Source organism: Sphaeramia orbicularis, chromosome 5 (assembly GCF_902148855.1).
Source record: "Sphaeramia orbicularis chromosome 5, fSphaOr1.1, whole genome shotgun sequence".
NCBI classification, from domain to species: Eukaryota; Metazoa; Chordata; class Actinopteri; order Kurtiformes; family Apogonidae; genus Sphaeramia; species Sphaeramia orbicularis.
In genome coordinates this window covers 15,021,056-15,093,144 of record NC_043961.1, presented here as the reverse complement: position 1 = coordinate 15,093,144, position 72,089 = coordinate 15,021,056, and positions in this window count along the sequence as shown.

Here is a 72,089-nt window from a genome sequence, read left to right as displayed (position 1 = left end):
AGTGAAATTCCACCCCCCCAAAATAGAAAGGAAGTGGCGAGGCTGGATTTCAGTTTCATGATCTGTGGAGAATGTGCTCAGGATCCAGGAATACAAACTACACCAAGGGCAAATATGCAGTTATCAGAAGCATCTACATAATTAAAGTATTCATTTCATGTAATTACTGCCTAATCCAGTGGGACACCAAGTGTTACATTATGAACTTCCTGATATTGAACAACCTGGGCAAGTGTTGCAGAGCGCGGTAACATTACAGCGATTCAATCAGCGGGGTGAGAAAGACACTTTTCCACTCAGTGTGTGTGTGTGTGTGTGTGTGTGTGTGTGTGTGACCGTATGTTTTCAATGAGCCAGGAGTTCTCTGTACTTTATATATAATAGAAATACATCAGTGTGGACGTCTGTTCTCCAAGCGAGGACAATCACTGACTGTTAAACACTGTTAAAGATTCAATATGAAGGATTTACTCATGTCCTTCTGTGTCGGAGATTCATAAATGCAACTACTGCAACGAAATGAAACCTGCTTTGTAAAGAAATGTGATATATATTCAAGTGGAATCACCACAGAGAATAAAAACAATCATATTTTATAGAATAGAATAGAATAGAATAGAATAGAATAGAATAGAATAGAATGGGACAGGATAGGATAGGTTGGGAGAGAAGAGAAGAGAAGAGAAGAGAAGAGAAGAGAAGAGAAGAGAAGAGAAGAGAAGAGAAGAGAAGAGAAGAGAAGAGAAGAGAAGAGAAGAGAAGAGAAGAGAAGAAGAAAAGAGAAGAGCAGAGAAGAGGAGAAGAAAAGAGAAGAGCAGAGAAGAGGAGAAGAAAAGAGAAGAGAAGAGAGGAAAAGAGAAGAAAAGAGAAGAGGAGAGAAGAAAAGAGAATAGAAGAGAAGAAAAGAGGAGAGGAGAGGAAAAGAGAAGAAAAGAGAAGAAGAAAAGAGAAGAAAAGAGAAGAAAAGAGAATAGAACAGAACAGAACAGAGGTCATGGACTTTCATCTGGGTCCATGACCTTTGACCTTGGAGGGTCAAACTCAAGGTCACCAAAGTCTACATAGATTTCAACAATCATCTTCTCCGTAACTACTAGCGGGATTCAGTTTTAAAAGATTATGTCGTTTCCTCAAGATAATGTCGATAAAGTTTGTTTACTTTTTACAAATTTCTGAAATATTAAATATGTGCCTTCAATTACAACGGTCCATATTTTGATGGTTTATATAAATGGTTAGAGATTTCAGTATAGTTCCTATTGATCACTGATAGAAGTCAAATACGGACTTTGAATTAGTTGAGTTCTCCTCCTGTGAATGTACCAGGCTGCAAATTATTTGGCTCTTACCAATATAAAAAAAAACAACAAACAAACAAAACTTAGATTTAGAAGTGTTAGATGTTGTATTTTGTTTTTAGAGTTAATTTCTTATTTTAAAGTTGTGTATGACTTTCATCACCAATTTTTTATCAAATCTGTCAAACCCCAGTCATAGCCTAAGGCGGTGTACAAACTTAAAGATAATTGGGCCATTTTTGTCCTGATTTTCCCCCGTCCCGACAAGGATGGCAAACACCAGATTATTTTATGCTTTATAAAATTATTCTATCAGATTATCCTGTGGTCTGAGGTGTGTTAAGAGTGAATTTGTCAGATACTTCACTTGTTTTGAGTATCTTTTTCCTCAGATTTAGTGTTTTTATCTTGTTTTTAGACCCCCCCCCCCCCTTCATGTAGAACAGTGTTTCTCAAACTGTGGGGCGGGCCCCCCTGGGGGTGCGTGAAGGTTTGCCAGGGGGGTCATGGGATCACTCCTGTTTTTTTTTTTTTTGTTTTTTTTTCTTCTTCAGGGTAGAACATGTAGCAGGTGGAACTAATGTTTTAGCGTTGGAGCACCCTGGACTCATTTTAGGGACGTACAACAGACAAATCTACTGTCATGGTGATCTGTCACTAGATTATACAAAGAGTTTAGGTTTTTAAGACGGACAAGGATTTGACTGGAAAAGATTAATGTGCAATGTTTCTGTTTTTGCACAGTTTGTACATTTTGCACTTTAATGCTCCGAGATGTGCAATGGAAACTGGCACATTGCAGCCACTGATACTGTTAAAATGTTCATCTTTGTACCAAAATTTGTTTGTTGTTCTAAAAAAAGTAACTTTATTGTCATACTTGTAAGATAATTGCACATTTCCTTTTTATATTTGGAATCTTGTTGAGTTAAGTTTTATTATTCAAGCAAAAATCTAAAATATTTTTAATTTGCACAACAAATTATTTAAGGAAAAGCAAAACGTGTTGTTATGATATTAATGTTTCTTTCAATAAAAGTTATAATTGTACCACTGTTACAATGTTATTGGGGTTGAGGGGGGCCTGCAGATGTTTCATCCTCCATAGGGGGGGCCCGACAGAAAAAGATTGAGAACCACTGATATAGAACATGATGTTAGAACTTCTTTAACATTAGTCGACTCTGTTTCTAAAGATTAATCTGACGGTATGAGGTTGTTGTTTTTTTTGTGATAAGTTCTTTTTACAGTTATTATTTTTGAATTACAGTTATTATCCAGATCTTTTTATACTTCTAAATGTATAGTGTACAGCAGGGGTGTCAAACTCATTTTCTTCCGGGGGCCACATTCAGTACAATTTAATCTGAAGTGGGCCGGACCAGAAAATAAAAGCATAATAACCAATAAATACTGACAACTCCAAATTGTTTTAGTGCAAAAAATAACATTCAATTATACCAATACTTACATTTACAAACTATACAAACAAAAAGGATGCAAATAACCTGAAAAAAAAAAAAAAATTATTAAAAAATATAAGTACAGTTTTATCAATATTATGCTTTGACTTATTTATACATATGCTTTACATATGAGATCTACAAAGTCACAAAACTTTTAATAACAGGCAAAATATTGTTAAAATTATGCTTAATTTTGTTTAGACATGTCAGGTTGTTCATATTTGTTCAGGTTATTCACATTTTATTTTTAAAGGATAAATTCTTAATGTAAATATTTTCATAATTTAATGTTTTTTGCAGTAAATCAAAGAGAAAAAATTGGTGTTGTCATTATTTATAGGTTATTATGATATTATTTTTGACTTCGATGGCCTCACTTGCACTTTGCAAATTCATCCCGTGGGCCGGATTGAACTCTTTGGCGGGCCGGTTTTGGCCCCCGGGCCGCATGTTTGACACCTGTGGTGTACAGTGTTTGCTCTTATGTATATTTGTCTTTACTCATGTTTGTTGTGGTTTTATATTATTATTGAGTGTGTGCCACGGTGCTGCTACACTGTAATTTCCCAGTTTGGGATAAATAAACAATAATAATATCTATCTATCTATCTATCTATCTATCTATCTATCTATCTATCTATCTATCTATCTATCTATCTATCTATCTATCTATCTATCTATCTATCTATCTATCTATCTATCTATCCATCCATCCATCCATCCATCCATCCATCCATCCATCCATCCATCCATCCATCCATCCATCCTATATTTCAACCTTTTTTTTGGTGATATTCAAAAATCTTGTATGGTTATGGTTCTTTTCTTCTTTTTAATTTTAAAAAAAAAAAAAATGTCTTTTTTGTTTTGTACTAATTTTTCCATTATTTTTTCCATAGATTTGTTTTATTTATAGCAGAATTTCTCAATCATTTTATGTGGATGTTATTATTTTGTGCTGAATTTTTAAAATCATTTCATGTTTTTTTATTTTGCACTAAAAAAATGCCATTTTTTTTTTTTTACAGATTTCAGTTTTTTTATTTGATATCTATCTATCTATCTATCTATCTATCTATCTATCTATCTATCTATCTATCTATCTATCTATCTATCTATCTATCTATCTATCTATCTATCTATCTATCTATCTATTTATCTATCTATCTATCTATCTATCTATCTATCTATCTATCTATCTATCTATCTATCTATCTATCTATCTATCTATCCATCCATCCATCCATCCATCCATCCATCCATCCATCCATCCTATATTTCAACCTTTTTTTGGTGATATTCAGAAATCTTGTATGGTTATGGTTCTTTTCTTCTTTTTGATTTTTTTTTTTTTAAATATGACTTTTTTGTTTTGTACTAATTTTTCCATTATTTTTTTTTACATAGATTTGTTTTATTTATAGCAGAATTTCTCAATCATTTTATGTAGATGTTATTATTTTGTGCTGAATTTTTAAAATCATTTCATTTATTTTTATTTTGCACTAAAAAAATGCCATTTTTTTTTTTTTTACAGATTTCAGTTTTTTTATTTGATATCTATCTTTCAGTCTATCTATCTATCTATCTATCTATCTATCTATCTATCTATCTATCTATCTATCTATCTATCTATCTATCTATCTATCTATCTATCTATCTATCTATCTATCTATCTGTAACCCTTAATTCAGACCTAATACATTGGACGATAGAATTTTAGAGCAGAATGCCATTGTACTTCATTTATTTTACCTGTAAAAATGTTCCTTATGAAACGTGGTTGATTAAAATAAAATATGTTAATAATATTAAATGTCTGATATGGAAGTGTTGCATGTACTACTATGTTAATATTCCAGTCTGTTTAGTGCAGGTAGTCCTTTTTTTTTTTTTTTTTTTTTAACACTAGCTGACTATTTTTAAGCTAACACCAACTGTAGATGAGCAGAACACAACAAACAACAATCATTGATAACTGATGACTGACTGTTTTTTTTTTTTTGTTTGTTTGTTTTCCAAGCTCTAAAAATAAACCCCAGGTTTTCAAACTGGAGTGGAATCTGTGCAGCTTTTTAGAACCAAGGAATTAGAGTATTTTAATCTGTTGTTGTGATAATGAAATAAAAGAAAGGGTTGACGAGTGAAAAGAGGTTTTTAATGAGGCCACGAGGGTCAAAATACATCAATATTTTAGAAAATACATCGTTTAAATGTGCAAATGCTGCAGTTCATCAATCACCGCCTAAATGACACATATGCACCAAATTTGCTGACACTAAATGTGATTGATGACGATAGAAAATATTGCATAACTACTACGGTCAAGGTTTCATTTAGGCACAAACACAACATGTACAAGGTTAAAAAAGGATGTTTTAAAGGGAAAAAAATAAGAAACATGATAAAAATTACAAAATTAAACGTGTTTGTTGGAAAAGTGATAAAACTGCTGAGCTCCAAGTTCACAGAGTTTCTCCAATCACCACCAACAACCATTTACTTTTAACACTTGTCCCCATTTTAACCCAAAAACGACTACTTTCATGACATTTTCCATAGGGATTTTTATCTATATTTAACCTTTCCTACCTGATTTATCACCATTTATTACAAAATTACCTTTTGCATTTCACATTTTCAGTGAAAATCATGTATTTTCCTATATTTAATTCACTGATCATGTAGATGTTCGTTAAAGCTCAGGGTAAAAACAAAGGTTAATTTCCCAAAAAACAAAGAAAACTGAAGAAAATGTGACTTTTTCAGGAAAAAATCTATCACTCACTGAACTTAAACCCAGTGTGTCCATCCATTATTTTGTTGATTCTTTTTATTCATTTTTTTGTTCATTTTGTTGCTAATTTGATCCTTTTTTTTTTTTTTTTTTTTTACATTATTTTAGTAAATTGCTTCATCTACATTATTTATTATTTTGTATTTTTTGGATTAGTTTTTGTTTCTGTTATTTATGAATACATTTTAAAAAATAAATAAATAAATAAATAAATAAAGTGTGTTCATCCACTGTTATTGATCCAACTCCATGGGTTTTACTGATGAATCAATGTTGTAGAAGATGACGGTGTTACTATGGTAACAACAGAGCCTCTGAACATCCAAATGGGTCACTTATTCTGAACATTTTTTATTCATTTTATTAATTATTTTATTTGTGTCCTTTCATTTTGGAGGGGGGGGTTCTTCAATTTTGCTCAACTTATGGTCTATTATGTTCATTTTACTTATTATTTTGTTGATTCTTCATTAATTTTTGTTCATTTTGTTGCTAATTTGATCCTTTTTTACTTTATTTTCGTAAATTGCTTCATCTACATTATTTATTATTTTGTCTTTTTTAGATTAGTTTTTGTTTATGTTATTTATTAATACATTAAACAAATAAATAAATAAAAGTGTGTCCATCCACTGTTATTGATCCAACTCCATGGGTTTTACTGATGAATCAATGTTGTAGAAGATGACGGTGTTACTATGGCAACTACAGAGCCTCTGAACGTCCAAATGGGTCACTTATTTTGCACATTTTTAATTCATTTTATTTATTATTTTATTTGTGTCCTTTCATTTTGGAGGGGGGGGGGGTTCTTCAATTTTGCTCAGCTTATGGTCTATTATGTTCATTTTACTTATTATTTTGTTGATTCTTCATTAATTTTTGTTCATTTTGTTGCTAATTTGATCCTTTTTTTTTTTTTTTTTTACTTTATTTTAGTAAATTGCTTTATCTACATTATTTATTATTTTGTATTTTTTGGTTTAGTTTTTGTTTATGTTATTTATTAATACATTAAAAAAATAAATAAATTAAAAGTGTGTCCATCCACTGTTATTGATCCAACTCCGTGGGTTTTACTGATGAATCAATGTTCTTTATTAATTTTTGTTCATTTTGTTGCTTATTTGATCCTTCTTACTTTATCTTAGTACATTTTTTGTGTGTTTCTCCATATTATTTATTATTTGGCAGGGTTTTGTTTTAAATAGTTCTTGTTTATTTTATTTATTAATATATATATAAAACAAGTGTGTCCATCCACTGCCATTGAACCAACTCCATGGGTTTTACATGTGAATTAGTGTTGTAGAAAATGATGTGTTTCCACGGTAACTACGGAGCCGCTGAACGTCCAAATGGGTCATATCTGATGACCACGAAATGATGGCAAACTGTATTTTACACCAATTATTTACACATATTGACAGGATTAGTGGATTGGAAGTTATTAAACCTTTTATATCAGTAAGGCAAAGTAAAGCAGGTTTGTTTATTTATTTAGTTATTTATTTATTTATTTATTTATTTATTTTCTTTATGGCAGGTTTATTTATATAGTGCATGTCATGTACAAGACAATTCAAAGTGCTTTACATAAAACATTAAAAGCATCACAGCAGGGAAACAACAAAAAGTATATACATGAAAAAAAAAAAAAAACAGATAAAGAGATAAATAGAAAAAGAGATAAAAACTTTAAGCTTAAAAGAAACAGTGCAGATCTGAACTGATGAATAAGAACTCTATTCAAATGCAGCTGAGAACAGGAGGGTCTTTAACCTAGGTTTAAGTACATGGCTTTGGTCGACAGTACCTGTTTGGATCTTTGAGGAATAATAATTTCCATGGCAATTCACTTACATTGACTAAAAGCTATAAATGTCAAGGCTGGTATTGTTATTAAATCAAATTATTCGAATCTGGGTCTGACTCCTGAGATGTATGAGTGTCATTTAAAATGTTTTTAGTCAGTGCACTGTAATATAATATGTGGAACAGGTAAAGGATCATTCTGAATGGAGCAAAACACTAAAACTCCACAGGTTGTCCAATATTATATGATAATAACTGAGATAATGTTTATGTCAGTTATGTGCAGTATTTATACATGAATGTGTGTATAGACAGAAACACTCAAAGTCAGCTGTTCCTGTACAGCAGCAGCAGAGACGTGTCAGACGTATTCTATTCCAGACAAAGGCTGAGGCCAGAAAAGGCTGCTTGTATAAGGTGAAGAATCGGTGTGATTTACTGCACAGGGAAAATGAGACAGATGGCTTTTTGATGTCGTGTTGTCGTTCGCGTAACTGTTCATTCAAGTGTTGAAACGAAGGGCAACGCTGCGCTCTGTTGCACTGTTCTGTGTTGCAAAAACACACGTGAACATATGCGTTATCATGTGACAACAGCCACAGTAAATACAGACTAATAATACAGAATAATTACAAATGATGCAATTTTTTTCTTCAAACATACAATTATTGCACTTGTGCTAATATTTTATCCCCCTGAGACTCAGGAAAGTAAATGTTTTTTGTTGTTGTTTTTTTAATAAATAATAATAATAATAATAATAATAATAATAATAATAATAATAATAATAATAATAATAATAATAATAATAATGATGATGATGATGATGATGATGATGATGATGATGATGATGATAATAATAATAATAATAATAATTTTATTTATATAGCACCTTTTAAAAACAAAGTTTACAAAGTGCTTTTGACAAACAAGTAAAGGGCACAACAGCAGGATACACGATGTAAGTAAAAACACTAAAACAGAAGCAACACAATAGGAGAGATGTGTACAACAATGCAGAAACATGACACTTCGAATAAATTAAATGAATCGGAATAAAGAGGGGAGGGATAACGTAACATGATGCTGTTAAATCAATGCAAAAATAAAGGCGTGAGATAAAACAACATCATGTATGAGAATATAAACCAACAATCAAACAGGATAAGATTCAAATTTAAAAAATTAAAAATAAAATTAAAAGGGACAAACATCACATAAAAGCAAGTCTGTAAAAGTGTGTTTTAAGAAGTGATTTAAAAGATGCTACCGATTCCGCTAGCCTTATCTCCTCGGGCAGGCTGTTCCAAAGTCGAATAATTGGTAACACTTAATTATAAGTACACACTATGAAGCATTAGCTAAGCATCAATACATACTGAATTCATTATTTCTACAGCATATTTCTGACATGAATACTCATTAGTATGTGGTTTATCACCACAGTTCTAAATGTTTTACTAATCATTCATAATCATTCATCATTCAATCATGCAGTTTGTTTGATAATCCCATGCACTTTGTCTTTCCTTTGTTAGAATAACTGACACTTTTGTGAGTCTTTAGACATTGCCAACCTTTAAATCTCATTTGTAAATGCTTTAGATTGCAAAGATAGTCCACACTTTAGACGAGCTCACACCATAGACTTAAATAATGAGTAGTAAGTGCTTTATAACTACCTGAATAATTAATTCTTGTATTAATACCCGTTTATAGGACATCTATTGGAAAAGAAACGTGTGAGTTTGTATAAAATACCCACTAAAATATTCACTCACCATTAGTACATGTCTGAAAAGTGTATGTCCAAGCATAAATCCACATTAAAACTGGTTTGGAAGCGATGCAATACTACATTTTTAAACGCTGAATCCATAATTTATAACGTGTGAAAATACAGTCATTAAGCACAATGTAGATGAGCTGATGAATGATGAGTAAAACCATTATAACTGTGGTGATAAACCATATACTAATGAGTATTCATGTCAGAAATATGCTTTATAAATGATGAATTCAGTATTTGTTAATGCTTAACTAATGCTTCATAGTGTGTACTTATTATAAAGCATTACCAAATAATTGTCTTGATGGGAAAAAGCATGATGCAACAGTTTTTCCAGGTACAATTTTTTTTTTTATTTCATTTTTTTTTGGAATGTCCTTTGTAGTCAACACAACCGCCCCACCCATATTGAATCATTAACAAATATTTTTTTTTAATAGTAATTTATTTACTTTTTTTAAAAAATTTTTATCAATTAATAGACATTTCAGGTGACCCTATATGAATTCCAGGTGACCCCAAGTGGGGTCCCGACCCAAAGTTTGAAAAGCACTGCCTTATTTTCAAAATATTAAACTTAAATGCACAACCAAACACGGCTTACTATAAATTCAATAACTAATATAATTTAACTCGTATTATTTTCCTCATTGTCAGTTGTAGTTTTATTGTCACTACTCGTTTGTTTCAATTCAAACGAGAGAGAATTAATTTAGCTAATTTTGTAAACAAAAAAAGATAAAGGAAAATGGAAAACCAGAAAACCTGAAAAGCTACTACAAAAGGATTACAACTATTTAAAAAACTGGACTGCTTTTTCTCATAATGCATCAAGTGTTCAAACATGTTTGCTTGGATAAAAACAGGTGAATTCAACCAACTGTTGTAAAATCCTGGTATTTCTGCTGCACCATCTGTGACTCTAACTTTTGCCTCAACTTCTCCACAGACGGAGGAAACGGGGTCACACCGTCCATCTTCGGTGCTAAATATGTTGGCTCAGGTGCTGAGTTAGGAACAGTGAAAGAGTAGGATCATCTGTTTCATCTGTATTTGACCCTATATCATTTCTACATGTAAGGGAAGGTAGTATTTCTTAGCAAACTCATGAAGACAAATGCAGTCAACCGTACAGCTACTCTGACAAAACTCAGACTATAAATATAAAAATATAAATATACATAAACTATGTATTTACATTTACAGAGTCTGTGGTTGGGAAGTTAAAATGTCTTCAAATCGAAAGATGAGAAAAACATCCAGCTGAACTTTGGCGTCAAACATGAACCCACGAGAGCTCAGATGTCCCAGTTTTTCACTAGTATCTGAACACAGCATGTATTTGTGGATCTGAGACCAAACAGAAGTAAAACTGAAGTCTGGTCCGTTCTGCTGCAGTGGTTTCATGGTCAATGCAAACCTTCTCTGAACATCATTAACCCTTAGATGCATGAGTGTCTGGACCCTCCACATGTACATAAAGGGGTCAATGTGTTTTATACTACTTTTGTAATTATTTCATGTTATAATTGGTGCTGTCAAACTATTTAAATTTTTAATCAGATTAATCACATGGTTGCTGTGGATTAATTTTGATTGAATATCATTAATTTTAAATCTATAGTAATCGTGTTTCATTTTGCATGAGCAAACAGATTCAAGAATAAAGGGAATATATATGCACTCAACGTGTTTGTCACAAGCTGGGTGACGTGTTAGCTGAAGTGCTAGCAGAATCCTGGAATAACATACGCTTTGTGTTAATGTGGTATTTTTAGCTGGAAGTGTTTTGGTGAAAAGAAAAGTCCTTCCTGCAGAGTGTGGATAATAGTTTATGTTGGTCGACTGTTCTGTCTGGTTTTTTTGTCCTCATATTTCTATCCAGAGGGCCAACGTGCTGTTTAGTGTCTTCCATCTCTGTGGGTTGGTTCTGCTGTCTGTCACTACTGGATCAACTGTACATTTGTTCATGCGTCACGCTAACTCTACTTGGACAAACTCACCCAAATGCTTTGGCAGAGACGTTCAGAGTCATTCTGTGCTGCAGATGGGTTAATGGAGTTAAAATTTTTAATCAGATGAGTCATGATGATGGATTAATCCACATTAATGAATAAGTTTTGACAGCTGTAGTGATAAATAATTATTTGTATTATATTTTGGTCCACAAAGGAAGGATTTCATGTTTGAAATATTTTTTTATTTGCTTTTTTTTTTTTTTTTTAACAATTTAATTTAAAATATTATGAAACTGTGAAAAGCTAATTATATATAGTATGTAATATATAGTATACAACAGCAATAGAACAATGTCAGCATGAATTTAATGAGCGAATAAGCCCTTTGTTGTGGAATCAATCAAAGGTTCAGATGTAATTCCATTGTAAACAAGAAAAGCACTTAAGGCGGCCTTACACTGTGCGAGTTTAGAGACGATTTCTCACTCGTGCGACTATTTCTGGGATCGGGCCCGATGTGCCTCTAATCGTGTGTCGTGCTTCGTGCAGTGTACAGGGGGTAAAGAGAAGCGATTAGCACCTCACGACCACCTCACGACCAGCAATCGTGTGTTCGCAAGGAAAACGGAGCTGATTGAAATCCTGCTCGCTCCTCGTGAGTGTATCGCACTGTCAAAGCAGTGCCACGAACCGATGTGCCTCAAATTCTCACACTGTGCATGCGCGAACACAGACGCGTACAGTAGCGTACAAGCTAACAGTAGCTGGCTATTGGCCTAGTGCAGTTTAGCTGTTGCAGCTTACCTCTACTTCTCTTTGCTGTAGGATGACAGCCCATACTGTCCACGTCTGGCCAACCAATGCCTGCACCGAAACACATCGTTGTCTTTTCTTCTTTTTTGATTCCACACAGATAATGGCACATATTACCAAAGCAACTCGTTGGTTTTTGTTTAGCACTACCATTTCGTGGCTCACGCCAATACACAATCATCTATGCACTTTTACGGATTCCTTGGTATTTTAACGTTGTATTTCCGGATACAACACTCGAACGTGTCGTGCGTCCTGTGGTGTATGGTCCTACAGTGTGAGCAGTCAGGTCGCATACGAGCGTCGGACCGTGCAGTGTGAGAACATGAATCGTGAGCCTGACTGTACGACTGATTCGCACAGTTTGAGATGGAGCTGCGTGCAACGATCGAAATAATCGCACAGTGTATGGCCACTATGTATGGTAGTATGTGTATACTATGTATGGTATGTGTATGGTAGCTTTAGAGAGCGCAGACCTCCACCAAGACAGATCTGTTCCCCCCACCACCACCACCACCAACGCCCCCTGTTTACCACCGAAAATTTAATCATTTCTTCCTTGTGCCAGTATCAGCATTTCCTGAAAATCTGTCCATAACTTTTTCAGTTATCCTGCTAACAAACAAACACACAAACAAACACACAAACAAACATGCACACTCGCAAACACACAAAGCAAAGCGATCACAATACCTCCTGGCAGAGGTAGTGAATGGGGTTCATTTTGACCCAGCTATGGAACTTTGGGGTATTAGTACAAAAACTTACAATTACACAAAATCTATAAAAGGTAACTTAAAAATGTAAATGGAATGATGTCAATAATGTGTTTTTTGAGGAATACCTGGAATGTGAAATAACTTTTTTCTTTGTTTTTTCTTTTTCTTTTAGACAGATATTACAATAAAACAACCTCACTGGGTCATTTTCACCCACTTATGCATCGAAGGATTAAACAGTGTCTCATCTATGTACGATCCACATCACTGACGATGTTTCCACGCTCATATTTCACTGAAATTCTGTATCTGACAGGCGTAAACAGCATATTCTGCTCAGATATTCCAAATTAGGCTCTTTTAGAGTCAGACATGTGGGAAATGCTGATATTATTCTATTTTTATGACCATTCTTTGGACTTGTGAACAGTACATTTGGTAAATGACTCTAATTTGCATGTTTTACTGTAGTTTGTGATACATGGATTCTGTGTCTGCTCTGATGAACTGAAGACAAAAATCCTCTCTGGTTACGTTCAATGCTTCAAGGAAAACCTCCATATTTCTGGTGAAATGTGGTGGAGAAACATTAACTATTAAATATGACAAAGAATATCAACAGGGGAAAATACTGAAAACATTACAAAGTTGATAGAATATAAACTGATCCCTTGTTACCTTCACCAGCAGGTAGTGTGATCACTTTGCTTTGTGTGCGTGTGTGTTTGTTTGTTTGTTTGTTAGCAAGATAACTCAAAAAGTTATGGACAGATTTTCATGAAATTTTCAGGAAATGTTGATACTGGCACAAGGAAGAAATGATTAAATTTTGGTGGTGATCGGGGGGGGGGGCAGATCTGTCTTGGCGGAGGTCTGCGCTCTCCTAGTTCTTTTCCTGTTTCCTGTGATTTTAGTGGAAAAAAGTATGTTAACAGTCGCTTTTCCATTGGCCCTCAAATTACGCGAATATAACTTGCACAGAAAAATTTGCCTAATGGAAAACTGAAAATTTCACCCAAACACATTTTTCGATGAAAAGTTTTTGTGCTGGCAAGAGGTGGTTTTGCGGGCGTAGCGCAAATGGTATATTACGCAAAACTGCAATGGAAAGACCGTTTTCCACAACTAGAGACACGTGAATAAAAAAAAAAAAAATGATGTTGACGGATGTTACAACAAGCGAAGAAGACGAGTTTTAAAAGAAACAGGATGCAGCATGTGTGGACACACCAGGAAACTGAATAATGTTTAAATTTAGTACAGAATAGAAGGGTAATATATAATGATCATGAATATATCTGTAAATAAACATGATATTTACGTTCGTCGCCATGTTTATGGAATGACTTCTCAAGTCATCTCGCGATAATAAATAAACAAATCATCGCATTTGTGATTTAATGGGACAAAACGACATGACACACTTGTGTTTTTTTTTTAATTTAGTAAATATCGGTAAAGTTTTGTGCAGATGTCCAATGGAAAAGCCACTAATGACACCTTGTTTTCTGATGCTTTCACAGTATCACTATGGATACTCCAAGTTTTCTGTCCAGCAAAGACTTATATATATATATAAAAAAAAAAAAACTTAATTAGAATATTTTATTAAACTCAGGGGGAAATTATTGTGTGTTACAGATGCTCCATGCAAGTATAATAAAAAGTAGCAGGAAAGATACAAATATGCATAATAAAATGCTCTATTAAACACAGTTACAACAACTATTCGTAAAATATGTACTAGACAATTATTATCAATATGATAATTAAAGAAATATACATAAATGTGTAAAGATCTTCTTGTGTTATTAAAATTCTGTATTAAAAGTAGGTGTTGCTTTGTAAAGTTCATTAGTATGTATGTCTTTCCTAACATGTTTAACTGACATCAGCTTTTTCTTGATGTAGCCTCTAAAAACTCATTTATTACCAATGACATGTAAAACTATACTAAAGTAAACTGTAATAAAGTATAAGACATATTACCATGGATTACCTCACGCAGCTCTTGTAATAAGTGACAATAATAGTCATTGGATATAAATCCGGTTGTATGACTGTGTGCGTCGTCGTGGCTTTGAAAGATAAACTAACTCGGTCAAATGTTGGTGAAAACTCGTCCCTACCGTCTCTGTGCAAATCCACATGCTGAGTTTTACATGTGTTCATATTTCTTGGTGTTTGCGTATGGATTAGTGATTCATATCTGTGAACTCTGGGAGGATTCTGTAATTACATCTGTATCGATGCATGACTGAGTACATGTCTGTTCACACTTCAAATCTACAGCACAATTATACTTGAAAATGTTGGGTATGGATTTCACTTCTTCTCTCTCAATATTAATGTTTTTTTTTAATCCATGACTATAATTTTAAAATGTTCTACCTTGAAATCTCTAAAATCTTTTTCGTTAAAAATTGTGGTGTATTGGGACGTGTTGAATTCAGGTGTTTCTTTTGTAACAGAGGTTTGGGATACAGAACAATAATGACCAATGCCATAATATAGTTTTATGTTTGGATAAATATCATATTAATATTAACCCATAAAAACCCAAACAACCACGGGCAATGAAAATCATCTACCAATATAAAATGTTTAATAACTTCTAATCCACTAATCCTATCAATCCATGTAAATAATTGGTGTAAAAGAAATGATAGTAGATGATTGTAGAAATGATAAATTGAGGCATAATCTTGTTAAAATTACGCTTATTTTTCTGAAGAAATATTAGGTTGTTCATGGTTATTCATATTTTTCATGAAAGGATAGTTTGTAAATGTGAACACTTTCATTATAGAATTTTCCGTTTTTGCACAAAAGCAAAAGGAAAAATTGTGAGTTGTTATTTTTATAGGCTGTTATTTTAACCCATAAAGACCCAAACAGCCACTGGTGACCAAAACCATCTGCTGATCTAAATTGTTTAACACCTGTTGATCCACTAATCCTATCAATCCATGTAAATAATTGGTGTAAAATACAGTCTGTCATCTTTTCATGGTCATCAGATATGACCCGTTTGGACATTCAGAGGCTGTTTCTGAAATTATGGGGCCTGAAGTGGCTCATGTGCATTTAAAGGGCCAGCGCTCAAAGCCACCTTTCTGGTGTCATTACTAAGAAATAGGGTTGAAGATGGACCTGTGGAGTTGAATTAATGAAGAATTCAGACCCAAGCAGAGCATTTACAGCAGGCATGTCCAAAGTCCGGCCCGGGGGCCAATCACGGCCCGTGGTCAGATTTTCTACGGCCCACAGCTTGGGTTTTAGAATGTATTATTTATGGCCCACTTGGACTGTTGAACCGAGTACATGAATCATAAAAGGTTCAAAATGCAGTTTCTCCTTTCACCTCATGGTGGCAGCACCACTCTAACTCTATCTGGCTCTGTGACCTCGCCGTGAACCTTTTTCGCTAATTTCTAACCATAGCGCCTGTAAATAAAAAAACGAAAGTTGACAGTGAGGGCCGCCACTTCCAGGAGAGATGGGAATTACAATTTTTTTTTCACTGAAAATCGAGGTGATTATGTTTGCCTAATTTGTCAAGAGACTGTTGCCTTGTTTAAGGAATTCAACGTAAAGAGACACGAGCAGACAAAACATGCTAACGCATACGATAAGCTAGCAGGGAGTGAGCGCTCTGAAAAAGTGAAGCAAATTCAAGCTGCTTTAAACTCACAACAGTGACTCTTCATGTGAACCTGGGAGTTCAATGAATTCACCACCAAGGCAGGCTACCAAGTTGCCAGGCTAGTTGCCTATAATTGCTGGTGTTATGTACTTGTAGATGTGACACAAATATTACTTTCTAACTGATTTTGTGAAAGACAAGAGTAAGAGTCATATGTTTTCATCTTAAACGTTAACAGACTTTGCATTACTGAGTAAAATATGAGTAATGATTACTCATATAAGTCATGTTTAAAATGAATGTGGGGTTAAGATTTTTATCAACTTGGAAGTTTAAGATACTCTATACAGTTTGTTCTATGTTATCTGACTCCAGATGTGAAAGGAAGGCAGAATTGGTTTTTTTTGTTTTTAATTTGTTCACACCTGAGTGGCTCAGATTTGTTTACATTGCCATTTAAAAAAAATGATATTGTGACAATGAAAATAAAATTGTTGTAGAACAGCGCATTTACATGTAATTTTTACTGTTTAAAAAACATCCGAAGGGACCACTGGCCCCTGGCAATGTCCACATTATCAGATCTGGCCCTCTTTAAAAAAAGTTTGGACACCCCTGATTTACAGTTTATATAGACCACAGGGAAATGTTTGAAAATGCATGATTCCATTTTAAAAAAGCAAAATATCACTCCTTTAAGAAAAGGAAATGCAATTTTAACAATATTTTAGAGCTATTTTATATATTTTATCATTTACACATGTACGTTACAACTTACAGATCACAGTGGATCTATAAATACACAAAATATTTGATAACAGCAGAATATTGGTAAAATTACACTTAATTCTCTTCAGATGTTTCATTTTGTTCATATTTGTTCAAGTTATTCACATTTTTTGTTAAAGGACAGATTGTACATGTAAGTGTATTGTATTGTAGAATGTGTGTCTAATGTCCTGCCCTGCTGTAACCCATGTCTGATAACTGAATTGTCCCGAGGGGATAAATAATTATCTGAATCTGAACATTTTCATGTCATGTTACTTATTTTACAATAAAACAAAGAGACTGGAGAAGTTGTCATTTTATTTTAAGGGTCAAAGGGAATCTTTTTTCACTATTTGGTCAAAAATGGACAAACTATGTAAAACCTGTAATTGCTATGAATTGAATATATCAGTTATGTGAAATCATTTACATGATATACATTTCTGTTTAGGTTAGCGTAAACATACACACCTTAATGTGTCTTACCTTGTTGATGAAGAAGTGGAGCAAGCCCTCTCCTCCTACCTATTTGTTATATTTGTTGTATATCCTACTAAAAAGTTTGGATTAGCAAGTCACTCTTTGTTCACATTTGAGGTGTGGAACTTGAATTGTACCCAAAAGGGAAGTTTTGTATGATCTGCTTCTCTGAATAAACAAAGAATGGGGAAAAAAAAGAAAAAAAAAAAAGAAACAATTTATAGTTGACATTATTTATAGGTTATTATGATCAGGGTGCATTTTGTTTAGGGGATCAACCCCCCCTCTGGTTTTTACATCCCTACTTCTGCTCATTGAATTTCATCTGGAAATAACAGCAGGTTGTGACAGTTTTCTTCCACCTATATCCCACATTACTGGCACTAACGTTCACCTGAACTGAACTGTCCGCACTCTCAGAATTTGTGAACGTCCCCATGCACCGGGTGGGGGGGGGGGGGGCGGATTCATAGGGCCCAGCTTTTGTGGGGGGCCCATAGAGCAGTGGAGGGGGTCCAGTGATTACAGGTTAGAAGTTATGAAAATCTCATATAAGATCTGCTGTATAATAGAGGAACAGAACCCAGGAGTTGGACGTTGAAAGTATGTAAAGTTTCACTTTCGTTTCACGCCAGGTTAGTTATGGTCCGCACCCCACTCCGCCAAAAAAAACCAACAAACTTTTATCAATTGCTAGAAATTTCAAGGAAATGTCGTCTGAAATTTCTAGCAACTGATTAAAGTTTTTTTTATCCCAAGGTTGAAAAACACTGGCTTAATGAGTCTTATCTTGTTGGTGAAGAAACGGAGTAAGCCCTCTCCTTCCGCCCATTTGTTATATTTGTTGTATATCCTATAAAAAAAGTTTGGATTAGCAACTCACTCATTCACATTTGAGGTGTGGACATGGAATTGTACCCAAAAGGGAAGTTTTGTATGATCTGTTTCTCCAAATAATGAATAATAAAGAATGAAACACAAAAAAACAGAGGTAATTTGTAGTTGTCATCATTTCTAGGTTATTATGACCAGGGTGTGATTTGTTGGGGGGGATCAACCCCCCCTCTGGTTTTTACATCCCTACTTCCGCTCAATGAATTTCATCCTGGGGGGGGGTCAGGGGCAACCAACCAGCTGAAAAAACAGGCAAGTTGTGTCAACAGTCTCAGAATTTGCGAATGTCCCCATGCACTGGGGGTGGGGGGGGCAAATTCTTGGGGCCCATCCTTTGTGGGGGGCCCATAGAGCAGTGGAGGGGGTCCAGTGGTTACAGGTTAGAAGTTATGAAAATTTCATGTAAGATCTGCTGTATAATAGAGGAACACAACCCAGGAGTTGGACGTTGAAAGTATGTAAAGTTTCACTTTTGTTTCACACCACGTTAGTTATGTTAGTTATGGTCCGCACCCCACTCCGCCAAAAAAAAAAAATCAACAGACTTTTATCAATTGCTAGAAATTTCAATGAAATGTCACCTGAAATTTCTAGCAACTGATAAAAGTCTTTTTACCCCAAGGTTGAAAAACACTGGCTTAATGAGTCTTATCTTGTTGGTGAAGAAATGGAGTAAGCCCTCTCCTTCCACCCATTTGTTATATTTGTTGTATATCCTACTAAAAAGTTTGGATTAGCAACTCACTCTTTGTTCACATTTGAGGTGTGGACATGGAATTGTACCCAAAAGGGAGGTTTTGTATGATCTGCTTCTCCAAATAAGGAATAAAGAATAATAAAGAATGAAAAACAAAAAAACAGAAGTAATTTGTAGTTGTCATTATTTCTAGGTTATTATGACCAGGGTGTGATTTGTTGGGGGGGGTCAACCCCCCCTCTGGTTTTTACATCCCTACTTCCGCTCAATGAATTTCATCTTGGGGGGGGTCAGGGGCAACCAACCAGCTGAAATCTGAAATAACAGGCAAGTTGTGTCAGCAGTCTCCGAATTTCCAAATGTCCCCATGCACTGGGGGGGGGACAAATTCTTGGGGCCCATCCTTTGTGGGGGGCCCATAGAGCAGTGGAGGGGGTCCAGTGATTACAGGTTAGAAGTTATGAAAATTTCATGTAAGATCTGCTGTATAATAGAGGAACACAACCCAGGATGTAAAGTTCCACTTTTGTTTCACACCACGTTAGTTATGTTAGTTATGGTCTGCACCCCACTCCGCCAAAAAAAAACAACAAACTATTGCTAGAAATTTCAATGAAATGTCACCTGAAATTTCTAGCAACTGATAAAAGTTTTTTTACCCCAAGGTTGAAAAACACTGCCTTAATGAGTTTTATCTTGTTAATTAAGAAACAGAGTAAGCCCTCTCCTTCCACCCATTTGTTATATTTGTTGTATATCCTACTAAAATGTTTGGATTAGCAACTCACTCATTCACATTTGAGGTGTGGACATGGAATTGTACCCAAAAGGGAAGTTTTGTATGATCTGCTTCTCCAAATAAGGAATAAAGAATAATAAAGAATGAAAAACAAAAAAACAGAAGTAATTTGTAGTTGTCATTATTTCTAGGTTATTATGATGGTATTTGTCCCAATACTTTTGTCCACATCGTATAATTGTTGACATTGATCAGATTCCTCTAAACCGTGCTTATTATCCAACCATGTGGTTTTCCTTCAGTCGACATATGGTCTCCAATACTAATGCGCTGGTGACAGCTGCCTGTATGTTCGTCATTTCATCATCAGTTGATTTTCGGTTTCCTTCGTTGCCAGGTTGCGTCTGTGTGACGTCACATGTCCTGGGTGTTCCACACTGGAGCCGTTCATAATGATTCACAGCAGATCCTCCCACACAGTGTGAGTAACATTTCAGAGGGAGACAGACAGATCAGAGATGCTTTTTATATCCAGACCTTTCAGTCAGGATGTGACCTGTCTGTAGTCGCTGACACCAGGCTCGCTTGTGTAATTTATGTGCTGCCTCAACAAATTGCTTCACAGGGGACCAGAGGAGGAACCTTTTCTTTTCTGGCAGATGAAACCCACGGGGACATGGCTTTCTCATACTTATATTAACTTCAAGCTGTTTCTAGTCTTTTCTCCACCACCTCAAAAAAAAAAAAAAAAAAAAAAAAAAAAAAAAAAATATATATATATATATATATATATATATATATATATATAAAAATCCCACTAAAGCGTCTCCCTCTGAAGTGCTTTTTGTGTAAACAGCTGTGTGTGTAATGACTCTGATTGGATGAAACCCACCACCATTTGTCATATTATTACGGCTGTTGCAGCTTTAATCAGAAAACCACTTGGTAATATGTCTGCGGTGGCTTCTGCTATTGCCTAAAGTCAGACTTCTGTCTTATTACATCTCTAAAATTTTATTTGCTCTCCGAGGCTACACAGGTTTTTTGGCTCTAATTGTGTCTTTTGGGAGGAGGGTCTTCATGTGTGAAGGAACGGAGCAGACAGAGGTTTTTGACCCACTTTTATCTGACCACAGAAGGAACGTGGACACTAAGAGGATCCAAAGTGTTTCTGCAGGAACGGTCAGCCCTGGGTTTACAGGAACGGGGAAAAATGTTCAGAACATGTTTACGGGGTTGACCAAGGGGGTCAAACATGTGGCCCGTGGACCAAAATTGGGCCGCGGAAGGTTCCAATCCAGCCCAAAGTGGAAGAATTATATTGAACATATTAACAGTCAAGGGTGTCAAACTCTTTTTTTTTGGCCAAAATGTTTTTATTTAAATTTTTATCATTTTAACAAACAACAAACAGTGCATACATCATATCCATGCAACCTGCCGACCACAAACACAAACATCATTATGTTTACAAAAAGAAAAAAAATATATATACAAAATGTTGAAATCTGTGCGTCCACCTTCAGAAACCACAGTGGTAACTTTTAACTCAATTGTTTGCATTGTCCTCCAGTAAATTTAGATTCGTCAAACTCATTTTAGTTCAGGTTCCACTTTCAGCCCATTTTCATTTCAAACATTAACCCATAAAGACCCAGTGCTACTTTTATGTCTGTTCCCAAATGAATTTTTTAGTTAGTTTAGTTTTAATTCTAGCATACAGGGTGGGGAAGCAAAATTTACAATGAACATTTAGTTGTTTTTTCTCAGTAGGCACTACGTCAACTGTTTTGAAACCAAACGTATATTGATGTCATAATCATACCTAACACTATTATCCATACCTTTTCAGAAACTTTTGCCCATATGAGTAATCAGGAAAGCAAACGTCGAAGAGTGTGTGATTTGCTGAATGCACTCGTCACACCAAAGGAGATTTCAAAAATAGTTGGAGTGTCCATAAAGACTGTTTATAATGGAAAGAAGAGAATGACTATGAGCAAAACTATTACGAGAAAGTCTGGAAGATACTATTAAAGAAGAATGGGAGAAGTTGTCACCCAGATATTTGAGGAACACTTGCGCAAGTTTCAGGAAGCGTGTGAAGGCAGTTATTGAGAAAGAAGGAGGACAATTCTCTTGTGGCAAATACATTCTCATGACTTTCAATAAACTAACTGGTCATACACTGTCTTTCAATCCCTGCCTCAAAATATTGTAAATTTTGCTTCCCCACCCTGTATAGAATCATCTGATAACAAAGAACCACATAACATGGTCAAACTAAATTTTTCGGCGCTCGAAAAGGACTGAGGAGAATTATAACTTAAAGACTCTCACCCCCTTTTTACAAATTAATAATTAAATTAATTCATCTTCCTTTGCTTTATTAATACAGTAACATAAAACATCCATACAAACCATTCACATACACTTTTTTAGTCACCACACACACAATCAAATTTACATAATAAACCTTTTTTTAAAATAAACGATAATATTTATATGTACTTTAAATATTTACTACCCATACAACTATTAATAAATGTGATAATGTCTCCTAATCATGACAGTCTGTATTAATTAATCACAGTAACATCTTATTTTATGCATTCTTCTGCATTATAACTAGATATTCAGTTATTTAGATAATGTTTTTATAAATAATTTTGTTAATAATTTTGTTATTACAGTGGATTTATACATTCTTTTAAATGCACAAATTGAAAAAGACATTTTTGAGTTTTGATCCAGATTATTCGATAGATGTACCGCTCTAACAGAGATACACTGACGTTTTGTTTATTCTACACTTAATTTTTCTCTATATTTAGCCTTTCTTAAGTGATTTATCACCATTGATAGTAATATTGACCTTCTCATTTTGTGCTTTCTCAGTGTAAATAATTTATTTTTCCTGTATTTAATTCACTGATCATGTAGATTTTCATAAAAGCTCAGATTAAAGTTGAGGGTTATTATATTAAAAAACACAGAAAACTGAAGAAAAGTTACTTTTTCAGTCAAATCTCTCATTAGCTGAAAATAAACCCAGTGTGTCCATCCACTGTCATGGATCCAACTCCATGGGTTTTACTGGTGAATCAATGTTGTAGAAGATGACAGTGTTTCCACGGTAACTACGGAGCCTCTGAATGTCCAAATGGGTCATATCTGATGACCATGAAAAAATGACAAACTGTATTTTACACCAATTATTTTCATGGATTGATAGGATTAGTGGATCAACAGGTGTTTAATAGTTTATATCAGCAGATGGTTTTGGTCACCAGTGGCTGTTTGGGTCTTTATGGGTTAAAATAACAGCCTATGAAAATAACAACTCACAATTTTTCCTTTTGCTTTTGTGCAAAAACGGAAAATTCTATAATGAAAGTGTTCACATTTACAAACTATCCTTTCACAAAAAATATGAATAACCATGAACAACCTAATATTTCTTCAGAAAAATAAGTGTAATTTTATCAAGATTATGCCTCAATTTATCATTTCTACATGTAATGAGGAAATTCAGCGGTCAAGATGGTGCATTCAATGGTCACCAAGCATAATATTTTTGAGTTTCAAATTTATATTTTCATTATTATCATGTATATTCATTATTTATAGATTATTATGTTATTATTTTACTGGTCAAACCTACTTGAGATCAAATTGGGCTAAAATGAGCTTTACAGCGTTGATTGTTAATACATTCAGGGCAATTTTTGCACCCATGGGGCCGGATTAGAATCTTTGGCAGCCAAATTTTGGCAGCCCTGCACAAAAACAATGAGAAATATTTAGAGTTCCTCTTAGTTCTAAGTTATTATGTTATTATTTTACTGGTCTGACCCACTTGTGAACAAATTGGGCTAACATGAGCTTTACACCTGTGACTGTTAATACATTCAGGGCAATTTTTACACCCATGGGGCCGGATTAGAATCTTTGGTGGCCCAATTTTGGCTCCCGGGCCGTATGTTTGACAGCACTGCACTAAAGCAATAAGAAATATTTAGAGTTCCTATTATTTATAAGTTATTATGTTATTATTTTACTGGTCTGACCCACTTGTGAACAAATTGGGCTAAAATGAGCTTTACATCCATGACTTTGAATACATTCAGGGCAATTTTTACACTTTTCAAATTCTTCCACGGGCCATATTAGAACATTTGGTGGCCCAATTTTGGCCCACGGACCTTAAGTTTGCCACCCCTGCACTAAAACAAAGACAAATATTTGGGATTTTTTTTCATTATTTATAAGTTATTAGGTTATTATTTCGCTGGTCTGACCCACTTGTGCTCATTTTTTGTCCTGAAATACAATGAGTTTGACAGCCCTGTTTCTTATTTGCAGTATAAGTATCATACATATGTAGAGTGTATTTGTATTCTGGTCTTGTTTTACGTGAACCGAGAAGCAGAAGTAGTGTCAAGTGGGACACGATATGCAGCCCTGCTTACCTTTAGGAATGTGCGGTACAGTATGTGCTGTTCCAGATTCAAAGGTGATGGATAATGCATCATCTTTTTGGTGAAATGCTATCCTGGTGACAGTGTCCCTGCTATCGTGTCTGACTTGCCACCCCCGTCGTATCCCTGAGCATCTCTGGGCAGCAGAGAACAGGCACACAGGGAGGAGGAGGTTTTTCTTCTTCGCTTGTGCACGGTGAAGCTCAGCCGCAGACCTTCAGACTGATCCAGTTTCCCGTGTCTATGCTAAAGACAAAAGCCCAGCCACTGCATGTGATCGGGCCTGAGACAATCTGCCTGAGGAAAAATGATTAGACACAAGCCGGAGCAATTTTTTATAACCTTGAATGGAGTCGACAGCGTATTATTGTACCAAATGATGCTGATTTTTTTTTTTTTTTTTTTTCTTTAATGGATTTTAAATTCCACTGAGTTGGCTGTTTTACACCGGCAGTATCAATTGTCCTTTTAGTTTTTATCTCAGGGTGTCCTTAGCAGTCACTGCTGCATGATGTTAAGCGAACCTTTACACCGGTAATAGATTTATTTCTATGTAAATGGTCTCTGTAATGACAATAATAATGTTAGCTCTTTTGGGTAAAGTAGTTTTGACGATGGTAGAGGTTACACATGTACTCTATAAACTCTACAGACTAATGCAAAGGGGAGGACGGAGTAAAAAAACACTCCCATGTCTGCATTAAACTGACATTAAATGAATGAGAATTCCCAACAGAAACTTAGATATAGAGTAATAAAAGTTGACTTGAATGTCCCTGTAACAACCTCCAACATCTGTGTTGAATCCATCTTAACCCTTAAAGACCCAGTGTGACTTTTGTGGTAGTTCCCAAATGATTTTTTCCCCCTCCATTTAACCCAGGGGTGTCCAAACTTTTTTAAAAGAGGGCCAGATCTGATAATGTGGACATTGCCAGGGGCCAGTGGTCCCTTCAGACATTTTTTAAACAGTAAAAATTACATATAAATGCGCTGTTCTACAACATTTTTATTTTCATTGTCACAATATCATTTTATTAAATGGCAATGTAACCAAATCTACGCCACTCAGGTGTGAACAAATTAAAAAAAAAAAAAAAAAAAACAATTCTGCCTTCCTTTCACATCTGGAGTCAGATAACATAGAACAAACTGTGTGGAGTATCTTAGACGTCCAAGAAGTTGATAAAAATCTTAACCCCACATTCATTTTAAACATGACTTATATGAGTAATCATTACTCATATATTACTCAGTAATGTAAAGTCTGTTAGCGTTTAAGATGAAAACATATGACTCTTACTCTTGTCTTTCACAAAATCATTCAGAAAGTAATATTTGTGTCACATCTACAAGTACATAACACCAGCAGTTAGAGGCAACTAACCTGGCAACTTGGTAGCCTGCCTTGGTGGTGAATTCATTGAACTCCCAGGTTCACATGAAGAGTCACTGTTGAGTTTAAAGCAGCTTGAATTTGCACCACTTTTTCGGAGCGCTCACTCCCTGCTAGCTTGTCGTATGCATTAGCATGTTTTGTCTGCTAGTGTCTCTTTACGTTGAATTTCTTAAACAAGGCAACAGTCTCTTGACAAATTAGGCAAACATAATTGCCTCGATTTTCAGTGAAAAAAATTGTAATTCCCATCTCTCCTGGAAGCGGCGGCCCTCACTGTCAACTTTGTTTTTTTTTAATTTACAGGCGCCGTGGTTAGAAATTAGCGAAAAAGGTTCACGGCGAGGTCACAGAGCCAGATAGAGTTAGAGTGGTGCTGCCACCATGAGGTGAAAGGAGAAACTGCATTTTGAACCTTTTATGATTCATGTACTCGGTTCAACAGTCCAAGCGGGCCATAAATAATACATTCTAAAACCCAAGCTGTGGGCCGTAGAAAATCTGACCGCGGGCCGTGATTGGCCCCCGGGCCGGACTTTGGACATGCCTGGTTTAACCTTTCTTAAGTGATTTATCACCATTTATTGCTAATATCATCCTCTGTATGCTGCAAATTTTAGGTGAAAATCAAGTATTTTCTTATATTTAATTTACTGATCATGTAAATGTTTATAAAAACTCAGATTAAAGTTGAACCCTTTCATGCATAATGGTTTCTACAGTGGACAACTATTCTACAGCTGTTCTCTTGTATATTTTATTTTATGGGTATATTACAGGGTGGGGAAGCAAAATTTACAATATTTTGAGGCAGGGATTGAAAGACAGTGTATGACCAATTAGTTTATTGAAAGTCATGAGAATTTATTTGCCACAAGAAAATGTACATAATAGAAAATGTTTTTATTCTATGTGTCCTCCTTCTTTCTCAATAACTGCCTTCACACGCTTCCTGAAACTTGTGCAAGTGTTCCTCAAATATTCGGGTGACAACTTCTCCCATTCTTCTTTAATAGTATCTTCCAGACTTTCTCGTAATAGTTTTGCTCATAGTCATTCTCTTCTTTCCATTATAAACAGTCTTTATGGACACTCCAACTATTTTTGAAATCTCCTTTGGTGTGACGAGTGCATTCAGCAAATCACACACTCGTTGACGTTTGCTTTCCTGATTACTCATATGGGCAAAAGTTTGTGAAAAGGTATGGATAATAGTGTTAGGTATGATTATGACATCAATATATGTTTGGTTTCAAAACAATTGACGTAGTGCCTGCTGAGAAAAAACAACTAAATGTTCATTGTAAATTTTGCTTCCCCACCCTGTATATTTTTATATTTTGTTGTTTTAGTTCCATATCAGCCAACACAGTGGACACTCATGCACCATCCCATACATTGACATTCAGACCATTACTGTAACTTTGCTGTTCTTGATAAACCTGATCTGCAGTGACACGTTTGAGTTTAAACAGCGGTTAATTGTTAGACTGTAATAAACATTTTGGGGTTATTTTAAAACAAAAAGTTTTTTTTTGTTTTTTTTTTGCACATTATCTCCCTGAAGTGAGTAATAACTAGTATTAGAATATGTTAAAATGTGAGAAAATATGAGATTAACAACATTAAACATGTTTTTATTTCATTGTTTTCATATCATTTTCTGATATTTGGTTTTAAATACATGTTTCTTTGCTTCAAGAATATAATGCATGGTGTAGCTGAGTGGACATTTTTGTAAATCCATAAAAAAAAAACAAAAAAAACTAAATTGTATTGTTTTTTTCATGCCTAAGGAGGAATAAAAACACTCAAAAAAAAAAAAAAAAAAAAAACCTCAACTAAAGTTCTCATAATTAATGCATGAAAGGGTTAAGGTTATTATATCAAACAGAGAAATCTGAAGAAAAACGGACTTTTTCAACAAATCTATCAATAACCGAAAATAAACCCAGTGTGTCCATCCACTGTCATTAATCAAACTCCATGGGTTTTACTGTTAACCTGTTAAAGTTCTTCCATCAACCTTGTCTAATGCAACGCTTTAAAATGCACATAAAAAGGACCATAGGACCTGAATTTGTTCCAACATAACAAAACTGCCTTTTAGGTCACAAGGCCATCCTGAGTTCCCCAAAATAATTTAACATGTTTATGTTTTAGATTACACTGGTAGGTTAATTGGTTAATCTAAATTGCCCATAGGTGTGAGTGTGATTGTTTGTCTCTATATGTTTAGCCCTGCGATGAACTGGCAAAATGTCCAGGGTGTACCCCACCTTCGCCTATAAGTAGCTGGGATAGGCTCCAAGTGACCCCCATGACCCTAACGAGGATAAAGCAGGCTCAGATATTGAATGAATGAATGTTATAGATTACTGATAGTAACTGTATAATAAATGTACTAAAATTAATTAGTATGGGGCAATTAAACACACTCAGTCAAGATGTGGTAGTATGAAATACTTTAGTTCAGGCAGTAACTTTATAAGTAATTGGTTGTGCACCAAGTTTTGACACAAGTTACACTTTTACTTTGACAATTAGGACAGATTACAATAAAAAGAAATCACAACAGGATAGCCATTGGTCTGCCTATGGCTCTCACTCAGGGTGCAACTTTAGAAATGACAAAAATACAAAAAAATCCACAAAAAGGCCAATAAACATTGCCATACACATACTAAATCAAAACTAGTATTAACACAACAACCCCGTTGAATTCTTGCACATAAAAATAACACATTTACAACAAAATACCCACTACCCATAATGCACTGCGGCAAACATGCCACAGTATATTACACATGGATAAAACAAGAAGAAGAAGATGAGGCTGTGATCCAAAACCATGTATTTACACTGATGATTTGAAGGAAAAACATCATCTTTAGTCAACCTTCAGCTGTATTTTGACCTTGAAGACACGAAGAAACAGCTTCTTACTTTTTGTCTTTTGTTGTTTATACCATATCAGGACGTATTAGTAAAAGGTTCTTTAGTTGATCACATTAAATTTTACCAAAAAAGGTGAAAACCACCATAAATGAGTGTGCTTTTTTGTAAAAACTGAGCAAGTTTTTCAATATTTTGTCATTTCCATCAACCCTTTTTAATGCAATGCTCAAAATGCTCATACAAACACACTGACGGGAACCTGAACACATCACTGCATAATAAAATAACTTGGGCTGCACGATACTGGAAAAAAATGATATTGCGATTTTTTATAACCCTGCGATATATATTGCAATGTAAAATAGCTGTGTGGTGCTGACGTAAATGGACAAACAAATTAGTTGTGTTACCTCTCATTGTGGCAACAATTGTAAGGCACTATCGACAGAACACGTGTTTCAATATCATCCCAAGGTGCAGGACACAGCATTATAAAAACAGCTTTGTTCCTGTCGCCGTCACATAAGAAATAGTGACATTGCACCTCATTATTTTAGTTATTTACTCTATTTCTTTGCTCTGTTTTTTACAGTGGTCAACACCACATTTACTGTTTAAGTTTTTTGAGCTGATTTCGGATCATTTTGGTGTGCTGAATCCAAAAATCACATTGATTTTGCTCAATCAGGTCAACTTTCTGAACTATGCTACATATTGGCTTTTGAACATTTTTGCTTACATTTACGGGCATTTTCACATCATATGATACAAAATTCTTTCATATTTCTTGCAATAAATGAGTTCTGAAGATTTTACTTTTGCCAATTTATGATTAATATTTTTTTTAATATTACAGGTGAATGAAATGGCTTCGACTAGAAGATCTTGCAAAAATAAGCCTGACGTATTCTGCTACATCTGCGGTGAATACACCATTGTACCTAACAGGAATCAAGTCACAGGTTTCATAAAGTGTGCTTACCAATCTTATTTTGGTATTAATTATTATATTTTGTGAGAAGATCAAATTAGCAAAAAAAACCTGACCTGATTGAGAAAAACAGATGTCATTTTTGGATTTAGCGGTGCAAAATGGTCCTAATTCAGTTGAAAAAACCTAGACAACTTGCAAAAAACATTTTTTTGTAACCCGGTGTTATTATTGTGACTTCAAATTTTTAAATTTGATGTTCTTATCCTGGTTTTTATCCCAGATTGTTTGAATCTTTTCTGGTTTTGATTGTGTTTTATTGCATCTTGTTTTTATTCATTTGATCTTCTTTATTTATTTTATTCTTTTACTTATCCATGCTGCTATACTGATGACTGGTGGAACACTGAGCACTTTTTGTTTTTGTCCTGTCTTTTTGTTCTGTCTGTAACCTCGATTAAGTACCTGTCTTACATGTTCAGTGTATGTCTGGTTGTAATACCAAAGCAATCACCTTGACTGCAAAACAAATCTACCTACAGGTACAAATAAAGTAACCTTGAACCTTGATCCTTCTTGTGGCTGAAAAAATTCCAGATAACTGATGTTGCTTTTGTTTTTGGGACCAAGTCTTTGTTTTCTGTTATTTTCTCATCGACTGTGATTGGTGAATCGCGGCCCCCAGTGTGTGTCAGGTAGCTTTGAAATTAGTTGAGAACACGTTGAGTTCGTTTACCTCTTACATTGCAGAACCTGTGATGACATACAATGCGATGACAATGCTCAAACGATATATTATGCAGCTCAAAAAATAACCTTTTGGAACACAAGGCCACTCAAAACATGGCAGAACAAGTTTTCCTTAAAACATTTTATCATTGTAGTACTATTAATATGTACTCAGCTTGTACTGGTGCAATTGTTTGTGTCAATTATATATATATATTTTTTTCAATGTTTTGCCCAGATACAAAACCCAGACCACATTATCTGCTATTAAAAATAATGAAAAAGATGAAGACAAAGAAGAAGAAGAAGAGGGAAGGTCACCTTGTAGTAAAGAAAACAATTGTTTTAATTTAGCTTGAAGGCACTCGTAGGAATGGAAAGTGTTTCTGCATAAATATTTCTTGCACTGTGCATTTTCTGAGAGTCATTTGCAAATTGGCTTCTTCATTAGATAAAAAGGAATAAAATGTCAAACTGCTGTGTCGAGGAACAATTGGGTTAGACTGTCCGTCAGCTGTTCCGATAATGTGCCGGGACAGACAGATGCAGCTGGTTTCAGAGGGCCAACATACTTTCCATCCCCCTCCCCGTCTGATCCTACGCAGAAACAGCTGCAGATAAAACAGTGGCGAGGTTGTACGGTGAGCCAGAACCCCCAGCATGACAGAGGAGGGAACACCGAGGCTCATTAACAGCAGCCGCCCGGACTGATCCCAGTCCTCAGTCTGGGGACTACCAGCCAACTCGCTCCATTACGGCAGAAGAGAGAGACTTCTAAAGGGCACGGCCATCTGGAACGAGCCTCGCCGGTTTTTTCCTGAGCCCAGACTCATCAAGCAGGTTGATAATCAGGTGCTGCCGAAGCTCATTCACGCTGCGCCACCACCACCGCCGCAGGGTCGATTGTGGCCGGCGGGCTAGGACGAAAAAGCATTGATGGAATTTTTTTTTTTTTGTATATTGTCAATATTTTTTGGTACTGTGATATTTTTGTACTTTTTTGAACTTTAAGTATTTGCTGCTGAAGACAAACAGAGCTGCTAAAGTGATTTTCATTGTTCCTGTAACAGTGACAATAAAGTCCGGTTCTACTGTATTGTATTAGTGGCGGATCCAGAAAAAAACTGAAGGGGGGGGGGGGCTATATATACATACATATAATGAAACTCAGGCAATGAAAGATCTATGTAGCGACGGAAAATTGCTTACATCCAGTGATCTGTCTGAAAATATAAACTTCCACCAAAGCATTTTTACAAATATTTACAGGTAAAAAGATTTTTGTCCTCTAGGTCTAAAGAAATTATGTGTACACCTAAATTATCATTAAGTGAGCAAATGGGAAACAGGGAGAGAAAGGCCTATTATCTAAATAATCTAATCTGTTTTGGTCAAGTTGTAAAGACTCAGCAATTGTATTTGTATTTGTATTTATTTATTTAGCACTATAAAAACAGTGCAGGGAGGGAACGAAGCCCAAAGGGCTCGTACAGAGTTCCACTCCCATCATCTACTATAAATAAAAAACAGAATGTACAAACATAAGAAAACAATAATTAAACAACAAATAACAATATAGAAAACACTGGAAAAAGTCAGGACAGGAGATGTTTTTTCAGTGAGTTTTTGAAAGATGTAAATGACAGTATAGACTTTAGAGACATGTCAAGATTGTTTCACAATTTAGGACCTCGAAATAAAATATTAAATTGATGACCAGATGTTCGACAGAAGGGTAAATGAAGATTGTCGCTATGTCCAGTTGAGTATAAATGTAAATCGGATGAAAAACTAAAAAAATTATGACAAGTGTCCAGAAGATCTTGCTTATTATTGATAAACTTGTGCACAAATAAACATGAGTAAAAAATACTGAGTTCATGAACAGGTAGTATTGAATATTTCCTAAAAATTGGTGCAGATGGTTCGTATCTACTAGACAGTGAGATTGTTCTCAGGAACCTCTTCTGGATTATCAAGAGTTTGCTAAAATAGATTCAGCAATAGGTATATTGACAGCACGGAGAAATGATATACTGGAAGACCTAGATGAACCAGACTGGAACGGGGCTTGTTTGAAGGCCCAAAAACAAAGTATAAATACACAACTTAAGTTACTACAATAAATGGTTAACAAGGGTTTATATAACCCCTGAAAAACTCCATCATAAGTCCAGTCATTTTCCTGACACATGTACTAAATGCCAAGATAATAAAGGAACTCTTATTCACTGTCTATGGCAGGAGTGTCAAACTCATTTTCTTCCGGGGGCCACATTCAGCCCAATTTAATCATAAGTGGGTCGGACCAGCAAAATAATAGCATGATAGCCAATAAATAATGACAACTCCAAATTGTTTTACTGCAAAAAAATAACATTCAATTATGCCAATATTTATATTTACAAACTATCCAAACAAAAAGGATGTGAATAACCTGAAAAAAAGGGAATTTGTTAAGAAATTAAGTACAATTTTATCAATATTATGCCTCGACTTATCATTTATACATATGCATTATAGATCAGATCTATAAAAACACAAAACATTTAGTAACAGGCAGAAAATTGTTAAAATTGCACTTAATTTTCTTCAGACATTTCAGGTTGTTCATATTTGTTCAGGTTATTCACATGTTATTGTTAAAGGATAGTTTCTTAATGTAAATATTTTCATATTTTATTGTTTTTGCACTAAATCAAGAGGAAAAAAATGGTGTTGTCATTGTTTATAGGTTATTATGATATTTTTGAGTTTGATGCCCTAACGTGCACTTTGTAAATTAATCCCACGGGCCGGATTGGACCCTTTGGCGGGCCAGTTTTGGCCCCCGGGCCACATGTTTGACACCTGTGATCTATGGGAATGTTCAAAGATACAAAGATTCTGGAAGGAGGTCATCATTTGTATGTCTGAGGTATTTACCATTAAGATCCCATTTTGTTCTAAACTTTGTATACTGGGAATATACCCTGAGGACTTCACACATACTATAAGAAACAAACTAAAGTGTTGGACTTTGGACTGTACATGCCAGGAGGGTTATCGCTTTGAACTGGAAGAGCATGGAAGCTCCTTCTATGAAGCAATGGAAGCACTTTATGAAACTTGTGACTTGATTCCTGTTAGGTACAATGGTGTATTCACCGCAGATGTAGCAGAATACGTCAGGCTTATTTTTGCAAGATCTTCTAGTCGAAGCCATTTCATTCACCTGTAATATTAAAAAAAATATTAATCATAAATTGGCAAAAGTAAAATCTTCAGAACTCGTTTATTGCAAGAAATATGAAAGAATTTTGTATCATATGATGTGAAAATGCCCATGAATGTAAGCAAAAATGTTAAAAAGCCAATATGTAGCATAGTTCAGAAAGTTGACCTGATTGAGCAAAATTCATGGGATTTTTGGATTCAGCACACCAAAATGATCCTAAATCAGCTCAAAAAACTTAAACAGTAAATATGTTGTTGACCAGTGTAATAATTATAAATTGCATTTATAAAGCACTTTTCATTCAGCAGAATCTCAACGTGCTACAGATATAAGAAATAAGATTGGTAAGCACACTTTATGAAACTTGTGACTTGATTCCTGGTAGGTACAATGGTGTATTCACCGCAGATGTAGCAGAATACGTCAGGCTTATTTTTGCAAGATCTTCTAGTCCAGGAGTGTCAAACTCATTTTCTTCCGGGGGCCACATTTAGTCCAATTTAATCTGAAGTGGGCCGGACCAGAAAATAATAGCATAATAACCAATAAATAATGACAACTCCAAATTGTTTTAGTGCAAAAAATAACATTCAATTATGCCAATACTTACATTTACAAACTATCCAAACAAAAAGAATGCAAATAACCTGAAAAAAAAAGAAATTTATTAAAAAATATAAGTACAGTTTTATCAATAATATGCTTCGACTTATTTATACATATGCTTTACATATGAGATCTACAAAGTCACAAAACTTTTAATAAAAGGCAAAATATTGTTAAAATTATGCTTAATTTTGTTTAGACACGTCAGGTTGTTCATATTTGTTCAGAATATTCACATTTTATTGTTAAAGGATAGATTCTTAATGTAAATATTTTCATAATTTAATGTTTTTTGCAGTAAATCAAAGAGAAAAATTGGTGTTGTCATTATTTATAGGTTATTATGATATTATTTTTGACTTCGATGGCCTCACTTGCACTTTGCAAATTCATCCCGCGGGCCGGATTGGACCCTTTGGCGGGCCGGTTTTGGGCCCCGGGCCACATGTTTGACACCTGTGATCTAGTCGAAGCCATTTCATTCACCTGTAATATTAAAAAAACCATTAATCATAAATTGGCAAAAGTAAAATCTTCAGAACTCATTTTTTGCAAGAAATATGAAAGAATTTTGTATCATATGATGTGAAAATGCCCATAAATGTAAGCAAAAATGTTAAAAAGCTAATATGTAGCATAGTTCAGAAAGTTGACCTGATTGAGCAAAATTCATGTGATTTTTGGATTCAGCACACCAAAATGATCCTAAATCAGCTCAAAAAACTTAAACAATAAATTTGTTGTTGACCAGTGTAATCAGGTACCACTGAAACTCATCCGTGTTGCACCGCCAACGCAGGGTCGATTGCGGCCGAGGACGAAAAAAGCATTGACGTCATTTCAACTTGGGATGGGCGTGTCCCAAAAACCCCGGCGTGGGTGTGATCTCCAACTGGCACAATTGTTCAAAGCAATAACACAGAAGTAGGACAAGTGTTTAAGTAAGACTAGAGTGTAACCAAGTCTTTTCCCTCACGTCGTTCAGTGTCCAGGAAATGTCAGCGGAATGCCGTGGGGACAGGTGAAAACTCAGTATCCAGTGTTGAGATGACATTCGTCCCCTAAGGACAAATGGCTGCATATGAAAAATTGATATGGGGCAGAAAATAGACTTCCACTCCGATATAGAGTAAGGGTGACGACGAGACTTGGAAAGGAGGAATCCAAATTATAGCACCGCAGTTTACCCAAATTAATGATTGGCTGGGCAGGAGTCTGGTATCAGTAGTAGACACCCAATTACAAAGACACAAGGTTGCGCTTGTTTAAGGCAACATCAGAACAAAACTAATGAGGACTGACACTCTGACTGATGGCAGAGGACTGGAGCGATTTGTCTGCTCTGAACATGGACTTCAGGGCTGAAAAAAGACTGTTTCAGTATTAAGATATACAAGAATAATGAGTATGTGGGATCCTTTAAAGCTTGTTCCAGAGACGGGGTTTAGTCCTCTAATGTATTAAATGTACACACACACCATGAGGTACTTTTTAATACCTGTGTTAATGGGTTTACATCGTAGAGTGTGCGTAATTATTGGTGAAACATAATTACCTCTGCTAGCAGGTATTGTGATCACTTTGCTTTGTGGGTTTGCATGTGTGTTTGTTTGTTAGCAAGATAACTCACAAAGTTATGGACAGATTTTCATGAAATTTTTAGGAAATGTTGATACTGACACAAGGAAGAAGTGATTAAATTTTGGTGGTGATCAGGGGTGGGGGTGGGCAGATCTGTGTTGGCGGAGGTCTGCGCTCTCCGAGTGCTTTTCTTGTGTTACTATTGGTTTCAGTTTGGATTTTGGCCATCACCATGTTGGCCTTTTGGAGCCTGAAGCACCGCATTACGTAATAATGGTGCAATATGTCATCATGTAATAATTTTCACTTCATTATGTTATAACGCCACATTTTATAATAAAATTCTTGAAGACATTTTGTAACAAGAAAAGCACTCAGAGAGCGCAGACCTCCGCCAAGACAGATCTGCCTCCTGTGTGTGAGTGTTTGTTTGTTTGTTTGTTTGTTTGTTTGTTAGCAAGATAACTCACAAAGTTATGGACAGATTTTCATGAAATTTTCAGGAAATGTTGATACTGGCACAAGGAAGAAATGATAAAATTTTGGTGGTGATCGGGGGGGGGGTGGGGTGGGGGGGGGCAGATCTGTCTTGTTGGAGGTCTGCACTCTCCGAGTGCTTTTCTTGTTCTGTCTGTTCTCTGGGAGTTTGCGGATATTAACCCACACAGAGAATATGTTGCAGTACCATCAGAGACCAGAGGAGGCAGTGTTGAGATTTGATGAGAATAATTTTCCAATATGGCGGAACTAATTATTCTCTGTGTTTTGCATTTTTTAAGTGTACATCAGGTATTTTCCTATACTTAATTTGCTGATCACATAAATGTTTCTTAAATCTCAGATTAAAGTTGAGGGTTATTATGTCAGAAACAGAGAAAACTGAAGAAAAAGTTACTTTTTCAGCAAAGATATCAACAACTGAACATAAACCCAGTGTCTATATTCACTGTCATTGATCCAACTCCATGGGTTTTACAGGTGAATTGATGTTGTAGAAGATGACAGTGTTTCCATGGTAAGGAAGAAATGATTAAGTTTTGGTGGTGATCAGGGACGGGGGGGGGGGGGGGGGGGGCTTGCATGCATGCACACACACAAAGCAAAGAGATCACAAAACCTCCTGGCAGAGGTAATAAGCTTTACCACATTTTGTAATAACTTATTACATATTGCCAGGGTGCGATTTGTTGGGATGGGTGGGGTGGGGGGTCAACCCCTCCTCTGGTTTTTACATCCCTACTTCTGCTCAATGAATTTCATCCTTGGGGGGGGGGGACAACCAACCAATGTAAATAAAAGGCAGGTTGCGACAGTTTTCTTCCACCTTTATCCTACATTACTGGCACTAATGTTCACCTGAACCGAACTGTCGACAGCCTCTGAATTCACGAACGTCCCCATGCACTGGGGCACCGTTAAGGGGGACTAAATGTGACAAATTCCTGGGGCCCAGCATTAGTGTGTCCAGTGGATACAGGTTAGAAGTTGTGATAATTTTATTTAAGATCTGCTTTATAATAGAGGAATAGAACCCAGGAGTTGGACGTTGAAAGTGTATAAAGGTTCACTTTTGTTTCACGCCAGCTTTAGTTACGTTAGTTATGGACCACACCCTCACATATACAGGGTGGGGAAGCAAAATTTACAATGAACATTTAGTTGTTTTTTCTCAGCAGGTACTATGCAGGAAAGCAAATGTCAAAGAGTGTGTGATTTGCTGAATGCACTCGTCACACCAAAGGAGATTTCAAAAATAGTTGGAGTGTCCATAAAGACTGTTTATAATGGAAAGAAGAGAATGACTATGAGCAAAACTATTACGAGAAAGTCTGGAAGATACTATTAAAGAAGAATGGGAGAAGTTGTCACCCGAATATTTGAGGAACACTTGCGCAAGTTTCAGGAAGCGTGTGAAGGCAGTTATTGAGAAAGAAGGAGGACACACAGAATAAAAACATTTTCTATTATGTCAATTTCCTTGTGGCAAATAAATTCTCATGACTTTCAATAAACTAATTGGTCATACACTGTCTTTCAATCCCTGCCTCAAAATATTGTAAATTTTGCTTCCCCACCCTGTATGACCCCCCCCCCCCCCCTGTTTTTTTCTTGTAAAGGAAACGTAATAATTTGGTGCATTATGTAACAAACCATCAAAATTGTTGCCTTGATTGGAAAACCCATCATACCAGCAAAACAACATTAAGCGTTTCAGCTTAATTAGAATTCATTTTTAAAAAAAAACTAATAGAATCTTTCACTGGTCAAACCTTAATCAAATGTAACTGTATAATATAATAACATTATAATGGAGAATGTGTTTCCTAACTAGAGACAAAAGCTGCACTAATTAAGTATTACTGACAAGAAACGTACTGGTGCGCTGAAATTTGGAAGATATAATATGAAATCAGTTATTACAAAATGCGGCAAAGTTTAGTACAAAATGCGTTCAAGAATTTTATTACAAAATACAGCACTATTACATAATGAGGTGAAACATTATTACGTATTTACATATAGCACCATTATTATATAAAGCAGTGCTACAGGTGCTGCACTATATTTATGTAGATATTTATGTTATACGGGCAATATATTTGGACACTGGAATCTGAGAGGTCAGAGGTGAGGCTAATGCTAATGCTATTCATTATTCATCATCACAATTTTATATTGTTGTTTGTGGAGCCTATTAGTCACAGCTGCAGTAGAGCTGCCTGTCAGTCAGGGGGGAAAAAAATGAGTTTATTAAATAAACTCCTAAAAAAAATCCTACTCATCAGGTATGTGAGCTGTCATACAGACCTGTCAATCAAAACCCAAGATGACTGACATTAACGCTTCTATTGGAGAGCTAATTAATGCAGAAAAATTAAACATGGACCAGGTTGCTTACTAAAAAGGTAAAAACGTTTTATTTTTTTTCAATTATTATTTATTTTTCAAGATAAGCTCAGTGTAAGTCTATGGGATCCAACACTTTTTTTGAGGAACGTCTAGCGGTCATTAATTAATGGTATTACAACTTTACGATACTTCTGCAGTGTTTTCATGTTGTAGCTGGGGTCATTATCCATTTATTTAACGTATCTTAACCCATAAGGACCCGGTGTGACTTTTGCGGTAGTTCCCGAATAATTTTTTTCTCTTTATTTAACCTTTCCTAAGTGATTTATCGCCATTTATTATAATATGATCATCTGAATTTTGCATTTTTCCAGTGAAAATCATCTATTTTCCTATGTTTAATTGACTGATCATGAAGATGTTCAGAGTAAAGTCAAAGTTTATGTATCAAAACTGAAAAAAATTGAAGAAAATGTCACTTTTTCAGCAAAATGTAACATTAACTGGACACAAACCCAAGGGTCTCCATTCACTGTCATTGATCCAACTCCATGGGTTTTACTGGTGAACCAATGTTGTAGAAGATGACTGTGTTTCCATGGTAACTACGGTAACTCTGAATGTCCAAATGGGTCAAATCTGAGGACCATGAAAAGATGATAAACTGCATTTTACACCAATTATTTACATGTATTAATAAGATTGATAGGATGCTGCTTCTTTTCTAATACTTTGAAGAGTACTTTAAAAATTGATCAGGTCTTCTTTTCCAAAGCCTTGCTCTACTATAGATTTCAAAACATTTTCACACTTTCCAGAAAAAAAGAAGTTATTATTTTAGTCCTATTAAACTCCATTGAATCCTTCTATTTTCATTGTGGTTTTTTTTGAGATGTTAGGACTTTGACAATGGGGCATGATACTCTTTTCACCTTAGAAGTTCCTGAAAGGTGCATGAAATATTCAGGACTTGATTAATTGAGTATCGTTTGATCTATAACGTGTCCGAAAATGGTGATAAAGCTTTTCCCAAAGTCCAATTACTTACATGTATTGATAGGATTATTGGATCGACATTTTAGATCAGTAGATGCTTTTGGATGACGGTGGATATTTGGGTCTCTGTGGGTTAAAAATTATTTATAATGTACAAGATAGAGATAGTAGAAGTAGTAGTAGTACTTTATTTCGAGCACATAGAATCATCAGATAACAAAGAATCATACAACATGGTCAAAACAAATAAATGAATACAATTTTTTGCGCTCGAAAAGGAGTGAGAAGAAGTAGAACTTATTGACTCCCACCCCCTTTTTACAAACTAATAATCAAACTAGATCCGCCTCCTTTGCTTTGTTAACACATTTTCCTCTGTATATTTTTAACAATAACACAAAACATCCATAAAAACCATTCATAGACCCTTTTTTTTAAGTCACCTCATACACAATCAGATTTGCAATAATCAACCATCTTCAATACAAACTATAATATACATATCCACCCCAAATATTTACTCCAAATACAATGATCAATAATATAATAGTATCTTCCTATCATGATAACCAATTTACTATAATATCTTATTTTATGCGTACTTCTAATGTTCTATATTTTGTTATTATAGTGGATTTATACATCCTTTTAAATGCACAGATTGAAGAAGACATTTTTAAGTTTTGCTCCAGATTATTCCACAGAGATACACTGGCTTTTTATGTTTGTTCTACACTTAATTTTCTTGTAGATTTCAGTTCCCCTTAAATTATAATTACTTTGCCTGGGCTCAAACATCTCCTGTAGACTATAGGGGAGCATGTGTTCATGGGCTTTATACATTATACAGGGTGGGGAAGCAAAATTTACAATGAACATTTAGTTGTTTTTTCTCAGCAGGCACTACGTCAATTGTTTTGAAACCAAACATATATTGATGTCATAATCATACCTAACACTATTATCCATACCTTTTCACAAACTTTTGCCCATATGAGTAATCAGGAAAGCAAACGTCAAAGAGTGTGTGATTTGCTGAATGCACTCGTCACACCAAAGGAGATTTCAAAAATAGTTGGAGTGTCCATAAAGACTGTTTATAATGGAAAGAAGAGAATGACTATGAGCAAAACTATTACGAGAAAGTCTGGAAGTGGAGGAAGAAACAAAAAACGTACCAAAGCTTTTATTAAAGCTCTCAAATCCAAAATCCTAAAGGATCCAACCAAATCCATGAGAAAAATGGCAATTGAACTTGAGGTAGACAACAAGACCGTTAGAAATGCAGTAAAATATGATTTGAAGTTAAAATCTTACACAAGAACACCAAAACACTTGTTGACAACAGCAACAAATCCAACTTTAGCAATTTTTGGGAATCATGTTTATGGCCGCCTTCTAGCCCAGATCTAAACCCTCTGGATTCTGCTGTTTGGGGCGTTTTAGAACATGCTACCAATAGAACATCACACAGCAATGTCCACTTTCTTAAAGATACTATTAAAGAAGAATGGGAGAAGTTGTCACCCGAATATTTGAGGAACGCTTGCGCAAGTTTCAGGAAGCGTGTGAAGGCAGTTATTGAGAAAGAAGGAGGACACAGAATAAAAACATTTTCTATTATGTCAAGTTTTCTTGTGGCAAATAAATTCTCATGACTTTCAATAAACTAATTGGTCATACACTGTCTTTCAATCCCTGCCTCAAAATATTGTAAATTTTGCTTCCCCACCCTGTAATAAGAGTATTGAGGTCAACCAGATCGTGTAGTTTTAAAGCATTTAATTTGATAAATAGGGGATTTGTTGGAGCTAGGTACTGTGTTTGATTGACAAGTCGAATTGCCTTTTTTTGAAGTAAGAATATAGAATTAATATTTGATTTATAGGTGTTACCCCATATCGCTGCACAATAGTTCAGATATGGAAGAACAAGAGAATTGTACAATATATGGAGAGATTTCTGATTTAGAAGGTTTTTGGTTTTATACATTATGGCAATACTTTTGGCTATTTTTGATCTAAGTAAGTTTACATGCTTTTTCCAATTTAACCCATAAAGACCCAGTGCTACTTTCACGGCAAATCCCAAATTATTTTTTCACAATTCTTTCCTTTTCTTAATTGATTTATCACCATTTATTCTGATAATATGGTCAGTATTTTGCATTCTTACGTGAAAATCAGGTATTTTCACACATTTAATTTACTGATAATCATTGATGTCTATAAAAGCTCAAATTAAAGTTAAGGGTTATTACATCAAAAACAGAGAAATTGGAGGCAGAAGTGGCTTTTTCAGTGAAATATATCATTAATTGAATGTAAAAACAAGTGTCTTCATCCACTGTTATTGTTCAAACTCCATGGGTTTTACTGATGAATCAATGTTGTAGAAGATGACGGTATTTCTATGTTTACTAAGAAACCTCTGAACATCCAAAATGGGTCGTATGTGATGATCATGAAAAGATGACAAACTGCATTTTACACCAATTATCTATATGGATTGATAGGATTAATGAATCAACATGTATTAATCATTTTATATCTGTAGATTAATTTGGTTTCCAGTGGCTGTTTGGGTCTTTATGGGTTAACTGGTCATCAATTATAATGCCTAAAAATTTTGTTGCAGACACTCTTTCAATTTCAGTGTCCTTAGATATGTTTGTGAATGTTAAAATTATAGATCGTACTTGATGAAAACTGGACAAGACCGGAGCCGTTCGCCTTGAAAACATGCAACTCCACTGATAATATTTTTATATTCCAACACATAATAATGAAACAGAAGACAAAGTGTGGACGCCACTGTCGTCTTAAAGCGGTGACTCTCATTTCATCTATAGTTCAGTTTCTCAGCGATACCGTGACGCAGTGTACCCAAAAATAATGTACATTATAATGAATTAATCATATGAGCCGCTGCAGCTCCGTTCCATCATCATCAACTCCATCATCAGTGTTTGTTCGGAATATATTGTCGCAATTTGACGATGACAATTACTTGATATGAGTGAGTGTGTGTAATTTCCACTGATTGGATGGAAGACGGTCCAAACAATCTGCCCGTTTTCTCAGCTTCGTAGTAAGAAAATCCTAAGAGTCCAAAAAATAATTACCTCTCCGAAATTACGCTGCATTATGTATATACATGAAGTGGCCTCTAAACGCCGTCTCCGTAACCCCGCTGCTGCTCAACTCAAGGGAACTGTTCGACACGCTCGCGAATGACAGCCAGCCTTAATAAGTCAGCCGGCAACCAGATTGCACGGAACACTGCTCAGATCCGTGCTCAGGGCAGATACATAGATAATCAAAGCATGACAGTAGGTTTTACATTTCAAATAACCCACGGTGCATTACCAGCAGTTATTTACAGTATAAGCACTGCTCATTAATTTTTAAACAGGCCCTTAAGGTCTGGTTGACAGACAAAGCTGGCAAGCAAAAAGCAAGAGAATGAACTGTTGTTGTTTTCCCACTCACAATATGAAACATAGTAATGGCATTGAGGAAAGTGCTGGAGAATGCATTATTAATGCGTTGATGATGCAGTACGTAAAGGTCACGGCCACTGTCTGCACACAGTCATGTATCACACAGCGTCTCTGGATAATGATATATAATATTGGTGTCACATTTCCATATTAGATCTTTAGCAAAAGCTCTCTGTTGGATTAATGAGTTCATCTCCCAATGATTGATTATCAGTAACAATATATTTCCTGTTAAAAGGTGGGGTAGGAGATGTTTTCCTGGAGCTTTTTTTGTTTTTACTATATTGCTTAACCCTTTCATGCACTAGTCATGAGAACCTTAGTTAAGATTTTTCTCTTGAGTGTTTTTATTCCTCCATAGGCATGAAAAAAACAGTGTGATCAAGTTGTTTTTTGTTTTTTTTTCATGGAGTTACAAAAATGTCCATGCATTTAATTTTTGAAGTAAAGAAACGTGTTTAAAACCCAATATCAGCAATTGATATTAAAACAATGAAATAAAATCTGACATCTCACATTTTAACCTCACATTTTAACATGTTCTAATGTTAATTATTACTCTTTTCATGGAGATAATATGCACAAAAAAAAAAAAAAACAAACTGCTTTTTTTCCCCAGAAAATAACAGTTGATTTACACTGAAACATCTTACTGCAGATCAGGTTTATCAAGAACAGCAAAGGTACAGTAATGGTATGAATTACAGTGTATGGGATGATGCATAGGTGTCCACTGTGTTGGCTGATATGGAACTAAAACAACAAAATCCACGAATATACAAGAGAACAGAGCTGTAGAATAGCTGTCCACTGTAGTGACATTATGCATGAAAGGGTTAAAATCCCTTTGACACCCTGATTACAACCAATTAAAGGTGGGGTATGAGATCTTAGAAAAACAGCTCGAGCAAGCTACATTTGGAAAATATTCAGTTCAAATGTCTAAAGCCATTTGGTTCCACGGCTCAGGAGGTACAGCGGGTCATCCAATAACTGAAAGGTTGATGGTTCGAATCCCACTCTGTCCTAGTCAGTCCGTTGTGTCCTTGGGTATTTAATTAATTGGTTGTAATCAGGGTGTGAAGGGGATTTTAAGCAATATAGTAAAAAATGCTCCAGTAAAACATCTCGCACCCCACCTTTGATTAACCCTTTCATGCATAGTGGTCACTATAGTGGACAGTTACTCTCCAGCTGTTCTCTTGTATATTCATGTTTTGTTTTGTTTTTTTGTTTTAGTTCCATATCAGCCAACACAGTGGACACTCATGCACCATCCAAAACACTGCAGTTCATACAATCACTGTAACTTTGCTGCTCATGATAAACCTGATCTGCAGTGACATGCTTAAGTGTAAATCAATTACTAATTGATATTAGACTGTAATTAAGAAACTTTTTTTTTTTGTGCATATCCTCCTGAGACCCAGCAATGCATTTTGTCCCCTGCAGGGGACAAAAGTTTGACAGTTTTACTTAAAAAATACTGTGCATTGCAATGGACATTCCATTAAAAAAATCAGTCAATAAATAAAAATAATTTTGAAAATATATCTGAAAAAATTGTTGCATTACACAATTTCCAATCAAGACAATTTTTTAATGTAAAAAAAGCTAAAGCTGTCAAATTCCTGGGTCTCAGGAGGATATTATCTCCATGAAATGAGTAATAACTAATATTAGAGTATGATAAAATGTGAGAAAACAGTAGCAATTCAGCAATTAGCTGCATTAAAAATGTTGTTATTTCATAGTTTTCACACAGTTTATCACTTTCTGATGATGATTTTTAAATACATGTTTCTTTGCTTCAAAAATTAAACGCATAGTGTCCAGCTGAGTGGACATTTTTGTAACTCCACGAAAAATAGGTTCATTAAAAAAAAAAAAATCAATTGCATTGTTTTTTTCATGCCTAAAGAGGAACAAAAACACTCAAGAAAAAAATATTGACTAAGGTTCTCATAATTCATGCATGAAAGGGTTAAATGCTCTAAGACAAAAATAAAACAATTTAGTCACCTGTGGAATGGACAGGCCTGAAAAAAACACCATCCAATCATTTTAACCGGCTCATCGAAATGATTGAATGGTGATATGTCTATCAAATTCAACTGCCATTTGTCCCTCCCTCTTCTGCGCGTACCCCTCTTCGTGCATGAATCATGTGTTCTCAGAGGCTTGGAGCACTTGCACTGCAAAAATCAAAATCTTACCAAGTGTATTTTTCTCATTTCTAGTCCAAATATCTCATCACACTTAAAATAAGACATAATCACCTAAAGAGTAACTTTTCAGTGAGATATAAGAACTTATTTTTAGACAATAGATTTTGAAAATCTTATTTAAAGAAATCTTTTTTTTTTTTTGGTAACTTATATTTTATTAGTTTTAAAAGAACAACAACAAAAGAAAACATAACAACACAAATAAGTCTGGGTAGCACAGTCTTATCAATTATTTTGCTTATATAATGTTCATTTTTTCCACTTTTTGTTCATTTGTGGTTCTTGTAGTCTCAATCTGTGTGTTAGTTTTTCCATTAGAAATATGTCCTCAATCGTAGTTATCCACTGATCCTTTGATGGTACGTTAATCTTCCCCCAATTCCTTGTTATACTTTTTTTTTTTGCAGCTATCACTTATTTCAAGAAATCTTACCAAGATAATTTTCACTTGTTCCATTGGCAGATTTTGTTTTTTTGCTTAATTCAAGATTTTTTTTTTTTTGCTTAATTCAAGCAAAAAAAAATCTGACAATGGAACAAGTGAAAATTATCTTGGTGAGATTTCTTGAAATAAGATTTTCAAGATCTATTGTCGAAAAATGAGCTCTTATATCTGACTGAAAAGTTACTCTTTAGGTGATTATGTCTTATTTTAAGTACGATGAGATATTTGGACTAGAAATGAGAAAAATGCACTTGGTAAGATTTGGATTTTTGCAGTGTGTACAGGAAATGGAGCCAGAGCTTGGCCATATTATTTATATTAAGATGGAAAGTTCACTGGCAAACTGTTTTGTCACTAACATAAATCACTAGGAAATGCAACATTAGTCAGCTAGGTATGAATTGGGGCGGTTCTGTAAGAGTGGGGGGTGTTGGAGCTGAGGCCGGAGCCAGGGCGGGCGAGTTGATACTGTGCAGCGCTCATGAATCCTTGGAAACTAGCATTGTGCATGCCAGTATTCTGGAGGTGTGGCTTCGGGGCTGGGGCGTGCTGAGCCGCATTATGAAATAAATTCCCATTATGTAATAAAAGTTCAAAATGTAATAAGAATGTCACGTCATCTTGAAATAACGCCACATTATGTAATAAACTAACGCATTTTATAATAAACTACGTCAACGCATTACATAGTAAATTTTTTCACATTATGTAGGAAGTTATTACAATTTGAGAAATTTATTACAAAATGCACTTGACACATTTTTATTTTAAAAAAGAAGTGTAATAACATGGTTCATTATGTAATAACAATCCAAATTAATATAATTTCAGAGCAATTTAGAAGAAATTAGTCACAGGAGCTACAGGTAATGTAATCCGAACTTTAACCACACAGTTTAAAGATTAATTTAGCACATTACATTTTCCTGAAAATAAAAATGTGTCACGTGCATTTTGTAATAAATTTCTCAAATTGTAATAACTTACTACATAATGTGAAAAAATTTACTACATAATGCATTGAGGTAGTTTATCACAAAATGCGTCAGTTTATTACATAATGCGGCTTTATTACAAGATGACGTGACATTCTTATTACATTTGGAACTTTTATTACATAATGGGAATTTATTACATCATGCGGCTCAACAGGGCGCCAATAAGGGGGAGGAAACATGACAAATTCATGGGGCCTAGCATTGGTGGGGGGCCCATAGGGCAGTGGAGGGGGTCCAGTGGACACAGGTTAGAAGGTGCGAAAATTTCGTGTAAGATCCACTGAATAATAGAGGCATCGAAGTCAGGAGTTGGACGCTGAATGCATGTTAAGTTTCAGTTTTGTCTCATGCTAGCGTAAGTGATGTTATGTATGGACCACACCCCAACCTACATACCCCCCCGCCCCCTGCTCTGGCACATCGACAAGATACTGAATTTTATAAAGGGTCCACAACGTTTACCTTTCATGGCCCCTGTTTCGTTGGGATGTCTGAAGAAAGGGGTTTGGACTTTTGAATTGAGTATTTTCAAAATGTAGCTTCCTCGAACCATTTTTCCAAGATCTCCAACCCCACCTTTAACTGTGCTTTTCAGTGTACGAAAAAACAACAAAAAAACACAGCAGATGAAGGTCTTGGCAGATGTATTTCTTTACTTGTGACAAACTCGACGCCACTTGAGGTAGCGGGAACTCGTCGACACCGTAGATGACATTCCACAGCTGCCACGTCTCCATCCAGGCCGGTGTTGGACGTGAATGTGTCGGTGTTGGTACAGGTGTAGTCCTGCTCTGCTCCCAGCTGAAGTCAGCCTGTGACAGCGTGTACCTGCTAATCCTCCTTTCTGGCTTTCCCTGCAACAGCTTTGTAATCTCATTACCCATGCATGTCTCATTAATTCCCGTCATGGCCGAGTGGCCCACTACTCCTGCTGTCACCACCTCGTAGGATCCTCCAGCCTCTGCACGGCCTCTAAACAAAGTGGGGGAAGGGGGTAAGGGGTAAGGGGGTTGGTGTTGTAGCAACCACAAATCACTGATGAGGGTCAGGCTGCCTCAAACTGTGAGAACTCACCTTGGGGTTGGCTTCTCGCAGCCCCATAAATGAGGACTGGTGTGCTCCCTGATGGATGAATTGCAATAAAATATAAGGGAAGTGCAGTATTGTGCGGCCGTGGTAAGGATTCTGTAAGTACCGTAGCTTCTGGCATGAATACGATATAGGACTGTATTTGCTAAAGGCACATGATGGGCGCTCAGTTGTTTGTTTCTACTGTTTTATCACTTGGTGCATTATCCATAACATGCATGGCTAATGCTGTGGAGGTCAATTATACTAATTAAACTAGATGGAGCTGTGGCTTGACTATGTTTTGCATTGTGTAATGAGTGCACTAATGATGCTTAAAAAGTGTTCATTGAAATGCTCGCTATTTATTGTTTAGTTCACCCTTTATTACATGAATCCAACTTCAGTGTCATCAGCTACGACAATATTTTTTTTGCCGTGATTGCGAATGCGGTGTGTTAGCAAGTGAAGAAACAGCAGGAATACTATTGCAATGACACGTCATCAGTAGGGTAAAACTAGCCTGTTTCACGACAGAAGTGACGGAAGCAGACTGGAACTACACTCACAGTCAATGAAAATTTTGAGACCATATTCATTCATTCATTCATTTTCTGAACCCGCTTTATCCTCACTAGGGTCACGGGGGTCGCTTGGAGCCTATCCCAGCTACATATTTTTCAACACAATTTTTATTTCGAAACCCTAAACTGGAATTTTTTCATATGAATCATTTGTTTAGGATACACTGGTCTACAATTTTTTAGAAATGATTTGCTTCAGAGATTGAATGTGCTGAATGTTACGAATTTTAATAAGATTAATTGGAAAATAAATGACAGAAGTGCCGGTTTGCTGATGTTTTCAAGGTATATGATGAAGTGTTATTACACATACAGGGTGGGGAAGCAAAATTTACGATATTTTGAGGCAGGGATTGAAAGACAGTGTATGACCAATTAGTTTATTGAAAGTCATGAGAATTTATTTGCCACAAGAAAATGTACATCATAGAAAATGTTTTTATTCTATGTGTCCTCCTTCTTTCTCAATAACTGCCTTCACACGCTTCCTGAAACTTGCGCAAGTGTTCCTCAAATATTCGGGTGACATCTTCTCCCATTCTTCTTTAATAGTATCTTCCAGACTTTCTCGTAATAGTTTTGCTCATAGTCATTCTCTTCTTTCCATTATAAACAGTCTTTATGGACACTCCAACTATTTTTGAAATCTCCTTTGGTGTGACGAGTGCATTCAGCAAATCACACACTCTTTGACGTTTGCTTTCCTGATTACTCATATGGGCAAAAGTTTCTGAAAAGGTATGGATAATAGTGTTAGGTATGATTATGACATCAGTATATGTTTGGTTTCAAAACAACTGATGTAGTGCCTGCTGAGAAAAAACAACTAAATGTTCATTGTAAATTTTGCTTCCCCACCCTGTATATATTGGTTTATGTAAATTTAAATAATAGTTTTATAAATCTTCCACTAAACAGAACCTGTAAAGTGAATGTATTCTAATGTGCAGACAATGTTTTGAAGTAGATCTTGTAGCTCTGAGACAAATATTCCTTTTGAGTCAAACCCATTCTCTTGTTAATTCTTGAATTTCACATTTTGACCCAAGGCTGTATCTTGGAAAGTTCAGTCAACCAGCATTTTTGACTTGATTTTTCTTTATCAGTGACTCTCATGTGGTAAAATTTCATTACTTTTATTCTGGAAGCATTTTCCTTGTAGACCAGTGATATTGGCATACAGAAACAAAAATCTAAAGTTTCAAGAATAATGTCAAAACAAAAAAACTTAGCGGTCAGTAGTGGTCCTGGTCGGGGGTTGTCACTCTCTCTCACCCTGGACGTGGTCTATCGTCAACTGAGCCAGTCGTGTTGTGGCGTCCAACCAGGTTTGTGACTGTGGGTTTGGAACAGCCCATACATACGCCTGGCTATATCACTGGAGCTCAAACCGGCCTCCACCATACCCAGTGCCCAGAGACGTTGTTCACGTGATAGACGTGGCATGATGCCGTTCACTGGACTAACACTGGTGGCCTTTTTTGGGCCTTTATATAGGCCTTCAAAACCAATCCTCAGATTGTGCAGATACCCACTGAGTACTGCTCAATGTGTGTTTAGTCAACTTTTGCACAGAGACCAACCCATGTGCAATGAACCGCGACAACATGACAACTCATCATTATCTCAACTATCCGAGCACTAAGTCATCAATAAATCCACAATGAATAATTACAACCCCCCGACAAGTAGAAATATGCAGACATTTCTACCTCAAAGTTTCTATCGACTGTCAGTATACATCTGTAAATGGACGTCCATCAGTCCTGGTGCATCTATAATCTGTCCATGGGAGTGGATCTCTCCTTCACTGTGGTTCTCCCTGAAGTTTCTCTTTTCCTTTTCCACTGGGTTTTTGGAGTTTTTCTTTGGCAAGAAGGAAGGTCTAAGGACGGGGGATGCCCGGGACATTAATCCATGTCCTTCTTCTGCTGTTTATATTTGAATTGTTGTTTGTTTTCATATTCAACTAATTCTGTAAAGCCCAGTGTTACAACCTGAAGGGTGAAACATATTTACAAAGGACACCGGGAGTCAAGGAGTGTAATTCGAAAAAAACTTTATTTATTTGCATTTAGTTGTTTGTTCTTCTGCTATTCTCTTCGGTTGTAACCAACATGGTTTTAATTAAGCAGAATCCCAAAACCCCTTTTTTTAAACCTCCATGCCCAAAGTAACAAAGGAAAAGACCAGTGGACCAGCAAACTAAACATAAGGACGGTGCGCTGGACAGGCCAACCCTGTACAGGGCCGTAGGAGCTGCCAGCGCACCGCTACCCTATCAAAAAAAGCAAACTGCTAAATAAGCCCTAACGAAAGGAAAAACGAAAACAGGACGTCCGGATCCACCTGGTCAAACAAAAAGATAAGCTAACAAAAAGCTAACAAAAACCCCGCTGGCGTGGAGCAACCTGCGTGGAGGAGTGGAGCAGATGCGTGCCTCAACGTGCGCGCTCCGGACGCCGGCATCGTTGGAGGAGGTGGAGAGAGCAGGAGGCGAGAGAGAACGAGAGCCCAGCACTGGCCCAATTTATAAGCTCAGCCGGCGGGAAAACCAATTGGCCATCTATTAAAGAAACATACTGAATACATACTATTTTGCCCAAAAATGTTATCAAGGCAAAAAAAAAATAACAGAGCAATATTCACTCAAAAGTGCCAAGTAAGAACTACAACAAAAAACCCACAAAAGACAAAGGGGGAAAAACAAAAGTGCGTCAGAACATAACACCCAGTGAGGCAACCTCGTTGTGATGTAGGGCTCTACAAATAAAATTGAAGTGGAAAGAAGGAGTGCATATGACTTGGCTAGGTTGGCGACCGAGGCTACGTAAGATCCCTCGTGCCATCGCCATCATCAAGGTCGATGGGTGGCTAATCCCAAATGAGCCCCGACTCCCTTTGCAAGACCACAACCACCAACCAAGGCAGCTTCTGAGAAATTTAGAAGTTTATGTGACAGGATGAAAAAAGGTAAAGCGGATCATTAAAGACTCAACTGGGGGATCGGTATGTTCAAGTAATCAAAGGCAAGGACTAACACAAAAGGCAAATGCATGTCTGTAATTGGAGTAAAATTATGGAACAACCTCGATAAAAAAAAAACAAAAAAAACATGCACATCAGTCACCACATTTAAAAGGATGTTTAAAACTAAGGTCAATAAATATAAAACATTAGGATAAAGTAAGCCAGTTATCAGTATGAATCCGAGATTTTGCTTAGATTGTATTATTTGTTTTATTATATTATTGTTTAAAACTGCACCACCTTGTTGTCTTGTTTTGTTTCTGCAACTTTCCTTCTTGTAAATAGGGTTGGCATAAATAAGCTGTTGCTTCTTCCTACGCCTTTTTGCCCATGTTTAATATAGAAATCCAAACTGTATGTATGTATATATCATGTTCTGTTAAATGGACAAATAAATTACTACTACTACTATTATTTTTTGGGCTAGTCGACACCTACCTTATACGCACAAAAAAGACTTTTTATGGGGCACCTATACGTTGAAATGTGATGCTCTCAGAATGTGTAGAAGTCAGTAATGCTGGAAAGTAAAACCACTACCGTGAGGCATTTTTGTGACAGTTTAATTTCCAAACCTAAAGCAAGTTTTATGTTTTGTTTTGTTTGTTTTTTTTTAACTTTATTTATAGAACATTTTGAACATTTGAGACATAGTGATACACAGCATAAGGTACAAAAATAAAGCTATAGAACAGGCATTGACTGCCACACCTGAATGTCACCCCCCCCACACACACACACACACACACACACACACACACACACCACCACCACCACAACTACCCTAGGCCAGCCACTCAAATCCCAAACAAAAGACAAAGAAATAGTTAAGGAAAACAATTCAACCAAAAGAAAAATAAATAAGTAAGTAAATAAATAAATAAATAAATAAGGGGGAAGTGTATACAAAAGCACACACACACACACACACATATATATCTACCTATCTATATATGTACGTGTATGTGTGTGTATATATATATATATATATATATATATATATATATATATATATATATATATATATACATATATATATTAGTGATTTAGGTATTTATTACGAACATGCAATGAAATTTTACTATATGCACTTGCAAAACATACATAATAATACAAATATCAAGAATCATAACAATCTTCGTCAGAAGAAAAGCACAATAATTCCATTTACATGCCCGAAAAGGGGTGGGAAGAAGTATAACTTATTTAATCCCACCCCCTCTCCCTACAATATTATTAATAATATATGTCCCTCTTCCTTTAACATTACTCTTCTATATTTATATATCTATTCACACACACACACAAACACACATACACACACACTCATTCATCCATATACACATATATACTTTTATACATATACACACATACAAATACACATATAATCTTTTACCAATGCCTTTCTTAGCTGTGCTAGCGAATAAATAAACAAATAATAGCTAACTCAAGGAAGGAAATATATACATAAACAACAGTGAACATATATATATATATATATATATATATATTACAAATGAATAAATAATTTTAAATAAAATACTTCCAGTGTAAAATCCCAGACTTCATCGGAACTGTCCACGTCACTGAAGTGCAGGCCTTTTGTTTTCAAGGGGGACACAACTTTCCTGACTGCGAAGGGACTTGAACCCTTAATCTTCTGATCTGAAGTTAGACGTCTTATCTGCTAACACAAATATAGCAACACAATATAGAATATAATACAATATTAAATAAAATAAACATAAGTATACATCAATCCTCCAACTCTGAAGAAAGGTCCAAGTTTTATGGTTTTTATGAAAAACTAAACAGTACCTTTACAACTAAAATGTATCATCAGAAATTACAGATTTGGGGGATTTATAGAATGACTATCCACTTTTATTACTTATAAATAATTTATTTTATACAATACGTAGGTGGCTTGCTAATTCAGATACACTATATCATGACAAACAGAAACTAAAATAATGACAGTATGTTTTAAGACAAAGTCACTTTCTTTTTCTTCGTTTTTCAGTGGGTGTATTGTGGATAAATCTGAATTAACCCTAGTATTGTTTTTACTTTATGCACTTCACTGTCAGTTTCTAAAACATGTGAACAGAAAAATACACAGAATCAACAGGAGCATCAATCCAAGTAAAACCTCGGGCACTTTTTGACATCAAATCACTGCTGGGTCTAGTGTATTTATAAGAACTCATGCTCCCATTTCATCACTTTCATGATGCAACACAATGTATTCAAAATCTCTCACGCAGAATTTCCATATACACCTTCCAGTGCCTTTTCTGTATGAAAATGAGATTTCCATGCAGCGTGCAAAAGTTCAGTCTCCATCATGTGATAGTGTTTTGACAGCCAGTCCCTGTACACTCTCCAAAAGCTGAAAACGCCTTTTTGAGCTCTTCCACATCCATGACCCAAGTGGAAGTGTGAATTTGTCAGTTTCAAGACACAAATCCCTTGAGGAGAAGTAATCCACTTGAAGAAACTCTGTGAAATAAGTTACTTTATGTTACATTATAATGTGGCACAATGATGACTGAAAGACGGAATGAAAATTAAAGACAATTGTTGAATAATCACAGGAAATCTGCTTTGTATACCTGAGTGTGAACAAAAATAACTCAAATTTGGTATAAATAGTAGTTTTATTAAAGGTAAACCATGGATAAACTACAATAATGTACAAAAGTCATATTCCACCTTTAACTTTGTTGTTTTTGTAAGATTGAAATGGACTTACATATTTATTTCTTAATCTTTTTACTTCACTTATAATAGGAAAATACAGGAAATATGTGCACAGCCTTAAAAGACACAAAAAACTGAACTAAATGTGTTGTAAAGGTTGAAGTCATTATTTAGTTTGACCTCTGACCCCATGACAAGAAGCAGCGAAAACCATTAGAAACATCTGACATGTGTTGAATGAAACCTGGTATAAAACATCAGTAAATGAATGCCATAAATCTGATATTTTCTGAACTAAAGGGTTAAAGACATGTTAATGCAAAGGGATTTTGTTAATTATTTTGTTGTTTCAGTTGATTATTTTGGTCATTTTTTACTCATTTTGCTTGGTATTTAATTGATTTTTGTTCAATTTCTTGATTTTTTATTTTATTATTATTATTTTTTTATTTTTTTTTTTGTTCATGTTTGCTTCTTGTTGATTGATAACTCAGGAAATTAATGCCATAAATTTCAAATTGCAAAGGGAGGTCACACTAAATATAACCACTTTGGTTTATAGAAGCTGTTTTTAACCTGAAACTGTAGTTTTTCCTGCTGTTCATACTTCACACATATCAGATTGGATCTAAATACAGACACAAATGCATATGTGTGGACGTTAGAACTGTAATAAACCAACAAACAGAATGATAGAACAAGAATTTTGTTGATTATTTTGTTCTTTTAGTTGATTATTTTGGTAATTTTTTCTCATTTTGCTTGGTATTTAATTGATTTTTGTTCAATTTCTTGTTTACTTTTGTTCATGTTTGCTTCTTGTTGATTGATAACTCAGGAAATTAATGCCATAAATTTCAAATTGCAAAGGGAGGTCACACTAAATATGACCACTTTGGTTTATAGAAGCTGTTTTTACCCTGAAACTGTAGTTTCTTCTGCTGTTCATACTTTGCATATATCAGATTGGATCTAAATATAGAGACAAACGCACATGTGTGGACATTAGAACTGTAATAAACCAATAAACAGAATGATGGAACAAGGATTTTGTTGATTGTTTGGTTCTGTTAGTTGATTATTGTGCCCATTTTTACTCATTTTGCTTGGTATTTAATTGATTTTTGTTCACTTTCTTGATTTTTTATTTTATTATTATTATTTTATTTATTTATTTATTTTTGTCATGTTTGCTTCTTGTTGATTGATAACTCAGGAAATTAATGCCATAAATTTCAAATTGCAAAGGGAGGTCACACTAAGTATAACCACTTTGGTTTATAGAAGCTGTTTTTACCCTGAAACTGTAGTTTCTTCTTCCTGTTCATACTTCACAATATATCAGATTGGATCTAAATACAGAGACAAATGCACATGTGTGGACATTAGAACTGTAATAAACCAATAAACAGAATGATGGAACAAGGATTTTGTTGATTATTTTGTTTTTTAGTTGATTATTTTGGTAATGTTTTTCTCATTTTGCTTGGTATTTAATTGATTTTTGTTCAATTTCTTGTTTACTTTTGTTCATGTTTGCTTCTTGTCGATTGATAATTCAGGAAATTAATGCCATAAATTTCAAATTGCAAAGGGAGGTCACACTAAATATAACCACTTTGGTTTATAGAAGCTGTTTTTAACCTGAAACTGTAGTTTTTCCTGCTGTTCATACTTCACATATATCAGATTGGATCTAAATGCAGACACAAACGCATATGTGTGGACATTAGAACTGTAATAAACCAACAAACAGAATGATAGACCAGGAATTTTACCTCAATGTTTTTAGATTAAGTAGAAAAAGTTTGGACCATTTCATCCATAAACAAAAACAAGTTTGATTCGGAGCAGATTCCAGTCGAGTAGAGGATCTGACATCTTCGAGTCCAGCTTTCACTTCTAATGATACATGGCAGGAAAAAAACTAATTGATAATACTACATTAAGTCAAAATTTTACGAAACTCCAACAATTTGCATTGTCCTCTAATCACCTCTAAAAATAGTCTCCACAATGACTCTTAAGGGTCTATATAAAGCTAAATGGATCATTTCAGTAATCGTGCACACAATATAATAATAATATTTTACTGATTACACTCATCCACTCAATGTCAAGACTCTTTAGCGCTTTAAGCTCTGGTTACAGCAGGAGCAGTGGGGCACAGAACAAATCAGCAAAAGCACTTAAATACCGTGCCTACGCTAAATGACTTGTGTGGATATTGCCAAACAGTCCACATAATTGGGCCCAAGGGATTAAAAGGACTAAGTCTGTTTAACACTCTGCAAAAGAATGGAGCCGTTGGCCACAATTTAGTATTTTAGGGCCTTGAACTTGGCTTTATCTGATTTGGGAGCAGTGAACATAAGATGGAACTGCACTGGACACTGGTGTGGGAGCAGCAGGTCAACACAATCCAACACAATCTGCACTGCCTTTAACTTTTTAACACTAAAGCTGCTTCAGTCAATGTTCACCAATGGGGGGGTGATGACCCTAAAACAAACTCCAGCTGATTAAAACTTGCTTAAAGTGATTTTCTTGGGCCACGAAAACTCAAAACTGACCCACTTTATATGTACTTTAATCCAACAGTTTCATTGCAGAGGGGTCCAATGGATACAGGTTAGAAGTTGTGAAAATGTCCTGTAAAATCCGTTGTATACGAGAGGCATAGAAGACTGGAATCAGACATTGAAAGCAAAGGGCCCACAATGTTTAGCTTTTATGGGGCCCACAATTAGTAGCGGCACCCTGAGAGCAGGGGTGTCAAACTCATGTTAGTTCAGGGGCCACACACAGCCCAATATGACCTGAAGTGGGCCGCATCTTTAATATAATCACATAATAATATATAAATAATATCAGTTCCAAAATTTGTATGTCCAACTTCTGGTGAAAGTGTAAAAAAGTTAAATTATATAATCAAAATGTTTACATCTACAAATGATCCTTTAAGAAATGTGAAAAACGTGAACAACCATGAAGAAAATGAAATTTATTAAGAAAAAAGTGCAATTTTAACAATTTACACCATTATTTGGCCTCATCTTCTTATTTACACAGTTCATTCCAACTTACAGATCACACTGGAGCTACAAATACACAAAACATTTAATAACAGGCAGAATATTGGTACAATTACACTTAATTCTCTTAAGACATTTCAGATTGTTCATATTTGTTCAGGTTGTTCCCATTTTTTGCAAAAGACTAGTGTGTAAATGTCAACATTTTTGTGTAATTTTCCTTTTTTTTTTTACACTAAAAAAAGAGAAAAATGTGTTGTTTTCATTATTTATAGTTTATTATGATAGTATTTTACAGGTCTGACCCACTTTACACACCCTCCTCTTTTACTTTTACTTTTATATTTTTGTTCTGGTCTACCCGTGCTCAGCCAGTCTTCTTAAGTATGTGTGAACTTGTGGGTTTGCATATATATATGTGTGTGTGTGTGTGTGTGTGTGTGTGTGTGTGTGTGTGTGTGTAGGTGTGTGTGCGGGTGAGTGGGTGGGTGTGTGTGGGGGGCGGTACTGATTTTTAAACTGATATGTAAAGCACTTTGTGCTACAGTTTTTAATGTATGAAAAGTGCTATATAAATAAAGATTATTATTATTATTATTTAGATCAAATTGACCTAAAATTACTTTAACATCCTTGATTGTTAATATCTTCATTGTAACCTCCACCAAGGAGGTTATGTTTTTGCCGGCGTTGGTTTGTCTGTCTGTCTGTCTGTGTGACTGGACTATTCCCTCTGCGTTGTGTTATTGGAAGGGCATAAACTCGGGACACAGTGATCTCATGCGGAGGCAGTCTCCATTTATTTACCCTGGACAACAGGATTATAAAGACAGTTAGCTGGGATGCTAAATTAGGTCTCGTACCCAGATCTACAATGATGAAAACATCACGTCAACACCGCGCGGCACAGACAACAAAACCAACAAGTTCAACATCAAAGTAAACACAACTTAACAAACATGGATAGCACAAATAATAAGAAACATCAGCAAATAAATGTACAAATACACGGGATATGACGATATGAACACTGACCTCCTGCCAGAGACAACATGAAAAAGGGGAGAGCTACGGGCACACAGGGAATTTATACACGAACACTACGGGGGGACACATGAAGAAGAAGTGGGTGTGGCTGGAGGACTAACACCCCAAACAAACTGTACAATAAAGGAAGACACCAGGTATGCATAAACTATGGATGAAAATGGCAATTTAACCCAATTTTGTGTAATTATATAAACATATATATTGAACGGGTTACATCTGTCCATGTGCAAGATAACTCAAAACGTTATGGACAGATTTGGATGAAAATTTCAGGAAATGTTGATACTGGCACAAGGAACAAATTATTAAATTTTGGTGGTGGTCGGGGGTGGGGGTGGGGGGGCACTGATCTGCCTTGGCGGAGGTCTGCGCTCTACGAGTACTTTTCTAGAAAGGAGAGCGCAGACCTCCGCCAAGGCAGATCAGTGCCCCCCCACCCCACCCCCGACCACCACCAAAATTTAATAATTTGTTCCTTGTGCCAGTATCAACATTTCCTGAAATTTTCATCCAAATCTGTCCTTAACGTTTTGAGTTATCTTGCACACAGACAGACCAACGCTGACAAAAATATAACCTCCTTGGCGGAGGTAATAAAAGTCTTACATGTCTCTCTCACTGACTGCACTCTGCTGCTCTCAGCTCTGGCCACATCCACCGCTCTCCCTCAGCTAAAGAAAACCTCCACCATAATGTGTTATATAACAATCAAAGCTCCCAATTTCAGCTTTCAGATGCTGTTTGGATCAGTACAGTTACAGTCATTTGAACGATGATGTGTGTAAAACTGTGGGGACACACTGGTCTACAAAGGGTTAAAGGCCTTTACACGCTGAGTAGACTGATGTAAAAATGACACCAGGGTGTGAAATACCCACACATGCTTCAAAACGACTCATTCTGATGACTATGTGGGTTTGTGACATTTGATCAGTAAGAGTTCTGATACGTTTGTGAATGAGCTCAAAGATGCTAAAATGGTGAAAGAAGTGCAGATTCAGGCCGTAACTGTCACACATCACATACGCTGTGCTTAGAACGGCCTATTACTGATTCTGTGGGGTATATAGGAGGCAGTGGCGGCTGCTCGTCTTTCAGACAGGGGAAGCTCATTGTCGGCTTACATCAAAACAAAACAAAACAAAAAAGTCAAGTTATTTAAACATACATTCATCCCTCCGTTCCTTTTTAAGAAAATGCTCAGTGACCTTATCGTACCAAGTAGGCCTCTTTTCCAGGGACTGGACCAGTGTCCTCTCTGCTCAGACGGCCTTGGCCCATTGTGTTGTGGGTGTTAGACTTCAGCCTTTTTAAACTAGAGATGCTCCTTTCACGCCGACCTAGCTGACATTATGATTGATTTAACTATCTACAAAACGATGTTAAACTCGAACAAGAAATGATTAAATTATGGAACTGAAACAAGAAAACAGTGAAATTATGTTAAATTGAAACAAGGAAGTCCAATGAGTGTGTTTTATTTACAGTGCAAGAAATGAACGAGTAATTTCGTAGTGGTTTCTCTCTTGATTTCACAGCAGAATGTGTGGCGGTATTAAACTGAACTGTGTCAGTGAAGGAGCAGATCTGAAAACAGCTGTCAATCAAACGGGATTCAGCCTTTCAACTGATCCTCCAATCAGCACGTGGGATTCTGGCGTCCAGCCCGGCCGAGCTCCGCCCACAGCTCCATTCACCCCCAGAGATGCCCGGCATCCAGGGGCGGGACAACATTGTGGCATTTATCCAATTACTGTCCAGTTTTGAGGCAATGAAAAAAACTGTTCCACTCAGTCTCATTGAAGCTCAGAGACGCCCGCAGTCTACGGACAAATGCACTGAGCAGAGATGGATGAGAAAACAGCGCAACAGGAATGTATGAGAGGTGAACAACATTTGTTGATTTGTGATAAAGCTGATTTGAACGAACTCATCTTTAAGATGAACATGTTCTAACACATTTGTAGTCAATAAAATGTCAACACAACCGAACATATTTAACCATTTAATTTTCGTAATTTTAGGGGAAGCCAGGCTTCCCTTGCAGTCTATGAGAAATCACCACTGATGGCAGGTGTAAGTCACTTCCTCCACCCTACTATGCATTCCAGACGTCTTTTCTTCCTCTGGTTGAGGGTGGGTTGTAGTTTGTGTATTTAGTCCATTACCACCACCTGCTCAGTTGGAGTTCATTTTGTTTTTTTAAATATGGATAAAGTATGACAGCGTATTAGGGCCACATAAGAAAATAAAGATAAAAGTAGATAAAAATAAAGAATATAGTTGTTACATTTCAAGAATAAAGTCATAATATAATGAGAATAAAGTCATACCCACTCATCAAATAATGTAGAACTTGGAACATTTTGTGAAGTTATGCTTTCATTTGGTGTTTACACACAAAGGCCAGATACTGAGCCTATTCCCCATCAACACATTGCTGCTTCACTTGTTGCCTTCGTTGTAAAACCGGAAACTGACGAATTTTCAAAATATTATGACTTTAACCTTTTCATACATAGTGGTCACTACAGTGGACAGCTATTTTTATTTATTTATTTATTTATTTATTTAAATTAAAAAACAAAAAAAGTGGACGGCTACAGTTTTTATCAGTGGATTGTACAACTTAGTCTCATTGAAAATGATTTATATACACAGGGTGGGGAAGATTGTTGTTTTTTCTCAGCAGGAACTACGTCAATTGTTTTGAAACCAAACATATATTTATGTCATAATCATACCTAACACTATTATCCATACCTTTTCAGAAACTTTTGCCCATATGAGTAATCAGGAAAGCAAACGTCAAAGAGTGTGTGATTTGCTGAATGCACTCGTCACACCAAAGGAGATTTCAAAAATAGTTGGAGTGTCCATAAAGACTGTTTATAATGGAAAGAAGAGAATGACTATGAGCAAAACTATTACGAGAAAGTCTGGAAGATACTATTAAAGAAGAATGGGAGAAGTTGTCACCTGAATATTTGAGGAACACTTGCGCAAGTTCCAGGAAGCGTGTGAAGGCAGTTATTGAGAAAGAAGGAGGACACATAGAATAAAAACATTTTCTATTATGTCAATTTTCTTGTGGCAAATAAATTCTCATGACTTTCAATAAACTAATTAGTCATACACTGTCTTTCAATCCCTGCCTCAAAATATTGTAAATTTTGCTGTATATATATTTATAAGTAATTTGATTGTTTTAATACATGTAAATATTCTTTATTAAACATTAAAAAGTAAAAAAAAAAAAAAAAAAAAAAAAAAAAAAAAAAGCTAAATCTCATGTAAAGATAGGGCAAAAAAATGTATTTTAATTATGGAAAATTACCGTATTTTTATGAGATGGTTATTTTCTGTTATTTAACAGCATTTTTTCGGCCCCCCTGCTGCCGGAATATTACCGTTTTTGTATGGTGTTTTTTTTTTTTTTACAATGCAGTATAGTATCATTATTTATTACATGCCCTCTAAGTTTAGTTTCATTTCGAGCACATAAAATCATCAGATAAAGAACCATACAATATGGTCAATTTAAATTTTTCAGTGCTCGAAAAGGAGTGGGAAGAAGTATAACTTTATAGACTCCCACCCCCTTTTTACAAACTAATAATAAAATTAATTCCGCTTCCTTTGCTTTGTTAACACACTCTTCAAGACATCAGGACACTACAATAGACAAAGATAACATGAATTTGATTTAACTAGTCATGACACTTTACACCAATGCCTTTTGCACTGCTATTGATCTACACACTGCATTTTACACCAATTATTTTCATGTATTGATAGGTTTAGTGGATCAGAAGTTATTAAACAGTTTAGATCAGTGGATGCCTCTGGTCGCTGGTAGATGTTTGGGTCTTTAAGGGTTAATGTTCACATGCAGTAAACAGCATATACCCTCAGTACAGTATATGTGTATGTGCTTCACGACTCAGCTCTTTCTAGTGTTTTACTGTCTTGTTAGTGGAACCTATTATCCACAACTACAGTCTGTTTTATCAAATAAACTGAAACTCTGAAATTCCTTTCCTGGCAGATGAGCTGTCAACCACACCTGTCAATCAAAACGCAACACAGCAGAAGTCAAAGCTTCCACTCGACTTCAGATCTGATTAATGGAGGAAAAATATTAAAGATGGATCAGTTACAGTTATTAGAGGTTCCAAATTTAACAGATGAGACTGGGATGAGTCTTAGCGGAAAAAAAAAAAAAAAAAAAAAAAAAAATTGAGAGTTTCCATGCAAGTCTATGTGAGCCAGGGCTTATTACAGCAGCCTCTAGTGGCCATCAGTGGTATTACAACTTTAACCTCGGAGACCCAGGAAATGTCAGCAAAGTACAAGATTTTTTTGTTTGTTTTTTTATTAAATAAGTGCCTATGTTGGAAACATCATGATGCAACAGTTTTTTCTGATGCAGTTTTTAAAAATTTTATGGAATGTCCTTTGTGGTAGACAGTTTTCTTTTCTTCTTTTTTTTTTTTTGTATAAAGTTGTGAAAATCTGGACAGAAAACCCATGGCTGGGTCTTAGGAGGTTAAGATACTGTTACACTGGTTTCATTTCAGAGCTGAGGTTCTTTGTCCTTGGTCACAGAGGTGGCAAAAGTACTCGTATTCTGTACTTAAGTAGAAGTACAGCTACTCGTGTGAAAAAATACTCTCGTAAAAGTAGAAGTACTGATTCAACTCCTTTACTTAAGTAAAAGTAAAAAAGTATAACTTCTCAATTGTGATAAAGTACAAGAGTAAAACTGCAAAAAAGTTTCTGTTTTCTAATTGCACAGTGAATGGTACTGACCAGAGTCCTGCACCAGGTCTGATACCCAACAGGTAACCCACAAAAACATGTGGGAATGGGGAAAAAAAAAAAAAAAAAAAAAATTATTTAAAATTTTTCACGGGTGCTGGCACGGGTAAAATTAAATGAATTACGAGTAGGTAGTGTGCAAGGAAGTGAAAAAATAAAAGAAGATTCATGGATGAAAATAATTTGCAGGACATTAAATGATGATGATTATTTAATTTGACCGTGGTTGATCCACCGCCGGTTTGTTTTATTTTGAAGTGAGCTTCACCTCTGTTTATATATGGTTAAAGACGTCACTGAGCAGCACATATTAGAGATTTACTGATGGCGTGTGTTTTAGCCAAAAATACAGCCCTTAAAAGTGAGTTACTGTGTAGACCATGTGTTTAATCACAGGTTGGGTCGCAGTACTCAGCTTTGCAGGTTGTTATGAAAGGCTAACATTATCCTATGTTCGCCTCTTGTTGAGTCCATTTACATTCATGCAGCTGCTTGTGTGACCAGTAATACCATGACAATTTTATAACAGTGAGCAAATACTACTGACGGATTTCTGGGTAAACTAAATAGAGTAGTCTGACATGTCACTGTTTCTAAAACAGGGCATTTTTCTGGACTGCTTATAAAAAAAAATTTTACAAAAAAAAGGCAAAATTTGAGAGTATGCCCACTTCACCAGGGACCACTACACCACTGAACAAGCCTATTCTGAGAATGCAGGGAGTAGGAAGTACGGATATTTATGCAAAAATGTAGGGAGCAAACAGACTGATCTCATCAAATCGTGTTGTATGTGACACCAGTTTATTGCATTTGGTGTGCTATACGTACGCATTTTCATCCTTTCGCGTGTTATTTCTATTTGTGTGTCAATCCCTAAACCTGACCCTAACCTTTAACCCTAACTTCTAATCGTGCTAACCCTAAACCTAACCCTAACCTTTAACCCTCACCCTAACTATTTGCGTCAGCCGCGAATCGCACTAACCCTAAACCTAACCGCTATTTGCGTCAGCCGCTAATCGCACTAACCCTAAACCTAACCCTAACCGCTAATCGCGTCAGCCACTAATCGCACTAACCCTAAACCTAACCCTTAACCCTAACCGCTAATCGCGCTAACCCTAAACCTAACCCTAACCGCTAATCGCGTCAGCCGCTAATCGCACTAACCCTAAACCTAACCTTTAACTCTAACCCTAACCGCTAATCATGCTAACCCTAAACCTAACCCTTACCGCTAATCGCGTCAGCCACTAATCGCACTAACCCTAAACCTAACCCTAAACCTAACCTTTAACCCTAACCGCTAATCGCGCTAACCCTAAACCTAACCGCTAATCGCGTCAGCTGCTAATCGCGCTAACCCTAAACCTAACCCTAACCCTGACCGCTAATTGCGCTAACCCTAAACCTAACTCTAAACCTAACCGCTAATCGCGTCAGCCGCTAATCCCACTAATGGTGTGTTATTTTACGTAGCATAAATATACTCGTTGAAAGCTTATTATGCGTACAGATAACACGCAAATTAAAAGTGGCATGTTATCTGTACGCAATTCCTTATATCACATTGAAGTAAAAGTAAAAAGTTGCCAGAAAAATAAATATTCAAGTCCAGACACCTAAAAAATCTACTTAAGTACAGTAACTAAGTACTTATACTTAGTTACTTCCCACCTCTGCTTGGTCAACAGTGTTGCTGGAATAACAATGAACAGATCTTAAATGGGTTGTGTTTAGAAATGGTTGATAATACAGTTTTAATTATAGGAACAGTGTTTATGTGCAGCTAAAAATAACTGGATAGTCTTCTTGCACATGCTCATAAACAGCCTGCTCAGCCGTGGCTCAGGTTATAGGATTACTGCGATGATATTTGAGGATCTGGAGGGAGTGGGTAATTGTCTGGGAGTGACACAGTAGCCGTGGGCGACCCTGCCAGCGCTGACTGCTCCATCCACCGGGGACTCCATCAACAAATATCACTGACTGACATCCTGAGCCATGACTAACATCTCACTGAGAGGGGTCAAGGTCGGCCATGTTCTGCCATGGTATGTACTTTAAATGGAAGGCGTCCGGCGGTCTGACATGAGCACCCAGGGGCCTCATGTGGCTCCTAAAATCTGCCTTTTTTTTTTTTTTTCTCTTTTTTTTTGTACCTTCTCATCGCTGCTTGATGATTCAACATTGAGGTTTTTACATTTGCTACTGTACAAATGTGGAAATGTACTTTGAAAACCCCTTTTTGCTAAATTAGGTTTAGTCTGATGTCTCTGGCATAAACAGACACAGTGAATAACAGTCAGACCAGGTCCTTATACCTTAAGGACACATGGAAATAAGAAATGCATTTTCCAATTTCCAACCCTCCATCTGCTGCCAGGGCCACTTCACAAAACAAGTCCTTTCCATGTGTTTGGATTTGACTGTTAGGTATCATCAGTTACACACAGGTTATACTGTCCTGTGAAGAAGTTAAGATTGGTGTGTTAACCCATAAACACCCAGTGGTATTTATGGGACACTTCCAAAACAGTTTTTTCTCTATATTTAACTTTTCCTAAGTGATTTATCACCATTTTTTATGATACTGTCCTCTGCATTTTGTAGTGTTTTTCAGTGAGAATCATGTATTTTCCTTTATTTAATTCAGTGATCATGTATAGGTTCATTAAAGCTCAGATTAACCCTCCGGTATCCAGGTGCGCCTTTTAGGCACACTTTGCACTTCGTTTTAAAAAACTTCATATTATTTTTCTTAATTTAAATAAGGTTAGAATTCAGACGTTGTTCATTTTTGCATGATCTTTGAAATTCTGGCCACCAACTAAAATTTGCACAGTGTAAACAAAAGAAAATTACAAGACTAGCATCTGTCTCCCAAGTGTGCCTAAAACACACTATTTCTTCCATTTGATATGTATGATTCGGGCTGACCTTGATTTACAAAAATAAAATCAAATTAGAGGAGGAGAGCAGAGCAGGTGGTGCAGTGGTTAGCACTCGTGCCTCACAGCAAGAAGGTCCTGGGTTCAATTCCAACACCAGTTGATGGGGGTGGGACCTTTCTGTGTGGAGTTTGCATGTTCTCTCCGGGTACTCTGGCTTCCTCCCACCATCCAAAGACATGAACTGATAGGTTAATTGGTTAATCTAAATTGCCCATAGGTGTGAATGTGAGAGTGATTGTCTCTATACGTCAGCCCTGAGACGAACTGGAGACTTGTCCAGGGTGTACCCCGCCTTCGCCCCAATGTAGCTGGGATAGGCTCCAAGTGACCCCCGTGACCCTAGTGAGGATAAAGCGGGTTCAGAAAATGAATGAAAATCAAATTAGAGCAGAAAAATAAATCAATATATAATATTTAATAGTTTGATTTATAGGTGTGCATTTTACACACACTTGGTGACATGCTGGTATTTTTGAACATTTAACCTAGTGCCAAAAATAATAATGCAAATTAACCAATGTTGGAGTTAATCATTGACATATGCCAGGCTGCAAAAATCAAATAATGTGATCCACTTTTTATGTAGTATATTGAAAAAAAATATTTTTTTGTGTTTTTTTGCATCTAAAAAATGGTTTGTTTACATTACAAACATGCATTTAAAGGGTTAAAAATTTGACAATTATTGAGTATTTGGTATTTTTATTTACGGCTCAAGTTGATGAAATAGAAAAAAAGTGTAAAAGAATTAAAAACAAACTGTATGAAAAATTTTTGACATTATTCCTCAAGTGTGCCAAAAAGGCACACTTGGTGCTTAGTAAGGGCCTTGCTGGACGGGATACCGGAGGGTTAAAGTTGAGGGTTATTATATCAGAAACAGAGAAAACTGAAGAAAAAGTGACTTTTTCAGTCAGATTTCTCATTAACTGCATAAACCCAGTGTCTCCATCCACTGTCATTGATCCAACTCCATGGGTTTTACTGGTGAATCAATGTTGTAGAAGATGACGGTGTTTCTACGGTAACTACGGAGCCTCTGAACGTCCAAATGGGTCATATCTGATGAGCATGAAAAGACGACAAACTGCATTTTACACCAATTATTTACATGTGTTGATAGGATTAGTGGATCAATAGTTATTTAACAGTTTACATCAGTAGTTGTTTGGGTCTTTATGGGTTAACTATGGTGTTTTCTATGCATGTTCTTATTTTACTGTTTTATTTATGGTTTTAGAACTGACTTTTAATGTATTTAATGTATATTTTTAGCTTGGATGTACAACTGTGATTTCTATTTTGTGTAACTTCTGCTGCTGCTGTTGTCTTGGCCAGGATACTCTGGAAAAAGAGATTTTTCATCTCAATGAGCTTTTTTCCTGGTTAAACAAAGGTTGTAATAATAATAATAGATTCAACATCCTTTATTGTCATTCAACAGGTAATATGATTAACATGAAACAAAAACACGTGCATTTAAAATAGAAAACAACAGAGCAAAGTGCAGATAATTATAGTAATCAAACCAACATGGAAGAGGAGGAGAAATGATTGAAACGTAAACAGATTATTGCACTTTATATTGTAGTAATTAGACTTTATATTGTAGATTGCATTGCTGAATGATGTAGTTTTATATTTGTACATAATGTTGCATCACTAAGTTGAACCAGACTAAGTCTAAGGCCAACATCAGGTTTGTTATTTAAGTAAAGTTATAATGATCACAGGTATGGGTTTTTCAGTCTCTGTATTAAGATGCAACCAGGATGTTCAGGAAGTATGTACAATATTAGATAATACACGATTTAGGAAAAAAACAAAAACAACAACAACAGATTCTAAAAACCAAAGTGTGAAGTTTTTAGTGTTGCACTTAACATGTCTTTAACGCTTTTGTTCAGACAATATGAAATTTATGGCATTATCTGTCTTTGACACCAGTACCAACAACAAAAGAACAACACAATAAAAGTACAACACAATAAAAAGGTTAAAAGTATAACAAAATAAAAAATAAACTAATTCAAAGTCCATATACAACGTCCTATCAGTGATCAATAGGAACTATACTGATATCTCTAAACCATCAAAATATGGACCATTAGAAGTAAATGCAAAAGTTTTTATATTTCAATTTTGTCAAATATTGAAAAATGAAAATTTCGAGAGTGATTTTATGAAATTGCATTATATGTCACATCGGCCCTTATGGTATTTGGCATGCTACATATATGCATTTTCGACCTTTCACGTATTATTCAATGCCATTTGATCGCGTGTCAATTTACGCCAGTATCTCCGGTTCACATAACCCTAACCCCCAGTGCGTGATATTTGATGTGGCACAGACATACATGTGGAAAGCTTATAATGCGAACAGATAACACAGCAATTAAAGGTGGCGTGTAAATTTAGGTGAGTCATGATGTAACACTGAAATTTCTCAAAACTGTGAACAAACGTTGTAGATATTGGTCCAAAAAAACTACATATAAAATTTGAAATAAATCCGACCTGTAGTTTTGGAGAAGATTACTGAAATGTAGATATGGGTGACCTTGAGTTTGACCTTCCAAAGTCACTCAAGGTCAAAGGTCATGGACCCAAATCAAAGGCCATTTCTCAGTACCGAGAACGCAGAGTACGGTCTTGGTAAGAACGATCTCAGAGAATGGACTTCCTAAGAAGGCCAGTCTGTCTGTAATTGAACGGCTGCGTACTTGTGAACTTTCCTCCCCGTCTCTGCTGGATTTCTGCCATCTGCTCCCTGATGTATTTCCCTCAAATCACCACAATATCACTCGATTTGATTTCAATACATTTGTACTAGTATTTACATGTCATTAATATATTTTGTATATTTTTCAAAACTGTAATACATTTCTCTTGGGCTGGCACGAACTGCATCTTGGGAATTATCTCCAAGCCAAGTCTACCAACCAACCAGTGCATCCTTGGTTTAAGCTAGCTGACAACAACATCCGGGTATTCCATGCATTTATGGTTTATGCGAACTTGCTATTGGAACAGTACCTGGGCTGCGACTGATGACATTTCACCAGAACGCAAGAACAGACAAGAACGCGTATTGAGAAACAGCCAAAGTCCATATATGACTTCCTATCAGTGCTCAATAGTAACTATATTGATATTTCTAACCATTTACATGTAATAAATGATCAAAATACGGACCATTAGAAGTAAAGGCACATTTTTTCTATGTAGATAAATTCATAAAAAATTCAAAAATCTGAATTTCTGAAAACTATGAACAAACTTTGTAGACAGTATCCCAAGTAGGGATGGGAATGGAGAACCGGTTCTTTTTGAGAACCGAATCCCAGTAGCTTGATTCCTTGGAATCGTTTGCCTGCCTCCTTATCAATTCCACCTTCGTTGCGCAAGTGCAATGACATCATGCATACACTGCATTGTTTTGGTCAGGACATAGCCAACATGGCATTGCGGCAGAAATGGTCTAAAAAGACGACACCAGGTCCACTTGTAATGCTTGCAAAGCTTCCATTTCTTCAAAAGGGTGGAATCCCTCCAATATTCCCAAACATTTGTCCACAGTATGTGATTCATTTACAGGAATGTCACGTATTTGATTCGCTTCTTAGCGGGGCTTGTGAATGTAGTGGCAGAGTGAACACCAGGCCATCATCCAGGCCCAGTTCCGGTTCCGGTGTGGGCAACAAACGTCGTACCCCCTCAAACACAAGTTTCCAAAGGTAGGGGAAAGGAAATGAGGTGCACAAGAATGGGAGACGAGCCGAGTTGAACCAGTTCCACGAAGTAGAAATGCGGCAATAGAAGAATTAGTAAGGCATCTTTAGTTTCACTTTCACCGTACGCCTCCCCCTGCCCTTGCCCCAAACTGGTCCCAGTGTCATCTGCTATTATTATTTATGCATATTGTTTATGTTATATTTTCTGTGCAGAGATGGAAATATAAAAGACAGTTAATGCAAACACACCCATTTGTACTCTTTTATTCCATCACCCAATGAGAATCAATAAGAGAATCGATAAGGAATCAGATCGATAAGCAAAACTGATAATGGAATCAGTATCGTTAAATTCTTATCGATTCCCATCCCTAATCCCAAGGACGCTAAATATAAAATCTCAAATGAATCCAACCAGTAGTTTTTATCTGAGAAGATGTTTGAAGAAATTGCTAACGAAGATGCCGCTGCCGAAGCCCATCAGCCGGTGAAAAAAACAAAACACAAGACTGATTTGCTTTCATTCACTGTTTGTGATTTGAAGGTGAGATATGTGGAATATTCTCTTATTGGGAATAACTGTTCCAGTATGCGCTGCCTGCTCACCACTCGAGTTCTGAGAATGTTCTGCACTTATTTCACATCCTTCCTCATGAAAGAGGAGTTATTTATCAACTACTCAACATGTTGAAAGAGGCACAGAGTGAAAGGCCTTGGTCGTCTGTATACTGTCCTTCTATTGGAGAGTCATGGAGACGACACGTTCAGGTGCAGAAAACCACACAAACGCTGCTGAAATATGAAATCTGCTGTGTATATAAACACATGTACGAGGAGGCTTCAAAAAGGAAAGAACAGAGCTTTGACGTGGTTTAAGTCACATGACCCTCAGTTCTACACAGACTGAACCCATAAAGACCCACTGATACTTTTGTGGCACTTCCAAAATATTACCTTCTCTATATTTAACTTTTCTTAAAGGAGTGGTATTTTGCTTTTTTTAAATGGAATTATGCACTTCAAAACATTTCCCTGTGGTCGTGTGTGTTCATATTTCTTGGTGTTTGCATATGGATTAGTGATTCATATCTGTGAACTCTGGGAGGATTCTGTAATTACATCTGTCTGTATCGATGTATGCCTGAGTATATGTCTCTTCACACTGAAAATCTACAGCACAATTATACTTGAAAATGTTGGGTCTGGATTTTACTTCATTTCTTTCAGCATTCTTTTTATTAAATCCATGACAATAATTTTAAATCATTTTCTACTCCTTGATATTTTTAGTGGTTTATATCAGCAGGAGAACCTTGTCCTTTTAATTCACTGAATCATTTTTGGATTTAGTTTTCACATTTTAATCATCTGTATTTTGTTAAAGGAGTAATGTTTGCCTTTTTAAATGGACTTATGTATTTTCAAACATTTCCCTGTGGTCTACATAAACTGTAAATGCTCTGCTTGGGTCTGAATTCTTCATGAATTCAACTCCACAGGTCCATCTTCAACCCTATTTCTGAGTAATGACACCAGGAAGGTGGTTTTGAGCGCTGGCCCTTTAAATGCACATGAGCCACTTCAGGCCCTGCCCCCTCCAGGTTATTGGCTGTGCTGCTCTGTCCCGTTCAGCCAACAATTGAACATTTTAGGTCATCTCCTCGAAGTTTGGACATATTTTCGGCATGGACTACAACCGCTGCTGCTGATAAACAATTACGTTGTACTTGGAGAAATGTTCGTCAGAAATCTTGACCTTATATGTGCAAATGTCGTAACGTAGCTAGTTATAAAACGTAACAAATTAATGGCGTGTATGTAGCTTAACTGGGCTCATAAGCTAATGTTTTGTTTTTGTTCTGTCTTCAGAATAAATCAAACTAATAAATAAAACTTGTCGAAGACTGAGTTTTCATGTACTAGTACCTGATCCAACCAAACCTCCCTAAATAAACTATTTTGCCAGAGAATGTCTGGTTTGTGGTGCTGATGGTGATAGTGAATCCAGTCCAGAATTGGATTTTCCTTAGTTTCCCATCACATGCTGGTGTCCGGTGTAATCCTGTACGCTGCAGGCTAGAACCAGCCCATTCTGGAGCTGGAGTCATCTGTGGTGGAGGTGTAGGGGATACAATGCTGGAGGCGCCTCACCATGAAACCAACGGGTGACCTTTTTTTATCTTGTGTGTACAAGTTGTTATCTTGTTTGCCCAAGAAAATAAAATGCCTTTTGGGCCTTTAGGGGCTCCATACTTATACTTATGGAGCCTCTCATCCCCTGCAGACCACCACAGGAGGTCTGCTGTACCAGCGGACCACCCATCTGGAGAACTCCTCCCTCTGTAGGGAAACACATGACTG